Source organism: Lampetra fluviatilis, chromosome 1 (genome assembly GCF_964198595.1).
Source record: "Lampetra fluviatilis chromosome 1, kcLamFluv1.1, whole genome shotgun sequence".
In the NCBI taxonomy this organism is placed as follows: Eukaryota; Metazoa; Chordata; class Hyperoartia; order Petromyzontiformes; family Petromyzontidae; genus Lampetra; species Lampetra fluviatilis.
The window spans coordinates 39,878,905-39,950,993 of record NC_136275.1 but is presented as its reverse complement, the minus strand read 5'-3'; the positions used below and the strand labels follow the sequence as shown (position 1 = coordinate 39,950,993).

General features: G+C 45.5%; 2 protein-coding genes across 2 annotated transcripts; one reads left to right on the top strand and one right to left on the bottom strand.

The window, feature by feature from the left end:
* Positions 1 to 38,248: 38,248 nt before the first annotated feature.
* LOC144942302 (glucagon-like peptide 1 receptor) lies at positions 38,249 to 53,695 on the top strand. The gene is made up of 13 exons (XM_078869120.1): positions 38,249 to 38,305; positions 40,033 to 40,126; positions 40,786 to 40,893; positions 42,137 to 42,261; positions 42,376 to 42,482; positions 43,038 to 43,194; positions 43,647 to 43,806; positions 44,221 to 44,281; positions 46,872 to 46,941; positions 47,505 to 47,593; positions 48,528 to 48,666; positions 49,309 to 49,350; positions 53,414 to 53,695. Exons 1-13 carry the CDS (start codon positions 38,249 to 38,251, stop codon positions 53,693 to 53,695), a joined length of 1,491 nt encoding a protein of 496 aa, XP_078725246.1.
* On the bottom strand, positions 53,321 to 58,863 carry LOC144942375 (S-modulin-like). Its single transcript, XM_078869242.1, has 4 exons — positions 58,339 to 58,863; positions 56,252 to 56,363; positions 54,324 to 54,449; positions 53,321 to 53,656 (listed from the first exon to the last, which is right to left on the bottom strand). The coding sequence occupies exons 1-3, from the start codon at positions 58,717 to 58,719 to the stop codon at positions 54,355 to 54,357; spliced, it is 588 nt and encodes a 195-aa protein (XP_078725368.1). The 5' UTR covers positions 58,720 to 58,863; the 3' UTR covers positions 53,321 to 53,656; positions 54,324 to 54,354.
* Between the last annotated feature and the right edge of the window lie 13,226 nt (positions 58,864 to 72,089).

Genomic DNA, 72,089 nt, shown 5'->3' with positions numbered 1-72,089 from the left:
GTCCTATGCCTATTGATGCATTGTGGGGAGTAGTGGAGCAGTAGTTACTGAACTAAATATCTGGTCACCTGAACCAGTCCTGAACCTACCAGCAACCCCACAATGCTCAAACAATCCCCAGAAGGAAAACGCTTGGGGAACCTTTCAACCAGCAGCGGTTTGACAAAGGGCTCTACCTTATTATAGATTTGTTACCATAAGGGATGGCACATTTTCACAGTGGATACATATCATGTAGCTTCTTCCCTTGGCACTAGTTCCCTCAACCTATTGACGGAACAGGCACACATCACGGACATTCATCCTGAAGCCTATTGAGCTCACAAAGACCGTCAAATACCCCTGCTCAAGGTGAACCTGCCTGGCACACATAATGGCAGCTATAGACGACCCAACCTCGAGCAGAAACAATGGGATGAGGAAGAAGTCAGTGGGGTGGATGGGACAGAGGAGGGTCCTCGTGGAGTTCAACTACAGATTTGGCAAAAGAGCCACCTCCTGCCATCAAAGCTGGCCTAATGGGCTGAAGGGAACGGCCAATGAAAATCATGAATCTTGGATTTGTCAAGAGATTAGGCAGCCGACCCCATGCAATAATAGGACTTTTGGCATACGAGAAGAACACATGAGGAATTACCCAATCTGAACCAAGGATGGGCAATTTTGTTAGCGACATCATCCAATGACTGATTTCACTCAGGAATGGCTCATGTGCTCTGACCAGAAGACTTCACAAATACAGTACGAAAAAACCTGAGAATACAGTACGTGCCTTATTATTTGGAATCCAACCATTTCCCAAAGAAACACAATATGTATTTTGTCTCCATTATAAAATAATATTTTGGTGTTAATAATATTGTAATGTTACCGTATCCCTCCGTGGAACTGAAATCACGTAGAATGTAAATTTCAAATGAAATACGTGACACAATTTCATGAAATAAATCATGGGGGAGGTTTGTTTATGATTAGTGACATCTAGTTGTGAGTGCTTAAATGAGCAATTAATGTAAACTCTGTTTTACAGATTACACAGCACTGTATTACACATATTAATTAATAGACCATGACCGCATGCACGGTGAGCGCATTGGACCTCGCAATCCAGAGGTTGACCTCCCGGCACGGCAGCGAAAATAATCGCGAAGCTTCTAAAACCCCCCCGCCTCTGTCCCACCCAGCCGTGGTTTCCGCACAATGACTGTACCATAGCCGGTGAGACAAGCGTCGGCTTGAGTGCAGGCAGAGTGAAGAGTGCCGGTTACTCGCACCGCTTCCGAAACAACCTCACCATGTCACCCAATCGGTGTGAAAGAGGAGTCGGACCCAAAAATGCACCGGATGGAGTTTGTCACCGCGTGAGCCCCGTCGAGCAGAGGGCCCTCTCCGGCCAGCAGCAGTGGCACGAATGGGCAGTGGCGGAGTTTGCCACATTTTTGGTAAAGTCACGTAGGTGAAAAAATTCAATTAAAATTAATAAAAATAAAATAATAAAAATCACGACGTTTCGGAGGCAACACAAGTCTCCGTCATCAGGTGGGACCGTCACAGCCAGATTTGCTGTATCAAGTGAGGCAGGGATTCCCTGGGATTCGCTGCCTCACTTGATACAGGCTGCGACGGTCCCACCTGATGACGGAGACTTGTGTTGCCTCCGAAACGTCGTGATTTTTCTTATTTTATTTTTATTAACTTTAATTTCATTTTTTTACCAACGTGACTTTACCGAAAAAAAACTAAGAGTATGAATCCTTGCAGTCACGAAAGCTTAAAATCTAGAATTGGCCAACATTTCACCGCGCGAAATGGACAAGAGTCAAATGAGGGCCACGATCGTTGCTTGGCGCACGTTCACAGAATGCAAAAGGGCCGTGCCACGCACGGGTATCCACGCGGACGCCTCGTGTCTTGCGCGAATGAAGTTTCGTGTCGTCTCGGGGTAAAAACACAATAATGGCGCGGTGTTTAATTGCTCATCGCAATCGGTAACAATGATCACTTTCCGCAGCGCCGTAACATGGCAAGCCATTATAATACAAGGACGCTCGCTGCAAGGCAGGGCAACGTGGTCTTCCAATTGCTCACATTTTAAGGCTATACTGTGCTGTATTTAACCCCATCCTGCGTGAAGTTTTACAAGCAAAACAAAACGTTTCTTGGGGGAGGGGGATTTAATGGTATTTTTGCAGTCCTCCGAATGTGTTGAAATGTTTTCATGTAATTTCAGAGCAGTCATATCAATCACAGCACACTGTTAAATGGTGCGTGAAAGGGTTAACGATTGAATTGCGCTGCATTCACGATTCAGCAACTGGCCTTGTAGTATGCCCCCTGCTGGTTTAACCCAAGGCACCCTTTACTATTTACTTTTTTTAAATGTCAATGGTCTCCCATGAAATTGAGCGGAGGGCAATGCTCAAACTCGTCAACAACGCAGCTTTAAAAGAATATATATATAAGCAAATGGTCCTCACCATGCGCTATGAAAATGGGCCATTACCCGAAACGTCGCCGATTATATATTTGTTTCTCTTAAGGCCACAGTGTTGTTGACGAGTGTTGTTGTTGTTGCTGTTTGTTCTCGTGAGCACCACGGCCAACGCAGCAGCAGCGTCACCAAACAGTCGGTTCCATTGTCCGTGATGGAGGCTGCCCGCGTCCCTGGGGGAGTGTTGACGTCAACGTCTCAATCGCCGATTTCCCAGTTGGACCTCAAACGCCGTAAAAGACGTGAAGCGAGACATTTGAGTGGCGTACGACATCACCCTGCCCGGATCAGGCGCTGCGCGTGTATCTCTCTCTCTACGATGACCACCGTTCGCCCATAGATGGCTGCAAGATGAATTTTAATGATTCAGCTTTTTTTGCATGCACTCAAGAAGTGTACTCTGAACCCAATGATGAAAACTCAACACATTTGGCCAAATACACTGCCTAATAAAAGGGAAAAAAAATATGTACTCTGAACCCAATGATGAAAACTCAACACATTTGGCCAAATACACTGCCTAATAAAAGGGAAAAATATCTTTAATAGGCGATGTTTTCAGTAATTGATCTTCACGTACATCTTGCTAAAGTCTTAAAGGCCTAATCTGTTAATCTTCCGTTTTTTGCTTACCATTTTCACGTTTTTCAGTGATAAATTGCGTTTATTCACACATTCTTAGGGGCGTAACCCCGTGTTATTTTAACAGAGAAAGTGTAATTTAGAATAAAGAGGCTTCCTGTGGAGAGAGATGAAAAATTAAGCTTGAGTTTGTGCAGGCTACAGATAATATGCTTTCAAAGCATAAACAATAATACTGCAACTCTCTTAGCGTACTGGATGAGTTTGTGATTCTCGTACAAGTGTGCATGTGTGCACAGTGGGGAGCGGTAGCGTAGCAGTTAGCGCGCTGCGATACGAACCCGCCGGCCCGAGTTCGATTCCCGCTCACGGCCACCACAACACGAGTGACGATTATCTGAAAAGGTGAAGGGCCTCCTCCCCTAGGTCGAGTCAGCTTCAAACGAGTACCTGGTGCTATGTATAAACATCGCCACCAGGGAGACAAAGGCGGTCGGTCGTGATGCTGGCCACCCACCCCCTCGTGTGCCATGCCGGCCTTCATAGATGCTCGCTAACAGCACTTGCCCCAACAGTCTGTTAAGGCTATACTAAGGCTATGGGGGTGGGGGGGATCTCTGTCTTTGTGCAGTAATCAGAAGGGATGCCTACCTAGCTGGTCGCTGGTGGCACACATTCCTGAAACTCCCTCCCAACCCATGGGCTATGAGGGCACCATTCCCTGTCTTGCCAGCGTACGATGGGCAGCACGGCAAGTGGATTGGTTTTTCCATCTGTAAAGGGATCGGGTGTTATCCCCCCCCCCCGCAAACCGCCGCTAATATGTGCGAGCTTTCTCCAGGTACTCTATTTTCCTCTCACACGTATAAACGCCCATAGCCGGAGCTGATCAAGCATCCCAATGTAGAACCACAGAGCTTGTGAACATTGCTGGTGCTGATTTTCTTTTTGGCTACCTTCCCGCTTGGCTGTGATTTTCCACACCCCTGTGCAAATTCCGTGCGCGTTTTCACTTCTGCAGCTCTTTGTGATGCAATTTGCGTGAATGACGCCAAAGGCAATGCTTACATTTTACAGCATGAAATAAGTGCAATTAATGTACAAACTTCGCACGTGAAGGACTCACAAGTGACGTAATCACATCTATCCCTCTATTTAAGGAACGAAACGGGAGGATTTCTCCACAAATCTGGCTGCCGCCTGATGATGCCGGTTGTAATTACTGGCGAAAAGTCGTACTCAGATTGTAAATGTTGTGGATTTGCTCTCCAACACACCGGTGTGCTGTATGAGTGTAGTGTCAACGATTCAGAGTTTCTAGGAGGCACTTTGTTTATTAACAACTCTCACGGTCTCGTCCACACACTCTCCACAGCAGCTCAGCCTGTACACAACACCGGCAGTCTAACACTGACGACGCCGACTGAGATGGCCAACTACTCTCCTTCGTAGCGCGACATCTAGCGGAGACGTTCAGCGACGATGGCGACGACGACGACGACGAGACGAGTTCACTCCCAAAACCGGCAGCCTCGAGCCCCCCCCCCCGCTCCCAGCACGGCCTGGCTCTGCCATGACCACGCCTCCCTTCTCGAACCCGCCGGCAGGTTCCAGGGGCCTCCAGACGGGGTCCTCCGTGACCCTTGCCCCAGTTCCTCCGCCCTGCCCACACGCACCGTGCTCGCCCTCACCGACGTGTGCGCTGTCTGTCCACCGCAACTGCTGCCACTGTCCACCAGCCGGCGCTGTGACACTACACTAGTAACGAATTGGCACGTTCTGTTCACGTGACAAACCTTACTCATTGGCGGCGGGTTTAACGACGCATTTATATGTAAGCGTCGTAACGCAAAAAAATAACCTGTATTATGGATAATGTCCACATATTTCTACTGGGCCGTGACTCGTGGGGAGGGAGTCTGCCACAGATGTTGACGGTTACCAATGGAAGGCAATCCGGTGCTGGCACCTAGCCCAGGTGGCCGGTTATTGGCTTGTTCAACAAGCCTTGAACTTTGGAGTGCATTCCATGCAAACCACTTAGTGATGCTTAACAGGTTTGCGAAGATCAATTGCTCGGATTCCATTACACTGATAAACTTCGACCTGGTAAGCAAGAGCAGCAGGAACAATGCAATAGCTGTCTCTTTCCGTTACACCAATTCCTTGCTGCCTCGCTAGCATCATGTAAACGCATACCTTTACATGTGATAGTCGAAGGCGCCTTACACATACATTTAAATTGTTACCCAAGAGCACTTTTAAAAGTACCGGATTGTGTTGGTGTTGTTGTTGTGTATATATAAACAATGTATGCATATGTTCAACAGCAACAATAACACAACGGCGAACAGGACCGGCGTATACATTTACAAATGACGATTGGCCCTGGTGAGGTTCGAACCCTTGCCAGTGATCCACGGAAATAGGAGCAGAGAGCAGGGAGAAAGGGGGAGGAAGCAGAATAGGGGGGCTTGGGAAGAGGGAATGAAGAGTAGCAAAGAGGACGGCATGGGCTGAGCTCCACGTGCGGGAGAGAGTCAAGGGAAGAAACGAATTCATGAAGTGTGACCAATGTAAACGTATCCCTACAAATATGCTCTCGTAATCTGAATATGATGATGATGATGCTTTTTTTCTCAATGCTGTTTAACTGTATACCTCGGAGCACAGACTTCATAATTAGAAGATATGCCTCCGAGCCGTGTCTTAACTGCACGACGTTTTTCTCTCCTGTGAATTTGTTGCATTGCAAAAAAAAGGACATTAGTGGTACACGCTTGTAAGGGTTGCATTGTGCACCCTTTACAAATCTCCATGGCAGTGAGAGTACATCCTGGAGCACGTGGTCATTCGGAACAGCTCCCAATTCTGAATAGAACGTAGGCAAATTGAGTAACACGATCAAGATGCAGTAAAATGTTACTGCATCTTAATATGGTGCCCACTGAATAAACTCTCCTCGGCGCTTATTCAGATGGAACAGATGGAGTCCAAATTTGCTGTGCGAGCCACGTATGGCACCTTGAAGACTTTCCTAGCATTTGTGTGATCCGCCAAAGCCTCGCCCCGACGCTGGTATCACAGGCGCGTGCACAACCATCGACCGAGCGAGAAGGCGACGTTCATAGGGCGCTGGCATACTTCTTCATGGCAGAGATGATGGAGTGCAAAAAATAAAAGACGCATTTATTTTAAACGTAAGGGTTTCACGGCCAATGTCATGATTCGTAATTAATTGCTTTTGGGTTGGATCGTTAACAGGAGACCTTCACCAGGCAGAGCCAATCAAAGCTAGTTGTCACGTGGGCAAATGTGACAATTGATTTGGTATTATCAGCAAAACTGGAATATTGAAAAGCAAACAACATTCGACAAGTTATACATGTCAACATGTTGTCGGGTGATGGAGGTTCAAAGTTAAAACCTGATATCTAACCCAAAATAAACAGTTTACGAATCGGAGAGCTCCATTGCTACAGTTCACATGAACAAAAATGCATTGCTGAATCTATCGCAAAATGTCTCGTGCAGTTGTTATTTGATTTCGATAGCAAATGCACTCTACATTTTTATTCATTAACAGGAGGCCATGCACCCCTGCGCTTCTGAGATAACGGGGTTGAAATGAATTATTCTGGTGAGTGGATGAATCGCTCAGGGTGCGTGGTAGCGAGTCGTGAACAGGCAGGGTGGGGACGGGGGTGTGAGGGCAGATGGATAGGTCGCCCAGGACTGCCTTTCACAAAGAGTGTGATGCTTCTGCTGAGAGGCAACGGCGCTGTGGCCTTAGTGAGACACACTTGTTACTCATGCTGTGCTGCAATACATATGGGACAAATTGGTTTGTCACATTCACTCTCCCTGCGGAAGCTTCCGCACTGCTCATTGTGCGCCTGATGTGGCCGCTTGGCTAAATAAGGAGATGTACGCGCATGGTCGGTTGCATGCCACCCTCGTGGGCTTTGTGTCGGGCGCCTGCTCAGCAGCGCACGGAGGCACGCGGACTTAGCGCATTTGTCAGTAGCATGCAAAGCAAATCATCAACAGCAGCAGCAGCGGCGTCATTGTCATTTTCATTATCATCATCATCGACGACGTCGTCATTCATAAGCATCTTCATTCATTTATCATCTTCGTTAATCGGCATCATCAGCGTCTTCATCTGTCGTCGTCGTCGTCTTCAACTCGAATATATCACCATCATCGTTTGCATGACCAACATACTCATCGTCATAAGCCGTGCCATCGCAGTGATCATCGTAGACATCACAAAAGCCATCGTCGTTGATCCAAAGCAGCGCTCGGCGCCACCTTTGGCTGAGCATCGCAATTCGGTGCCGTGGCACAGCGAGGAGTCACGCTCGCACGCATCCAGGCGGCGTGCTTCATTGCAAGGCCCGCGGGCCACTGACGGCCCCGGTGGCCTTCAGCGCGGACCCTGACAATACACACAGAGTGACAACACCCCACACCCATCATCATCATCATGCTGCTGTCAAACCCCCATAATGGTGTCAAATGTGTGGTGGCCCCTCACACTGATGATGTCTTATGGGCCCCCCCCCTCCCCCACTGAAAATTAATGAAGGACGCTGCATTAGAGCGTGTTTGTGTGAAGTAGTTGTGGACTGATTGGTCGGCTCGGTCCAACCAACGGGGCTGGCGAAGCTGATGTCAGCACACACAGCCTCGAATAAAATGATTGACTGCAAGATTTTGGAGCAACACCAATCCCACTCGAAGTATCGGGGCAAAATAAAAAAAAACACTGGCCTATAAATTTGGCGCGATAGCTTTCTACGGTATTTCTGGCCAACATTGGAGTTCGGAACAAGTATAACCCGTAACAACAAAGTTTTCAACTATAAATCCTTTATATGCGTGGCGGCTAGAGTCCTCTCGTCCTCTGGCTTGAGATGGCTGCCACCTATGGGTCAGATGATTGCATGGCAGCATTAAGCAATTGGTAATTAAATATAATATTTTTGTCCTAAAAAGTGTAAAATTTTGGGAAAAGTTTTTCACGAACATTAATTGTCACGCACAACGAGTCTGTGTGGAAAATGTCAGCTCGATTGGATCACGGGAAGTGGGCTAAAAAACGACCGAAAAATTTGCACGGTCCTAAGCAAGCAAGCAAGTGAACTTAATATAAAGGGTTTAAAAAGCATGAAAAACACGACACGCGTCGTGCACATGGAGTCCGAATAGAATCGACACCTCTGGGGTACAACAAGCCAGGGCATGTCGTGAAAATAATTTCTCACGATACCGGAAGAGGGGAGAAAATATTATATTTACCTTGCAGTCCACCAACATTGGCGGAAGCCAGCCTCTGCTGATGAGGCACTGCATTTTAAATCAATCCAAAGTTCGCCCGTGTTGACCCAATATTGCTGCAATTCTGCAATTCCGAGAAGGCTAATATGATGCGTTAAAACACTTCAAATGTTGCGTTGCGATAAAGATGTGTGAGTAATACTTCTTTTATTCCATAAAAATGTCAGTTTGACACCGTAGGCTTTCGCGACCAATATTATTTATAGCAAAGCAGTAAGTATTATCACATAAACAAAACGTGCCAATCCACAACCTTTACAATTGTTGCCACAATTCTGGCAAAATTGTCCAATGATGTTGGATTTAATTACCAGCGAAACGTCCCAGTACGTGGCAAACCTTACTAATTGGCTGTGTCGGGTGGCGGCAGTTTGACGACACATACTTACGCGATCTAACCCAAAACAACACCTTCATTATGAACGTAACAATGTATTGTATGAATGGTGTATTGTTACATTACGCAACTGAAAACAACAACGAAAAGCCCAGGAATTTAACGTCTCAAGAAGACGCAAACATCTCTCAGGACACCGATCCTGTGAAAACCCAGGACAGATGGTAACCCTTGAGTCCCGGCTCCGGAGCCAGAATCCTGGGTTGGCATCAAATTGAACAACACAGCTGGGCCAAAGCCAAAGCCTTGAGAGCTAGCAAATGAATTAATAAATGAAACTGAAACTGAACTAGACACGAGTTGTAGGTATCAGTGTGTGGTTCTTTTCCACCCTGAAGGCAATGCTGTACATCTCGCAGTTGCTGCGCTTACATATATATATGTTGTTATTTTATTATTTATGACATGCTTAAATAAAAGAAGTTAAGCCAGGTTTATGCATTAAATGTTGAGTATACGTGCCAGGTATGCACATGCATTGCATGCTGCATGCATGGGCTTTATGAAATTCTAAAAATATAGAAACCCCACGGCTTTGCGAAATATAGCAAACCATGTGCACTTTTTGCCATTAGAACGAGGCGTGAAAGACAACTAAGAATTAATTACACCTTAGCAGGAATCTCACGATCAATGTTGTGAATAGCAACCACCCCTCCTCCCCCCAGCTGAAAGCTGATTCGTGACTAAAGTCTGACGACTCTAAATAAAAGACTTACACAATTAAATCCCAATGCCGTCAACGTGTGCAGCCCAGTGAGTACAAGTTAACGAGCACATCTGCTGCGGTGTGTCAGCTGTGTGGGTATCGTGCGTTCGCTGCGAGTTTGATTCTCTTCTAAATCCGCTGTATTGAATGTGCGGCCGTGGCCATGAGCACTTCAAACACATCCACAGCCCTCGTGGAAGTGCGCACACGATGCATGCGTCATTGTCCTCGGGGCCGTCCATAAATGACGTCACGCGATTTTGAACGATTTTTGACCCCCCCCCCCCCTCGTGTCACACGGCGTCACAAAAAGTCAGACCCCCCCCCCTCAAATATGACGTCACAAAGCTCTGCTCCTCCCCCCCCCCAAAAAAAATAAAAGATGCTTCAAATCGCTTTAAACTATTGTCATTGTAGTGCGTGTTTAATGTGCCGCTGCACTCTGATGTTGTCTTCCCGACAGACCTGTTCTTCACCTGAGGACGGCTGCTTGCGTTGTGGCCGAAACGTCGTGAGAATTATTTTATTATGTTTTATTTTTATTATTTTATTATTTCCCTTCTACGTGATTTTACCGAAAGAACCAAGAAGATGAATCCCCGCAGTCACGAAAGCTTTAAATCTAAAAAAGAGAAAACATTTATTAAAAAGTCTATTTAATTAAGTAGAACGTGTTGTCTATAGTTATTTAAAGTTGCGCATTTTGATGTATCGTCACATTTCTCCCCCCCCCCCTCTCGTCACACATCGTCACAAATGTCTGACCCCCCCCCACCCCCCAGGTGCGTGACGTCATTTATGGACGGCCCCTTCGTGGGTTCCCGTGCACGAGGGATGAGTGGCCTTCTTTAGCCACGACGATTGTAGTCCATTACCTGCAACACTTTTCTCGCGCGTGTAGTACTACACACACAGCCGTGTAGTACTACACAGTCGTGTAGTACGACAACAGCCGTGTAGTACTACACAGCCGTGTATTGATGCACGTTTCAGCTAAACTCAGCATGAACCCCTCCTGATGGAATTGTTCCTGGAAAACGACCTCAAACAACAACAACAGCGACAGCAACAATGTCCGCGTTCTCTTTTAATGAACAGAGATGATTGTGCAAAATATGCAAAAACATCATTGCGAACGACTTTGCGAGCCGGGGGCGACCCTTTTCATTGTCCCAATTTGCATATCAATGGCCCTTGCTACGTCTGCCGCGACAAGAGGGGGCGCACGCGAACCTCTGCCGTTGCAAAGTTGACGCGCGATGTCGCGCGAAGAGAAGACAGAAGAAGAAGGGTCTTGGCCCCGACAGATCTGCCAGTTCGCAAGCAGTCGCGTGGGTCAAACGCCGGGCGCCCGACGGAGAAATGCCCCCCAATGCCGAACAATTGAATGGAAATTTCCTCCACCCCCAACCCCCCTCCGAAAAAATGTGTGGAATATATTCCGTGAATGTAAGCGCGAGCTTGACGGCGTAATCCTCTAAAACGTGATTTTCTCCAGTTGCGCTCTTCCTCGGTGTTCATACACCCTGGCCGTCTCCACCGTTGATATTCCGCTTTGCAATGTAGAACATTTTGAAATGGTCCGTCTGGCGCAATAATAACGCCTGTCGACATTTCAGCAGCCGAATGAGCCACTCTTTGCTGCGATCTGCACAGTCGGTAGCTGAATGTGTTCAACCGCCCAGTAATGTTACTGCGTATAGGGGTTTCTTTTTGTTCTTGCAAGTTGTTGCCGTATATCATCGTTTGCAAGTGTAGGTCATTTTGCATGCTGGTGCCCGAGTGAATATGTAACTTTTGTAATTGTGGCTGTGGGTCACAGAATTCTTACTCGAAGCATCTCGCCACGTCAGAGGACATTAGTCAATTAACGTTACACCTAATGTGCGTTGCTGTTGTACGTTTTTTTCGCACCGTACGTAGCGAACCGTGCTCATCGGATGTGCGGAGGAAGGACAGCGAACTAAAACACATGAAGCAATTTTAGAAAAATAAAGTCAACATACGTACATACACATGTGTGTATATTAGATCCAAACGAACGCATGTGCACATGCCCACATGTGAACTAAGCGACGCGACGAAAGATAAACTCCGTGACAAATAATTAAGCTCATCAATGGGGCAGAAAATCAACAAAATAAACCCTTTCCGACGTAACGTTTGTTTACTAAAAAAAAGCACTCAGCCTTTGTGCATCATGCAAAAAACCATAAACAGTTTGAGAGAGGCTGCTGCCCTCCAGTATCTATCTGTTGAGAGAGGTGGCATCCCACTGGGATTTTTGCACAGCGTTGGTGTACGGTGCTATTTTTTTCTGGAAGACTTTGCAGTTTTTTCCTGGATTTTTCTGTTTGCACACTTTAAGATGTCTTCTTGTTTATGTTTTATTTTTTTGTTTGTTGGCGGTTGCACCCGATTCAAGAGCCGAATGGCTCACAGGGCTATACCTAATAAATGAAACTGAAAAATGAATCTGTTGAGAGAGGGTTCTGCCCTCTGGTACTTTGCAAAGAGAGGAATGTCCTTCGTCGTTCACATTGAGTTTGTCTGACAGCAGCGAATTGAGTTGCAAGGCCGTTGAATTTAATGTAAATGTAATGCGAATGTAATGTAAATAAATGTGAATATAATTTCAATGTAATGTGAATGTATTGTGAATGTAATATGAATGCAATTTGCATGTAATGTAAATCTAATGTAAATGTAATGTGAATGTAATGTGAATATCATGTAAATTGAGTATAATGTGAATGCAATGTAAATGTAAAGGGAATGCAATGTAAATCTAATGTAAATGTAATGTGAATGTAATGTGAATATCATGTAAATTTAATAGAATGTGAATGTAATGTAAATGTAATCTTATGCTATTGTATGGTGAATGTAATGTTACTGTTGTGTTAATTTATGTTAATATATTGTGAATGTAATGCCACGGTGCTAGATGCCGGGTTTGGTGCGGTAGTGATCAGCAGCAGCGGCTGGGTTCACCAGGAGCTGGCGTCCACTGTGTTGGAGAAGTCGCAAAAAATCACGGCAGGGTGACAACCACGCGCCTTCTCTAGACACGTCCATCGTGCAGTGGCTTTCATGTGCCCACGTGTACATTTAATTACATGCGCGCAATCATTTCAAATATTCCAGGGTTTTTTAATGAACTTATATAAATATGGATTATATTAACCAGATATGTAATGAATTGTACTGTGTATACAACTATTTTTATAATGTAATGCGAGAAGGTGTATTGGATGGTATCTTTGCACGAAAATTAACTAAGCCCAACATAGCTTCCAAAAGGGCAGAATGTTTACCCAGAGCAAAGATGTGCATTGGGATGGGAATCAACTGAGTGGGTGAACTTGATGATGGTCTTTCACGATTTCAATATAACGACTGAACGACGGTTTTCGCCATTGTGTTGAAGCAGCTTCTTCAGGGACTGAAGCTTCCGGCATGTGGAGCAAAACATCGGACACTCCACGCCCAACCCGGACGCACATGGCTGAGCAATCGTTTGAATGTGTGTCCTCGCATGCACCTCTGACACGTGGATAGAAAGCATGGACACTGGAAAGGAGAATTGCAACAAATCGGCGAGGGTGCAAACATAAGAAGCGACGTGAAATGCGTCCTTGGAATCAAACTGAGAGACGCGAAGAGGAACGTGTGGATCGTACGACAAATATAAAGCACGTGCATTATATATCATTCATTAAGTTTATATTTATTTACATTTAGTGGCTTGCTTACGATTTTCTCAATTCTGCACTCCTATCGTGTTTTTGTATTGTTTGCTGCTATAACTTTATGAGCCGCCCCGTACACTGGGCACCTTTGATTAAAGAAAGAGCTTCTTAGTTCATGGGATTGCTCCTGCAGCCGAAATAGAAAAAAACAAAACCTTGATTCTCACTGAGTTGTGCGCCTTTTGGCGTTATCTGATCCAACACCATGTGAGACTAGGCTCTAAGGAAAGCTGTCTCGGGTGTGCACCAATCAACTTCAAGGACAGTGCATATCATTATCAGAGTTATATTTTTTGTTTGGATTATGACTGCAGGTATTGTGGTCTATGCAAACATGACTCCTTGTAAAAAGGTGTCAGTTATGTTGCCAGATATAAGGGTAAAAAACCAATTATCATATTTTTATTGGCAAATGAGGTTCCCATGGTGTTGATTCTCACTGTTCAGGAAGGTGAGGAGGTTTGGAAGGACGCATCTCTGAGAGTGGTGAGGGATGAGACTGGCGATAGACTTCAGGCAAAGCAGAAAACGTGGCCGAGAGGGCCACCTCCCACGTGCAGATGGAGTGAGGGATGGCGACTTTGTCGTGAGGCCTTCATCCAGCGGTGGATAGGCAAAAACTTGTGACGATATACCTCGAATATTCACTCTGAAAGCTCCACTGAATAACCGATGCGCATTCCGATGTTTGGTGGTGCTAGGAAGTCGTGTGTGATTACTGTATACATAGCCTCGAAGTATTTGCTACAGCATGATGATTCATCCTGGATTTATTCTACATATCCCATCACTGCTTTCCACCCTGCCTGCCAGTGATTCATCAGATAGCAAACAATGTGATTGATTGTTTTTGCTTGTTGTTGTTGTTGTTGCTGTTGCTGTTGTTTTTGGGCCAAACTTTATCCATGTTCCTATCTAAATGTAAAAATATAATAAACTGAGCAGATGCCAGTTGTATAAATTTAGTAACTAATTATAACATCAGCAAGTGCCGTTACGAAACGGCTGTGCTGTTCTTCCACGCCTCTCGTTTTTGAGCCACTGTCCTAAGGACACCCATAGTCAATGACTTTGCGTTACAAAATAACGATGACATTCTTAACAATGTTAGAACAGACTCCGATATGTTAACATCACCGAGAATTGGGCACTCGGCACCTTCAAAGCCTCAACTGGGACCTTAAACACCGCCGCTTGTGCAGTTAAATCTGGGTTAAATCACGAGTGAGTTTGCCCAGCGATGGCATAGGGGCCCTAAGCGCACAGGAACGAAACGCACCTGGCTACGGGTGACGTCTCCACAAGTGAAGGTCGTGACTTTGTGCCACCAGTTTATGGAGCGAGGTATAAAGAATGCCCCCTTGGAAACAGTACAGCTACATCCGCGCACTCGATGCCCTCCCCTTCACCTCCGCACCCTCCATTCCCTTCTCCCATGGTTCTATTCTTTACGTTTCCCACCAACCCCCCAGTTCTTTGCTTCGACCCCCACATTGTGGTCGTTTTCCACGTTTGCCTGCCCTCCCTCGTACCTCCTCCACGCCTCCTTAATACCCCCCTCCCCCACCACGAGCTTGGTTACTTTCCTCATCCTCCTCTCTCCCAACTGACCATGATACATGAATAGGAAACATCGAACACGGTGGTTATTAAATAACCAACAGAGCGGCAGAATGAGTCGACGTTATGTAAGACGTGCTGCTTAAAGCGAACGCGCTCGTAGCACTGGGTCCGCGTTAGACTCTGATTTTGGTGAATTTAGCGATGACAGTTATGGCTTCTGCTAAGTGGAAGTTTGACACCAATACGCTACCTCCTTGAATCATCAATCACCGGATCAGGCAGTGTGTGTGTATGTGATGAATGGGGCTGAGATGTGATGTGTAGGAGCGTTGTGACCCATTGAGGAAAGTGTTAACCGTTCCTTAACAAAAAAGTATAAATCATATGGTTCCTTATAATGTCGGAACAAAATAAATAATGTACTTAAGTCTACGTCACCTTTTTATACGTAATGTTCAGTGATCTGGATTGCATCTGAGGCAGATTGATGTATCCAGCTAATAAGTGGGATACGTGCATGACTGCTTGGGTTAATATTATCGTTTTGTTGCACTGTAATGTTTTTTTTATTAACTTACAAGGTATTAAAACTAATGAGGTCCATGGAAAATGTTCCTCAAAAAAGAAAAAGCAGTGCATTTATTTATTTATTCAAATATGTTTGATGTAAGATTGATTCCAAGTTTATTTGGAAATAAATAATTTTATCTCAAGATCAGATAGTTCATTGCAACCCTTGGGATGTGGTCGATACAGTGTTAACTTGTGAATTTAAATCAGTAAAGACCACTTTTTGAAAGCTGTAGTAACGATAATTTAGACCAAACTTGAATGATTTTGAACATAAAGTTCAAGTCATTTGCGATCAGGAACCGCTTTCTCCTTTCTTTGTATATTAACATGATCACCAGCAATCCCAATAATTTTTGCGCTCTTTAAATAATGTATTATACTCCAAAACATGCAATAGATGCTGCAAATATGAACTGACATGAACGTATAAGTGCGATCGAATATCAGTTAAATCATACAATAATGTAAACCACTTTGTTTTACATTACTTTAACATTGGAATTGCGTGCATCGGTTTTGATTATACGATTACAATAACTGATTGTGCAATAGGTCAGAGCTGACTGAGCATTTCCAGTGCTACATGGACTCTGGTTGACAGTTCGTTAGAACAGAAACTTTGCGTGCAGTGGCTACGACTTTGAAGCCAATTTGACGAAAGCAAGAACTACTTCTCTGCATACGGCTGAATACCATATATGGTGGTTCTTAGGGTTACAGATGTTTATTAAAAAACATTTGCGAACTCGTTACATAAAATATATACATTCGTGTCATCAAACGAATTTCCCCAGCTCGTCATTGTTGTTGTTGTTGGTACACTGAATTGTGGATGCACGATGAAAATGCCCGGCAAACACACGCCGAGTTCATCTTCTTGGTTCCTTCGGTAAAGTCACGTAGAAGGGAAATAATAAAATAATAAAAATAAAACATAATAAAATAATTCTCACGACGTTTCGGCCACAACGCAAGCAGCCGTCCTCAGGTGGAGAACAGGTCTGTCGAGAAGACAATTTACACGCTGAGTTGACAATGCCCATCGTTGCCAGCCGTGATCTATCCACTGCTGGACGAAGGCCTCCCCAATCCGTCACAGTCCCGCGTTGAAGCAATCCATCTTCACGAGCCGATTCCACTGCTCCACGTGTCCATGTAGGACGTTGTCTCAAGCTTGTCCCAAGCCTCTGGTTTCCACTCCGTCATCAGCCTTGACCACAGCCATGTCTCTTCCCGGGACGTGTGTTGCCCAGGTGCCTTTACTTTTCTCGACTGTCCATCTACCCACGTCTCGAACTTCGCACCACCGATTAGCGCAGTTGGCTACGTACGGTGCGAACGAAGTTCAACATACAGTACATGCAACTAGCATGTATTCTCATAATTGGAACCTCATTTGCCAGTAAAAAATATGATAATTGGTTTTTACCCTTTCATCTGGCAACAAAACTGACACAATTTTTTTACAAGGAGTCATGTTTGCATAGACCACAATACCTGCAGTCATAATGTAAACAAAAAACATAACTCTGATAATGTATGCACTGTCCTTGAAGTTGATTGGTCCACACCCGAGACAGCTTTGCTTAGAGCCTAGTCTCACATGGGTTGGACCAGATGACGCCAAAAGGCATCTCGGGTGTGGACCAATCAACTACAAGGACAGTGCATACATTATCAGAGTTATGTTTTTGGTTTGCATTATGACTGCAGGTATTGTGGTCTATGCAAACATAACTCCTTGTAAAAAAGGTGTCAGTTTTGTTGCCAGATTAAAGGGTAAAAAACCAATTATCATGTATTCTCATGTCCAGGTCTCCCCCCCCCCCACCTCTCCAAGTGTAATTTCACGAACCGTTGTCGTAATGCGAAATCCCAAACGAGTAATCTTTTGTTCCAACTTGCCATATGAACCTTTTGGCGAGACCCGGCGGTCCCATAAGCCCCCGGCTCTCGCACAAACTGCGTTGCGACGTCATTTTATGTCTGTCGAAGGCGAACGACACGGAGATCTATTCATCTCGACGAGCTCTACGCGATGCGCTAATCAAAGTTTCAAAGTGTTGTTTGTTCTGCGCATTCGTCCTCGCTGCTGCGCTTGGATACGACACGACAACAGAACGATCCGCGCCAGGCGGGTCGCGGCGTTTGTGTGCGCGGTGGGACGGAGTCGCCAAAAATAAATTAATTTTGACTTCCGTTTATTCGGAACCCCGGGGTCCCGTCATAACGTTCACATGTGGACCACGGTAACGGCCCACACAGACCCTAACTCGTTTCGAGTGAAGTCGACATACGGTCAGCCTCCCTTTCTGCCAACATCGACGGGAACCCACCCCTCCACATTCAGAATCAATTTGCGTTCAGAGTATTTGGCGGCTATAAATGTCCACGTGATAATCCACTTTGTTGAGCTTCTGAAAAAGAGCTCAGTGGGCCTTACCTGGTTAAACAAAAAATAGTTTATAATTTAGTTTCGTATGCAAGGCGTAATCTACACGAATGGATATGGATAATAGGCACCACAGCCAGGACCCCATGACATAAAATCGGGTCGGAGGCGTTTTACTGTATACATTGTCAACTGGATAGAGATGCCATTGCCTCTTCTTCTACAGAAACCAACCACTTCGAAGGGGGTGACGACATGTTGACAAAATGGGATTTAAATATGCCAGGATTTGGAAACATTTCCACTCAGAACCAGCCAAAAGCATGGTACAAAATAAACAAATGTATATCCTCCGTGTAAACTGTGTGGCAACTCTGGGTTATTGTTCAGTCACGCCATGTTATGGAATTAGACTGAGAGGTGGAAAGGGGAACGCGTGGATCAGAGAAAATATGCAGGTGAGATGGCATCATTCTTACCTGCTAATAACTGTAAGTGGGCTCGAAGCAGAGGTGGGACAAAGTCATTGTTATGCAAGTCCAAGTCGAGTCGCAAGTCATCAAATTCATGACTCGAGTCTGACTCGAGTCCAAGTCACATGACTCGAGTCCACACCTCTGGCTCGAAGGGACCGATGTCCCATGGTCATGAATACGAGCAGTGTGGCATCCAAGCGATGGAATCGGCTAATCATCAGATGCTCTGTAGGTTATTTTATCACAGGATCGTTAGAGGTGAAACGTTTAACTGAATTTATATATCGATACACACATATTAATACGTAGTCTCAGAAATTAAATTGCAACGTGCTGATGCATTCTTATCATTTCACCGAAATTAACCTCGCTGACTGTCAACATACCGTCCCGTTTGAACGAAAGCAAGTCAACAAATTTTCCGCGCGCACACACATTTTCCGATTGCGAGCGACCAATTAACGCCTTCAAGTTTACTGAAGTCTCCTTAATTGCCCCAAGCTGTAAAAAGAATTTGAAATGTATTTGTTTAAAAAAAAAAGAAATATGCGCGTGTGTCTATTTGTTTCGCACAAGTTTGCGACGACGACAGGAGATGTTGACACTGAGCGGGCAGTAGAGTGGGGGGGGGGAAATAAAGCGGCAGTGTCCTCAAGTGACACGGCCAAACCGAGCCTAAGCTGCAGCTTGCCCTGCCATAGGGCTGCGCGAGCTGTATCCACAACCCCCCCCCCCCAACATTTCCAGAGCCCCCACATTAAATTGCAGGCAACAAAGGAGCGTCACTTAAAAGCCTGGGGAGGGAGCTTTTTTTGTTTTGTTTAAGAAGGATTGATAATTTAAAAAAAAACATCGTATAAATGTTCTTGTAACTTTTAGAATGCACACCGAGATCATGAGAGACAACGCGGGGTCATGCCGTCTTCAAGACTCAAATAGCATGGTTTAAGGGCTTCAAATAATTCACAAGGCAACGTTTCAACAATGTACGTACGTATGTTGAACTTCTTTCACGCCGTGCGTAGCCAACCGAGCTAATCGGAGGTACGGGGGAAGGACATAACCAAACACAAAAAGACGTCACGTGCAATGCACACACTTGAACAATGTTAATCATGGCTATAAAAAATCTTGATTTGAGAAGAACATTTAAATTAAACATGTCAGCTTATAGTTATTGCGAAGCAATTTACATATTAATAATTTAATGGTAATTAATATCAATATTTCAAACATAAGTGTTTCTAAAATACAGCACATACCATTTTTGCACTTTCAGTTCAATATGATAGATTCATAATTAGCAAATTTTCACGTGTTAATTATATCTAGAGGGCTTTTAAAACATCATTTTCTATCCAATTAAGGACCTTAAAAGGCCTTTAGCCCCGAATATTACATTTGGATTGGTCTCACTTAAGACAAAGGAACTAATGCGGCTTCAGCAGGCACATCACACTATAGCTGTTAACTGCAGCACAGCAAAGACTTCTGTAACATAATAGCTAAGGTGTCTTTGTGGATTGTATTCGTCTCCATTCCATGTTGAATTTGCCCGAAGTGTGCTCAGTATGCTCAGTATGCTAAAATAAAATCTAATAAAAAATATATAAACTCAGTCTTAGAAAGCGTCTTTCAAATGTATAATCTCAAAAAGCTTGTACATCAGAAGTTGAAAAAAAAGATATTTAAAAAAACGCACCAAATAAAGACCCAATGAGATTACAATAAAACCCGAAGATAGAACCCAAAGGTAGAAACAAATCTCTGTTGGCCAAAAAATGTTGGGGGTGATGACAAGAAAGGAAATGCTGGAAGAAATGTGCGGGTTATCACTTGCGACGCCATGAACTTTGGTGACTTAACACCCCATGAATAAACGAGGGAAGCTGTGCAGGAAACATGATTGAACTGCAGTCAACGGGATGCAAGTCCTTTGACCACTCTGCATACATCAAGCTGAGATTTACCAGACATAATCTATACGTTGCGTCTGCAACAATAATGCCTATGATGTATTATCGACGCATATTAAGCAGATATAGTGTTGCATGTGTGTTGAGTTTTGTTTAACTGTTGAATGCTTGACTATTCAGGGTTACGTGTTAAGCGAATCTAAAGCACACTGGGTAGACACAAACACGAGATTGTCATAGATGTATATGATGTATATGGTAGCCATCCAAGGCAAAATGTTTCCAAATTACCGAAATAACTGTTTAAGATGGAAAATCTACAGTGAAACAGCGCGCACAGAACTAATGCAATTGACATCAGAAGAAGAGTCGGGAATGTTCTCGCCGGCTTTTTACAGTGAAATTAGAATATATTATTTCCGAAAATGTATGGGGGGGAGGGGTATAAAGGCATAAACATATCCATCGTCATAATCATATCAACTTTATCAACGACAGTGACAATGACGAAATGTGAAAATGAACTTCGCTGCGTGAAATTATTGACAAATGAAGCAAAGAGGGCTGAAAGTTGGGCCAAAGATAAATGAGCGAAACAAAAGTCGAGTCCAACAAGTTCGTGGTACAAAATAAAACAAAAATTGTGGTGCAGAAACGACTGGAATAAGCTACAGTACACGCATGTATATAGAACACAAAACAAGAATTCGCATCTTAGTGGAGAATATAAGTAACAAATCAGATACGCAGACGATGCTTCTCCTTTGTTTGTCCGTCTCTCCCCGTAAAATATGAAAATATGTTTAAATCACAGGAAACAGGCTTCGTTAAAAACAGGGACTCGGCGGACAACATCAGAACACAAGTACACGAGATAGATGTTGCCGCCAGGGACAAGGTCACTGCCTCCGCCCTGACATTTGACGGAGAGATGGCATTCGACAGGGTTTTAGTGGGCCCTTATATTTCGCGCCATGGAAAAATATGGCATCCCTTCCACGTTCATGGACAAATGCAAGCTCCTTCATGCCAATGTCTCCACCACAGCGATAACCAACGGACTGATCTCCCCAAGCTTGCCACTGGACAGAAGCACTGGGCAAGGTGGCTCACATTGGCAATAGAACCGCGTGCAGAAAGCATTAGGAGTCACCGGACTGTGGCTGGAGTCAGCAACGGGGCGAGCGAGACCGAGATCGATTTGCACGCAGACAATTTTAGCGGAGCCTATGACCACTATCCTCACTCTCTTATCCTTCATCGCGGAGTAGGGAAAAGCCTCGGGGTGCCGCGGTGGTGAGACGTTCACTCCCTCGCCTGGTATGCAGGAGGTCGTGGGTTCGACCGTGAACCCGATGCCTCCTGTATGTTTGGAGTTTGCATGTTCTGCCCGTGGCCGCGTCTAGAATCAACTTGCGTTAAGTGTATTTGGCTGCTGCTAAAATTTTCGACATGATAGTCCACTTCGTTGAGCGTTCATTTGTGGCCAGGTCGCTTCTGAAAAAAAGCTATACAGCTCAGTGGGCCTTACCTGGTCAAATAAAATTATAAATAGTTTTTAGCTAAACTCAGAAAGGTCAAAGATGATGATTCAGGTGGTGTTAGACTCAGATCACATACCTCGGGGTTACAATTCGCTCTTCTTTCGGGGAAATGTCTCAAACCTTGCTCCAGCAAATCGGGACGTCCCTCTCCGCCCGGAAGGACGTCTCTCTCTCCCTGTCCAACCGGGCTCACCTCGTAGGAATGGGGATCCATCATCCACGGACTGCCGCTACCCTCATTCCCAAAGCCTTCTTGAAAACTCCCCATTCTGAGTAATGCATCATTTATTTGGAGCCGAGAATCGATTACCTCTCGCTTACACTAGCCTGAAAGGAGGGGGGCAGCAGAGGGGGGGGGTCTTAGCCCTTGCCGATTTCCTTTAATATCACCGATCAATTTCCATTCTAAACATTAAACACTGGATGAATCCTCAGAGGAGGGGGATATGGAAGGAATGGGAAGGAAGCTCCTTCAGCCGCTCGACTCTCGCGGGGATTACTTCAGTGTCTACCAAAGGGAGACCATGGGGCTTTAAACCATTATGGACTGTTTCTGCCACCTTGAGAATTTGCGGAGATAAGGAGGTCTTGATCCGCTCCTCCATCCACAGATTGTCCCCTCTATGGGGCAACCCATCCCTTAAAATAGAGGGAAAAGGGATTCAATGGCCAATATGGAAAATAGCACACGTTTACAAGGTTGGGGATTTACTAGCTCATGATGGAAACGTGGAATCCCGACACGACATCGCACAGTCGCACTTCTACAGATTCCTACTAATCAGGGGCGCCATCACGAAAACCTCAAACAAAGATTTCTCCACTCGCCTCTACGCCATAGTTAACTGGTCGTGGGTAGAAAAGGAGAAATAGGAAATAGTAGAGGTTATACCACCCCTCCATCCTGGGGGGAAGAACGGACCCGGAATGATAATTTTAAAAACTATGGGAGGCGCGGCTGAGAGAATTACCGCCACAAAAAATAGCCACAGATCTGCCAATCTCTCCACCACGGTGATCGCTTCCTTGAAAAGTACCGTAATCCAAATTTAATTCGAGCTCTGAACTTATCTCACTCACGACAGGACGGCAGCATTTTTGAATTCTTCCCCAGACTGGCCCGGGCATCCACGGGGGACAACTCAGACGTACCTGCACACCTCTCGGCTGTGCCTGGACATTGCCGAATTCTACGAGGATATTGCAAAATACTGTCATGCGCCCTGTGCCACAAACGTTAGAGGCCCTTGGTGAATTTCCGCCTGTGGGGCCTGAAACTAGTGAGAGTATCCAAGCCTCTGGATACGCGACTCCAAGCCTTTAACATTCCGGCGGCGAAGAAAACTATTTTAGGGTCGTTGGAGACATCGGAGCCAATCATCACACAACCTGGCCACAATGGGACACCTCGGCTACGAGCTGAAGAGGACGGAACGGGAATTTGAGACGACATGGAAGCCCCCCTTTTTCGATAGCCGCATCTACCAGGGACCACCTGAGAGCACCAGGCGATAGACGCTTCAGAGAAGGAAATTGACAGGGAACGGTGAGGAGGTGAAGGACAGGTTTTGTACGCAGCATGGACGGGTTGTGCTTTTTCTCTAGGATTTTATTGTTTACGTATGCGATGTTTAAATTTGTGTACAATGAATTTTAGGTGTATCTTGTAATGTTATTGTTTGTCGCTGTTGAACCCAAATCAAGAGCCGAATGGCTCACAGGGTAAATCCTAATAAATGAAACTGAAAACTGAAACCCAGCGCTCATCTCACACCGCAGTGCGCCCTGGTCGTCAGTTTAATTACTCCCCATGTGACTAGAATCAGCCTCCAATCGACCACTCGTAAGCCCTATGCTGATTACAAGTGATTACAAGTAGTGCCTTGGGCTTTGATCAAACACTGGCACGAGAGTCTATTCCCATGCATGCAACAAACAAAAATATTTAAACTACAGAACCTGCTTGTTTATTTTGCATTGTTTGTCGTGATAATTCAACAATTAGGGTAAGCCTTATGTTGACTTAATGATTAATTGCATTGCACTGTGATCTCTGGTTCAATTTCAGATCGCGCATGCAGAACAGACTTCTTAGTCTATTTTTATGTCATTACACCAATTGTGCACTTTACATCAGTTAGAAATATAATTACCTCATTACAGGTTCATTTAAGATAGTAATAGGCGGTTGATGTTCAAAAATTGCACCAAATGTATCCGAGCACGAGAGAGTTTTATTTTTTGCTGCTAAACTTATATATTTTTTACGTAGCTGAGCGACGTCTTCATTGAGATGGATGTTACCCTTGTTTTATTTCTGTTGACAGTAGCCAGCTTCATAAGCTTTCACATTGTGCAGGCGCAAAGTCAAAGTTTGTGACCTTGACTCAAACCAGACTTGTGTATTTTAAATGCAGTATATCAAGCTACTCTTTACAGCAAGGTCTGAATGTTTATCAGGGAAAAAAAAGAATAAAATATACATGGGAACTCGGTTTTATTACTTTGTTTGAAATGGAGAAAATAACACAACTGGCTGGTTTCCTTAGCGAGTGGGAGCAAAGCGAGTTATTGTAATTGCATATTCCCTTTTCCAGAAATAGTCAACACAGGCAAAGTAAAATTTACTGCAGAGTAGAAAAAAAAATCTCTGGGAAAAACAGGGGACCCAGAGAGGCTGTCGCCCAACGGCAAAACAAAGAACACCCGTGACCCAGGTGTGGGCCTTCACCAGGCCCAACCTGACCCTTACCACATCGAGTGCCCTCCAAGTCAATTCTCATTCGCACGAGGTTACTGAGAATGCAAAACGTCGAGCGACACTTTATTGTAATAACTCGTTTTAGGCATTTACAGCGGTGATGTGAGCAAGCGACTTCTATGGAGTTCAACTTATCGTCTCCCGCACCTCCGATGAGCACTGTTGCCTGTGTACGGTGCGAAAGAAGTTCAACATGCATCCGTCACTATGATGTCAAGTACGGCTGTATACTGCCAAAATAATGTCCCTTATAGGCGTGGAGTGGTGGTGCGGTTGTTTGTGCATAGCGCCGATACCACTCTGCGTCCCACCCATCACCAACCCGTACTGACGAGCATGGTGAAGTATGGTCCAACCCCCCCACAATGACTAACACAGCATGAGGATGCCTTTATCCATTCAGGAGGATTTATAGAGTTCTTAAAACATCTTATTAATTTAATTAGTACCGGTGATAGATATTTAAGAGTTTGCTGAATGCACAGCTAATGTGTATGTATGTGCGTGTGTATGTGTTTAGGTTTGGTGGGGAGCGGAAGTGTAGCGGTTAGCGCACTGCGCTATGAACCCGGCGATCCGAGTTCGATTCCCGCTCACGGTCCTGGGCCTCCCCTAGGTCGACTCAGCCTCAAATGAGTACCTAGTGCGATGTGTAAAAAAAACATTGGCACTATGGAGAGAAAGGCGGTCGGGCATGGTGCTGGCCACCTACCCCCCTCGTGTACCGTTCCGACCTTCAAAGATTCCCGCTAACAGCACTTGCCCCAACAGTTTGTTGAGGCTATTAGGGGGATCTTTTTCTTTGTTTTTTGTTTAAGTTTGTCTGGAGAATTGTTTGCTCATCTGACGGCTCCTCCAATTCCAAAGAAAGTGGTATGATTTCAAAGATTACAATGTGTACTTTATGAATTGCCGCCCAAGATCCATGACGATTGATGTAAATATGGTCAAACAACCCCGATGGTTGGAACAGCATAGGGAGGCCTTCATCCAAAAGTGGATTAACTAAGGGCTAAAAATTATTACCGTTTAATATTTACATTCATAATGTATGCATTGATGTTGGTGGACCTTGCTGTAAAAAAACGATGTATGAACCTGTGAATTTGTTTATTTATTGTCCCTAAAACGTTTCACTGCCTCTTGCATGAACCTATCCACAGCTATATTTAACTACACTTGATATATATAGTCAGACAGCAACACTGATACCATTACATTTTCATTACTAAATTACAATTCCTCACTGGTCCGTGACGTAATTCATATCCGGAGCTTATTTTCTTCCTCCCTGGAAAATAATGCATTTCCTCATGAGCAATAACTTGTGTTGTTCCTACCAACGCTGTCACGTGTCGTCTTCTCATCTCGCAGGGGATGCTTCGGCAATAGGTACTGCACCACATTGTCCATACTCGTGGGTGAAACATTTTATAAGGCTGTATTTGAGGAGCTGTGTACGGTTTTTTTTTCCTTTGAGCTCAAATTGCTCGCGTCTAATTGCAGTGTAAATGTCACCTTTAAAACCTTAACGCTGTAAAATGTTCACCGCAAGAGCCGGCGAACATATTGCAGCCTTATTTTTAGTGTGTCTGTGTGTGTGTGCTGATGGAGATAGGACGTTGGAAAACGAGGCTTGAAGTGTTGTCGAAAGGATGCAATGACAATTAAAAAACACACGTGCCCAAAAGCGATTCACACCTTTGTATCCAACCAAAAATAAATACGTCCTCGTTAGTTTAGAGAAAAGGGTGACTTTTCGTGCAACATTGCTCAACTCCGTGATTTGCTCAGGCAACCGAATACGTTTGCTAGCTCGCTGGAACGCTGCTGCTGTTGTTACAGTGATGAACGGAACTGCGGAGATGATGGTCAGGGTTGGGAGTGTCACCAGCGAAGTAGCTCGCTCACGCCGCTGCATTTAGAAAAGTGCCTCGGCTCGAGGGAGCTCAATAAGGGAGCGCTTCTACAGAGTCACTTTGTCTACTTTCCTACGCTGGCCACACTTTACCCCACCACGAACGTATTTCTTGTACCCTTTCATGCCGTTGGCCGGGTTGACAGGGGGTTCGGGTGGTTGGGAATTTAAATAAACGTGTCGATTTGTTTCAACTGCCGTTCGCGGCATTCGAACTTGGACCAAAGTAAACAACCCCTCATTGTAATGACCTGGAATTTGGCACAACCAGAAGATATTTAGCAAGAACATTTGCCAAGAACGCAAAACATGAAGGTGTTATACGTGTGCATATATAAATATGCAATCACTTTAAAAAGTAGTGAACAAACTACATACACAACTGATTTCTAAAATTTTAATTTTTAAAACTGCACCATCATAACTGGTTTCCCACGTCTCCCCTTCTAAACGAGATGAGCCGTCTACTACAATTATTCCGTGGTTAATACGCGTGGCTGATGACACATGCTCAGCACCTTATCCTCGACATGGTTTAATTTCCTCTCATATGCAATACGTCCGTGGAACACGCACGTGTCTATTAATTTACAATCCTTCATCCAGTCACCGCTGGATAAAGGCCTCCCGGCAGCAGTGGTTAGGGCACTTGTGCTTGTGAGCCCAATATCATGAGCTTGAATCCCAGCCGGGGGTACCATTGAAGGTGAGTGCCCTTCCACACCGACCACCATGGTGAATTCAGCTGGAATGAAAAAATTAACCCGTAAAAACAAAGTTTTTCACTATAAATCCTTTATATGCGTGGCATCGGTTTTATTTTATTATTCATTTCTGTTTTTTCTTGAGTAAGAGTTTCATTTTTATCACAATGGTATTTTAAAATAAATGTGAAAAAAACAATTTCCTAAAAAGTGGAAAATTTTGGAAAACATTTTTCACGAACATTAATTGTCACGCACAACGAGTCTGTGTGGAAAATGTCAGCTCGATTAGATCACGGGAAGTGGGTTAAAAAACGACCGAAAGATTTGCACGGTCCTAAGCAAGCAAGCGAACTTAATATAAAGGATTAAAAAAAAACCCTTGGCAGACCGGGTGTGGGGAGGCCTTCATCCAGCAGTGGATTGACAGGGAGCTTACTATTATTATGTTTTAACTCCCACATTTCATCTGGAAAAGCCGTGGAGGTGAAACCTGTTTGCAAGTGCCCAAGGTCAGTTGACACATACATAGCAAACACGCAATGACACGTGTACACATTAGAAATCTGCACCGGAGTGCAAGTTTTCGAACCATGAGCAGCTACGTTTAAGGAATGATTTTGAATCCGGTTATTCAGGTTTAATCCGACAAAAGACATAAAAAAATGCTTTTCCAAATGCAACTTTACCAGCCCTGCAGATATTCCCCTTTAGATATTCCTTTTTTAATAATTTTTTTGCAGTGTTAAGGTTCCGCGGCGTTCAAGTATGGAATGTAGCTGAACGGTATTTTTAGAATTAAAGCCCTTAATGGCTGCACTTTAATGAAGTTATATGAACGTTAGGGAGAGCTGAAATAAACCATCTGCCAGCGCATTGTAGCAGAGCTTTTAAATAAGAAAGGTCACTGCTGGGCAAAAACTTGAACAGCTTTAAACAAACCAGAGGGCTTGTGCGGATGTGCTGGTGCGATGTTATAACGTAATCTCTATGAAAAAAGACATTTGTGTACATCGGTATTCATCAGCATCATTAGTCATGATCTCTCCACAACTGGATGAAGACCTCCCCATGCCCTCGTCGCTTCTCGTTGTCCTGTGATGCTTCGGTTCCATCTCACTCAGCCCAGGTATCCCTTGTGGTTATTCACAACCATGGTTAGGAATTAAACTCGGGTGACTGAGTACATAGTGCGGTGAGCTCACCACTGTGCCACTCCTCCGCTCATTGTGTGTGTAGTGGTGGTACGGACGCGCGCCCGCAGTGAGAGATCACGGGGCGGCGCGGGGTGCGTGGTTGGGCACGCGATGTAGGCGTGGTGTTGACGCGCGCGCCGGGAGTGAGAGATTACGGGGCGGCGCGGGGTGCGTGGTTGTGCGCGCTGACACAAGGTGGGAAAGAGGATCGTGGGCAGCGCGCAGTGATTGGTCAACTGGGGTGGGTGCTCTCAGCGACGTCCGCATGAAGGACTATAAAGGGGGACGCGTGGGAGCACTCGGGAAGTTGTTTACCAGTCGAAGACCGAAGACTAAGTTCAGAGGTAGGCCCTGAGACCCCTAGTCCCGCTGTCCTTGTGAGGGCCGGGGCCCTGTGTGGCTCGGAGGCGAGACTGTGGGACCCGTGGTCTGACGTCCCTGTGGACCGAGACTGTGGGACCCAGAGTCGAGACGGACACCCCGGCTGGGTGTGTTCCGAGAGGCTACGGGGCGTAAGAGCCCGTGTGGGTGTAGCCGGGGGAACCCCGTGGGTTAAGGCTGGAGTTAGCCACCCGTGTAATATACGTTGGTGTTAATAAAAGAGTGTGCTTCCCGTAAGGTCGTCTCCCGCCAAGTTCCTACATTACATGTGCATATCTCGGCTAGCGTATCATTTAATGTGATAAAGAATATTGGTATATTAGGAACAACATAACTTAATAAGGAATAATGAAACAGTTTTAATTAAATTTTCGCATATAGAAAGTTAGGAGACTCTAAGGAAACATTATCAGAGTACTTTTGCATGATTAATTTAGTTTAATCACACTAACCCATCTTTACTGAGTGTATCAGGTATATTACATAAACCACGTGTGCAAAATATAACATTTTACATCAGGAACCACAATGTGCTCAACATGTATGTGCTGCCTTGTAGACTATATGGCAGAGTGGTGGCGCAGCGATTAGCTCACTGTGCTATGAGCCCGGCCTAATGAGCTCGATTCCCGACCACGACTTCACATCAGTGGTGAGTGATACCCGACCCCGCACTGAGCAGCGTGGTGGAGTGTGGACAAATACAAACTATAAAATATGTATTTTTTCATTTTACTAGGTAAGGCCCACTAAGCTATGTAGCTCTTTTTCAGAAGTGACCTGACTATCACAAATGAGGGTTCAACGAGGTGGCTTATCGCGTGTACATTCATAGCAATCAAATGACTCTAAGTAGATGTTTATAAATGTGGACCGGAAAACCCGTAAGAAAAATCCACGCGGCCACAGGGAGAGAGAAACATGCACACTCCAAATATACAGCAGGCGTCAGGGTCTGGATCGAACCCACGACCTCCTGTATACCAGGCGAGATGGGTGGGCATGGCGAGGCCTTCATCCAGCAGTGGATTGGAAACGGGCTGCATATTTTTGTTATGTAATAATATGACACTGTATGTTGTGTCGACCTGCATGCATGTCACTGCACCGTGTCTATATATACAGCTATATTTATAACTTTAATAAATAATTGTCATATCTTTATAGGGACATTGTATGAGTCACTGTAGCGCGTGGCGCTGGGAGATTGGTAGACAATGGAATTAGGGGTGTCAGCCCGCTCTACCAGTTGGACCCGTGGGCCAAGACCGGACCCTTCTGGCTCTGCCCTTGGCCACGCTGGGGAGAATAAAAGGTGAGCTCCGAATCCCATTCGGGGCCTGATGCCGTCGGTAATGTAACTCGTAACGGTGCTGTCGTCGTGGTGCTCACCTCTTCAAGCTGTTTGTCTGGAAGCATGTTGGCTGTCCCGACCCGGTATGGAGTTATCACCTATGGCTGTGAGAACCGGAAAAAAGAAGAGGGATAACGCCTCCTACTAGTGTCTCTGAATTAGTACACTACATTTGGTGTCAGAAGTGTTAACGAATTTCTTTTTTTTATTGTAGGGTTGTTAGGAATTTTTTTTTTCCCTTTCCTTCGAAGCCCGTTGGGGGGAGATAGGCTATGTCGACAACCGCGAGGAGGTTTGCTCTCATTGGCACGTCCTTGAGCGAAGAGGGCGATGGCGAGGAGGGTTCCCGGGCAGCCGGGACCCCAGAGGGGGTCCCGGAAAGGCGGTCCGGGATCGCCACGTACCCTGAAAAGACTGTGTGCATGCATGAGTGGCCGACCCCCACGTTGGTGGATGAGGTCTGCAGTTTTTGTGGGGTTCGTGTTGTATTACCGCTGCTTCGTGCCCGAGTTTGCAACGATTGCAAAGCCGCTCCACGCTCTCACAACAAAAGGCCAGAGGTTTCGGTGAGGGAAGGAGGAGGAGGCCACATCTGTTACGCTGCACGATGGCCTCGTGAACGCACCCCCCTCCGGTCCCCTGATTTCACCTTGCCGTTTGTGTTGGATACGGACGCCAGCGATACCGGGATCGGCGCCGTATTGTCGCAGGTGGAGAACGGGGTGGAGAGCATGGTCGCTTACGGTAGCCGAGTGCTGGCCCCCACAGAGCAGCGTTATTGTGTGTATGCGCTACGCGTTGCCCAGCCATCCGCGCAACTCTCGCGGTGGTTGGAAATTTTGCAAGATTATTAATTCAAAGTCACCTTATAGGAAAGGGTTGCACCACTGCAATGCGGACGCTCTGTCACCGTTATCACCGAAGAGCCAGTGTGCGTAATTTTATGGGCACCTGCCGTTGTAAACAGGTGGAGGCGGAGGAGCCGGGCACCGTTGTAGCATCGTTGGATGCTCCGCCGCCCGTAGCGGAGGTGGTACGCGATAACACCATTGGTCTTGTACACGAAGAATGGAGGTGCCTCCAGGCGGAGGACGCCTCCTTACTGAAAATATGGCGCCGCGTTGGACCGCCAAGCAATAGGAAGGGTCCAGGGGGTATGTGCCCATGGTGCTCCGAGATGGGCTACTAATGCGCTGGGATACAGAGGTACAGCGGTACTGTATCGTTGTGCCAACTGCTCTGTGGGGTAGGGTAATGAGAGCTGCCCATGTGCGGCTGATGCATCTAGGGGTACAGAAAACATTATCGACGTTGAAGCGTGACTTCTTTTGGCCCGGGATGTCGAAAGACGTCCCGTGTAATGAGCTCGTTGCCCTCGACATCCGCGGGCCATTTCCCACCACTGCGAGGGGAAATAAATTCTTGCTGCTAGAGGTCGAGTACCTGTCACGATGGCCGGTGGTATGGCCCCTACCAGATCAGTCGGAGGCGTCCATTACGGACGCGTTCCTGCATAGTCATGTATTGGATAAAGAGGCCCCAGAATGTCTCCTTACGGACCAAATAATTTTTTCTTTGAAATTGTTGCAAGAGGTGTGTGGTTTGTTGGGTACAAAGAAAATTCGAACTTCACCCTACCATCCCCAGACTGACGGAATGGTAGAGCATTTACACAGAACTCTTACGTCCATGTTGTGCCAACAAGTCAATGAGGCACAGTCCAATTGAGACCTACACGTTCCGGGGTTTCTTGCAGCCTATAGAATGGCCCCTCATGCCTCTACCGGGTTCTCCCCGGTTTTTTAATGTACAGGAGAGAATGTGACCCCCCCCCCCCCCCCCATGGAAGCCCAGTTAAATATTGAGCCGATCAAGAAGAGAGCCACTGTGCCAGGACATATGAGCCTCACCCTTAAGCGGTTAACGGAAGCATGGGTGGCATCCTGTGGCAATTCGGCCAAGCGGCAGGCTGCAAATTAAAAACTCGCTGGGCTTAAGGAGTCCGGAAACCCGTGGAAGCCTGGGGAGAGGGCATGGCTGCATTGCCCTCAGGTGCCTCTAGGCACGTCTCCTAAATCACATAGGCCATGGCAGGGCCCGGTGGAGGTAACTGAGGTGAAGAAGCCGCAATGTGTGCGCGGATTCAGGTTGGTCGCAGGCGTTGGTATGTGCACCCGTCACGACTGAAGCCTTATTTTCCACCTTATGAGGGCTTGTCATCTCCACCATCTGATGTTTGATGTGTCTGACGGAGCCGGACGTATGGTTACGGATGATGTCCCTCATCGAGGCTCTGTTCCTCTATCTGCAGGATCCCAGGGCCTAACGCTCGTGGAACCACCGGCGGTGCCACCCGCAGGCGGATCGGGGTGGACGGGACGACCGCCACCCGCTTCTTCTCTTCATCCATTTTCGTCCCAGGAGGGACTGCGCCCATTGGGCCATCATCTCCAGTGACGAACTGCCTCACACGGGCACACAAGCTGCATTCTTCGACTCCATCTCCTTCTGTGAGGCTCCTCTTAGAAGCGTTCCATCCCCTTGGCTGCCACTCTGTTGTTAGTCTTTGATTATCAGCCACCTGCCCTCATAGCCACGTGTCCTGCCCGAGTCCACTTAGGTTTCATAACAGTTTGAGTGATGTATTTAATCCGATTATGTTTTCTAATCCCATGCGTTATTCCAAGCGTGCATCTCTCTATGCTTCTTTGCGCACTTTTTTTTGTTAAAGGATGTGTTTCTGAACCGATATGTCGGAGCTGGTAGTAGGCACTGAATACATCTTCGTTTTTCAGGCATACTGGCATGCCATAGCGGAGATTTTGTTTGGAGTTACGCAACAGGAAAATTGTATAATATATGTACCTGCGACAGCTGTTAAAGGTGGACTGGAATATAAATTATAAAGTAGAGGCAGATTCGAGATTGGAGTGCTTTTGGAAAACTGAATTTGATCATGAAAAGCAACGTACTACATTTGGTATATAAACATGTCAACTCTTATCCCTTACAACTTTGACAGTGCTGTTTGCTACTAACCACTTTGCATTTTGGGCCTTTGGGTCTGTGTCCAATAGCTGTGTAAAATAAAAAAATATATATATGTATATGAGAGACACGTGTTAGCTTCAGTGTGTTTCTCGGTTGTCCCAGCAGCTGTGTGTAGGTTTCTTTATTTAAAGTCGTCGTTCCCACGCATTCTGTTTACAATGCCATTAACCACGTACACGAGGGAGCGCCGTGCTTTGCAATTATCGGAACGTGGCATGTTCAATTACCACAATTGAAAACAATTACGTTCAATATCGTTATCGCTCGGAGAACATTGCGGCCACGTTGGTGAGGGGGGAGCGCGGACAGGAGCACAGTGGCATGCGCAACCTCCTGTGTTTTAATGCCATATTCCGAGAGTTACGTACAATTTTCCAATGTTATTACTCCCAGACCTATTCCGTGCGCATCCAAGTCTCCTTCAATGCTAGCAGATTACGATTTCCTCTATTTAATCCAGGTTAATGTTTAGCCCCAGTATAATTCCGTACGACCACTTTTAAAAAAATCGTTTGTCCCTTGGTACCCACACCCCACTCCACCGCCGACTGGCTCAGCACCACAACCACCACCACCCACAACCACCCACCACCAACCACCACCACCACCCACCACCACCCACCACTACCACCCACCACCACCCACCACCACCCACCACCACCACCACCGACAACCACCCACTACCACCCACCACCACCACTACCACCCACCACCACCACTACCACCACCACCCACAACCACAACTACCCACCACCCACCACCACTACCCACCACCAACCACCACCACCACCAACCAAGTAGCGCGATCAACTCGCGCCCGTGAACCTGGCCGTGCGTCACTGGATCCCAGGCAAAACTAAAATGTTCTTGCAGATTTTCCTAACACGCACGCACCCTTTTAATTAGATTCTCGCCGCCGTTCGAAAGCCCGTCTCCATTCGTCTGCGACCCGACAAGCTTCGGTGCCAGAGTTTCCACTGCTGCTGCTGTTGTTGTTGTTGTTGTCCTCTATCCCGTGCCATTCTCACAATGGAAGGTTGATTTTGATCCTTGTTCAATGAGTGGCGATGCGTTCACGGGCGAAATGCAATTGTTGAGGTGTGCTAGCCGAGAGAGGGCTTGAGAAATGAGAGAGAGTTCTGGTAGCTTTGCTATTCCACCTCTGTTATATATATGGTCAATGTCCATGACATGTGTTTTTTAATCTTTCACTATCTTCGCCGTCTCTCGTGGAGTGTCCCATCCAGCTGCTCACAAACTGTCGCACCGAACTGCTCCGTTTATTTGTTTTCCAATTCCATTTTCCCTTGCGGAAGCGCCTTCGTCACATCTCCACTGTGACCCCCCCCGCCCCGCCCCGCGCCCCCTTCGGATATGATCCATTATCCCACGCACGCCACCCTCTTCTCATCAGGCCATTGCCCTGATCGGGTCGCATTTGGTAGAGACGCACGGAGCGGTGGTGAACCGACAAGGTTCACGTGGCCACCGCTGGAGCCATTTGCCGTGCGTGTCCCACGGAAGGGCGCTGCTATGCGGAGTCCTCAATCTCGTTAATCGGTAGATCAGTTCGTGGATTTGTCTTAATTTATTAGGTTTTTTTACGGTTACTGTTTTACGACGCGATTTTTTTAAATCTAGATGCGGATTTCTCCACCGCGTGCGTAAATGCATGCCCCTGCACGCCGCTGTGTGGGTGGGTGGGATGGGTGAGTGAGGTCGTGTGTGTTTGTGTGTGTGTGTGTTGGGATGGATGGTTGGGTGGTGATGGTGGCTGGTGAATTGAAACGCTGGCTACCCTTATAGCCGTATCACGACTCAGCCAGCACTTTACACGAGGAGTCGAGAGGAGTGAACAAACATTCCATCCTTCCAACCATCACCACCACCACCATCATCGTCGCCGGCTGCTGCACTCGTGCTGATAAGTACCTCCGATTATAATTTGCGCAAAGGCACCGCAGGAAGAGAGCGATTTGAGAGTGCAGAGTGGTGCAGAGTTGAGAGTGCAGAGTGGTGCAGAGTTGAGAGTGCAGAGTGGTGCAGAGTTGAGAGTGCAAAGTGGTGCAGAGTTGAGAGTGCAGAGTGGTGCAGAGTTGAGAGTGCAGAGTGGTGCAGAGTTGAGAGTGCAGAGTGGTGCAGAGTTGAGAGTGCAGAGTGGTGCAAAGTTGAGAGTGCAGAGTGGTGCAGAGTTGAGAGTGCAGAGTGGTGCAGAGTTGAGAGTGCAGAGTGGTGCAGAGTTGAGAGTGCAGAGTGGTGCAGAGTTGAGAGTGCAGGGTGGTGCAGTGCAGGAAGCTGCTGCTGCTGCTGCCACAACACGCGCACAAGAGCGCAGAATGTCACGAGGGAGTGAGGAGCGGGGGAGCAGTTAAGTCGTGCAATTTGTATTTATTTGAAGACGTCAACGTTTCAACGTTGTCTAACGAGTTTCGGACGCTGTTTATTTCGTCTACATCGCAAGACACCGGGTAAGGACATTTGTAACTCCACGCTGTCACCACTTGGGGATTTTTTGTTGTCGCTGCTGCTGCTGCTTCGTTCGCCGGTCGTGCGAGGGCGTTGGGTGTCCAGGAGCTACCGTAGTGAACCACCACCACCCCCCCACCACCACCACCACCCCCCCCACTACCACCACCCACCCGTGGTGAAGTATGGTCGAGCGAACCATCGATCGATAAGGGGTGGGCCCTCGTCCAGCAGTGGACTGACACAAAAAAAGGTTCTAAATTGCGATTCAATTACGTCATGTGACGTCCAATTATTTACGCTAAGCATTGTATGTATTTTGAACTTGTTTCGCATCGTACGTAGCCAACCGTGCTAATTCATATTGAGTATGAAGATGCCTCCATCGGGGTGAAGGTTACCAAAAGGGTGCCCGTCATCCAGGTTCGCAAGCCTCCACGTGTCGGTCGGGTGGGTACCGTTTGAGTTGAAGACACGCGGTGTCGCAATAGCGGTGACATTGCAATAGGGGAACCCGTCACCGAACCGAATTCACATTCACGTTGTCCCGCGAATCACCTGTCTCTCACATCTGTCCACTCGCATCCGTCCGGTCGTAAAACCTTCCACACGAACCCCTCTCGCTGCCGCAAGTCTCCACCAGCCCCTCTCGCCCCCCTCGTGCACTTCTCGTCTCCTCCAAACAAACAAACAAAAACCCGCGGTCACCTTCGCTCGCAAGCGCTCAGTCGGTCGTCAAGCTCCTCGCCAGAGGAGCTGCTGCTGGTAAACGGAGCGGCGACACCTGGCGTCTGCCTCCCTGTCCGTCTGTCTCTCTGTCCGTCTGTCTACCTGTCCGTCTGTCTCCCTCTCCGCCTGTCTCCCTGTCCGTCTGCCCGTCTGCCTCTCTGCCCGTCTGCCTCTCTGTCCGTCTGTCTCTCTGTCCGTCTGTCTCCCTCTCCGTCTGTCTCTCTGTCCGCCTATCTCTCTGTCCGTCTGTCTCCCTCTCCGTCTGCCTCTCTGTCCGTCTGTCTCTCTGTCCGTCTGTCTCTCTGTCCGTCTGCCTCTCTGTCCGTCTGCCTCTCTGTCCGTCTGTCTCTCTGTCCGTCTGCCTCTCTGTCCGTTTGCCTCTCTGTCCTTCTGCCTCTCTGTCCGTCTGTCTCTCTGTCCGTCTGCCTCTCTGTCCGTCTGTCTCTCTGTCCGTCTGTCTCTCTGTCTGTCTGTTTCTCTGTCCGTCTGCCTCCCTGTCCGGCTGTCTCTCTGTCCGTCTGCCTCTCTGTCCGTCTGTCTCTCTGTCCGTCTGCCTCTCTGTCCGTCTGTCTCTCTTTCCGTCTGTCTCTCTGTCCGTCTGCCTCTCTGTCCGTCTGTCTCTCTGTCCGTCTGTCTCTCTGTCCGTCTGCCTCCCTGTCCGTCTGTCTCTCTGTCCGTCTGCCTCTCTGTCCGTCTGTTTCTCTGTCCGTCTGCCTCTCTGTCCGTCTGTCTCTCTGTCCGTCTGCCTCTCTGTCTGTCTGTCTCTCTGTCCGTCTGCCTCTCTGTCCGTCTGCCTCTCTGTCCGTCTGTCTCTCTGTCCGTCTGCCTCTCTGTCTGTCTGTTTCTCTGTCCGTCTGCCTCCCTGTCCGGCTGTCTCTCTGTCCGTCTGCCTCTCTGTCCGTCTGTCTCTCTGTCCGTCTGCCTCTCTGTCCGTCTGTCTCTCTGTCCGTCTGTCTCTCTGTCCGTCTGCCTCCCTGTCCGTCTGTCTCTCTGTCCGTCTGCCTCTCTGTCCGTCTGTCTCTCTGTCCGTCTGCCTCTCTGTCCATCTGTCTCTCTGTCCGTCTGCCTCTCTGTCCGTCTGTCTCTCTGTCCGTCTGCCTCTCTGTCCGTCTGTCTCTCTGTCCGTCTGTCTCTCTGTCTGTCTGTTTCTCTGTCCGTCTGCCTCCCTGTCCGGCTGTCTCTCTGTCCGCCTGTCTCTCTGTCCGTCTGTCTCTCTGTCTCTCTCTCCGTCTGTCTCCCTCTCCGTCTGTCTCTCTCTCCGTCTGTCTCTCTGTCCATCTGTCTCTCTCGGTGTGTGTCCGAGTCGTCGCGTGCTTTCAGGCGGCGCCCCGAATGCGGCAGCCGTCTGGAACGCTCTTCCTTCTGATATTATGTGAACCGCTGGGAGCTAATGACTTTTAAATCTCGACTGAAAACTCGTTTCTTTAGAACTGGTTTTTTTGTTATCCTTCCCCCGCACCTCCGATTTAGCACTGTTGGCTACATACGGTGCGAAAGAATTCAACATGCATCCAACATGCATACATTGTCGCTGTATTATCAGTCAGGGATAGAGAGGGAACGTCAATGGCTGGTGAACTACTGTAGAGCGATCACACTTTCTGTTTGGACTTCCAAGTTCACCCACTCGACTTGTCCCAACGTTACATACTCCAGATTGTGTTGACACATTCCTCAATAACACTGCCCTGGGAGGAGGGAATATCCAATATGCAACGTTTCTTTACAATGAAGAAGGTGTAATTGCTCAAAACGTCACTTATTTTGTATTGCTTACATGTTATTAATATAACATATACAACTAAGTTTTTATTGCTCTGCTAGGGATTGTTCATCGATTGTTATTTATGCACCACTACACGAAGACGTTTGGTTCAACAAACTGCTGCTTCTTTACTTGCCCATTGAGAAAATACATTCACGTTTGCAATTCGTGTTCACAGGAAGATAATGGTCGTGGCCGCGTTGGTGACCGTCGCTTGCGTGATTTGCTGCTATTCCTTGAAGGTGAGAGGCTGTGCTTCCGTCACGGTGCGCTGATGTGCGTCACGATGGGTCCAGGAGCTCAATGGAAATGCCGAGGTCTGCAAGCCACGACGATTGGGCTTCATGAGAGCGAGAATAAATGAGATCGAAAGTCGGAGGAGTACTCCACAACCCTGGCTGTCGCATGATGTGGCTAGTTGCAATTGCCCGTGAAACGGGTTTACTCTCCAACACATCGGTGTGCTGTACTTGTAGCGAATTGGCACGTTTCGTTTACGTGGCGAACCTTACTGATTTGGCTGTGGTCGGGTGGTGGCGGGTTTAACGACACATTTATATATGTATACGCGATCTAACCCAAAAAAACCCTCCATTATGTAGAGTTCGTGCAGTGTTTTCTATTCCTCTTCTGTTGAAGGAGCTCAAACTGCAGTTGCACACCACGTGGAATCCTGTACGTTTTGCATTTTAATTGCAAATAACATCTGATAGGGATGTAATGGAGAAAAATGACCATTATTACGGCGGCGTGGATGCTCGCACATTTTTGCGAGGACACGTTTTATTTAACCTGCGTTCCGTGCCAATTTTCTTGAAGCAGAACACACGCTGGTATTTGGAGAAATAACATCGGGGCTGTTTAACCCGGGTGTTGTTTTCACTGATGCTGTGTTGTACGGCTGCCCAAAGCGCCAATGGGCGAGGACTTTTTCTTCGTCCTCTTTGTACGCCCCAAAGTGTAGTCCACCGCTTGTTGCTTGTTGCGGAGGCGCGCGGCTCAAGGCGGGTGGCCGCTCCGGTTTAATACTGCGAGCGTGTTGAACAACAGAGTCGTGGTGAACCCTCCAATCCCGTGGCATTAATCGAAAGCGAGTAAGCCGTGTGTTCCAGCACCACCGTCCACATTTGCCTCTCGTATTACCTAATTGGATTCAAGTCATTGTGGCAACGCAGCCCTCCTACCACGACACTCAGCACACAATAACGCCTTTCAGCATGTGAAGGGTGCAAATACCAAATATGCCAATGGTGTGATTTGACGAAAGAACGGGATGTGTAGATGAATCCATCAAAGTTCGGCATTAGTCACGCACACTCCCTCCTAACTGGAAACACATTGATTTTCAACACTGTACTTTATTCCAAAATACAAGTGCAATGCATCTTTAAGTTGAATTTATCTACTGTGTAAAATGTATTAATATACCCTCTACTAATACAAAAAATGTACATCATTCCTACTGAACATATATTCAAACAATGAACATATACAATGGTTGCAAAGAGTTGGTTAAAGCTCTTTCCAAAATGAGACATTAAATAAACCTATTGGCTCATACCTCTGTGGTGTTCTTCCAAGACAGCCCTTAACATTTGGTGCAGATGTTGCATAGCAAGGAGATTCAATCGTTGGATTCTCGATAATAATCATAGAGTATCAGGTGTGGGAAAACGCGCTCTCATTTTACAGGATGTGTTTAATCCACCAGTAGCGACACCACTGCGCAGGTTCTCGTGGCTGTGATCAGTGTGTTTGCCCGGCACGCTGTCCAATGAATGAATCTGTTCTTCAGCGGATGACTTCACTAAATTCTTCATTTGCTGAACAAAGATCCCAGCACATTGTGCCTAACAGCAACGGCAAACAACAACACGCGGCACACGCCGAAATCGCATCATCGGGGAGCTCAATCGGCGGTGGGTTTATGGCAAGAGTTGAATTAACTCCGAGTGTTTCCTATTGGCAGGCGTCTGCCTCTCTGCTGCAAGACACCTTGCAAAGATGGTCAAGCTATGCCAAGGAATGTCAGCAGTCGCATGACAGCGAACCGTTCCTCTCAGGTGAGTGAGTAAACGACATCCACATGCAACGATCCCTCAAGAGTAATGAGAAGTTGGCTGTAATATGCGTGACATTAGCACGGTTGGTTACGTACGGTGCGAAAGAAATTCAATATATATACAAAACATGTGTGGCGTTGCAATTATAAATATATAATAGGCAACGTCTCGGGCAAACTTTTGTCCATTCCCAGAAAACTTGGCTGTTTGCGTATTTTTCCTATTTATAGGCCACAGTGCTTTTGACAAAAGTGTTGAGTTGTTGTTGCTATTTGTGCACCATTGCCAACACAGCAGCAGCAGCACTGCCAAATTATTTGTTAAAGCCAGACACAGATGCTTGGCGCCATTGCACCAACTGCCACAGCAGTGATGTGGAAGTTGAAGAGAGATAAAAACTCATCAAATCTTCATATAGCTGAGTGTGTGTTTGCGTAGTTTTATCTACCAAGCTCAAAGTACTGTTTCGTTCGAAATTATTGAACAAGATGATACCTTCACGGGCAACTTCTCGGTTGAGGATTTAAAGAGGATCGGGAGAAACCTAATGACGAGCACAACCACCGCATACGCATCGATGTCAGTTAATGAATAATTTGAAATTCAATGATTATTGCTTGAGCACGTTTCTTACGATAACTGTGATTCATATTTTCCAGGCGTTTATTGCAACAGGACATTTGACCATTATGCTTGCTGGCCAGACAGCTTGCCAGATACAAAAGTGGCGATACCATGCCCATCCTACCTGCCTTGGATAGACAAAGGTGAACGCATGGCGCCGTGTGGGTATTCGCGCCGCGCAGTGTAGCTCTCCGCTGTGTTGTCGGCTTGTACCACGTGTTGTTCGGCTTGGTGTCCGACGTTTCGCTCCGTGTGCCGGGTTCCTGAAAAATTGTCCATCACTTGTAGCAAAAATCGCGCATCCTGCCAAACAACGCACACAGTACAACCAAAAATTGGCATCGGTGGGCTGCAGAGGTAAATGCGCTTAATCTTAAAAATAAATATGTCCTTGAGCTACAGTGCGTGTTTTTAATTTGTTTGTATGGTTTTAAAATAAATATAACATACGTTTCGCATTCACCAGAAACACATGTCTCACCCAAAACGAAGTTTTATAATTGCCAACGTATTTGGGCAATAGGCTGCATAAATGTTCACTCGTTAAACATTAGATGTCTGTGCTTTTTCATTAATGAAATAGAGAAACGTTCTCGCCTGTACATAATAATGCAATGTTTTTGTTTGTCCCATTGGGCTACAAACTTTCCAAACAAATTTTATCGCGCAAAATATGTTTCACAACAATGCATACCATACGAGTAATGCATCAATATTGCTTTTTTTCGTTGAGTCGGCCCCGTCTCGTGAACAGTGCTCTTGCAAGTAGCATCTGGCAGCTCAGCAGAATTTGTCCTAAGAAGCCCGAATGCTGAAGAGACCCCACTGAAGGTCAAAACTGATCCACAGTTTAGTTTGCATGTTTAAAAAAAAAATGCCGCAAATAAGATTGTTCTAGAAAGCCAATAAGCTAATGAACATTAATAAATATTTCATGTTTGTGTGGAGAGGCGAAATAAGGTCTATTTTACGAAAAACATAGGTTTCAACAACCATTATTGTGATTCATAATAAATATTTGGGTTATGCCACGTAACTATTTGCCTGTACAAACAAAAGCGTAGGTTGGGTGGTGGAGGGTCTCAGGACAGAAATTTGGCCAGATCATTACATGGCCTAACTGACGATCAATCATGAAGCCAGGTATATTTAATGAATACATAACCCATACTTCCCCATCAAAACAAATAATTAGTTTGTTTTTGTGAAACGCTACTGTTAGTTTTTATGTTAGTCCCCCCTCTGTTCTAACGTGGGTTTCCTCCAGATTCTCTGGAGTCCTGCCACAAAAAACTTGGCAGGACCCTTCTGTAACAAATTCTTTAAGACTCAATGAGAACGTACTAATCGTATGAAAAAAATAATTGTAATTGTGTTCTGTTTTAGTGGAAGGAGGATACGTTTACAGATATTGCACTCGTGATGGCACCTGGTTAACTCAAGACAACGTTACCGCGGCATGGAGAGACCACAGCGAATGTTTGGATGATGAGAACAATATCTCCACTGAGGTCATGCATACACACATGTACAGAATTGGATTTCCTTCACAATACCCTCCGTTGCGTCTCAAAGGCATTGCCTATTTGAAATGTCAATGATTCACGTCTGCTGTTTCCTTCTAGGGAAAGGAGACGTATCTTCTCCATAGCTTACGTCTGGTTTATACCACCGGATACTCGGTCTCCCTCGCCTCCCTCGTGGTGGCTATGGGAATTTTGATCATGTTCAGGTAATAATAATAATAACAACAACATATATGTGTACGTATGAATGTGTGTGCCCTGCTATGACACTACATTTCCCAAGAAAAACGCTTTCCAGTAATAGGGGAAAAGAATACATTGTTACGTTACATACCCCGTGTTGAATAACCTGCAGCTCTGACCCGTTAAATTACCGTGTTATGTTAAGTAAATAAGTAAGTAAAGTTACACACATGCATGCAGTTGTAATGCCAACGCGGTACTGAAGTACTGAGTATCGGGATGCTGCCGTCTTACACCACAGCTGCAATCTGGATGTCGCCAGGCTCAATTCCATCTACGTACGGTGCGAAAGAAGTTCAACATACACACGTACACCTTGATACTCTGCAGCAAGAGTCTGAAATCCCCCCCCCCCCCTCCCCACCTCTGTCCACCCAGCAATTTCCCATTGGCTTATTGGACGTATACGGTAATCAACAATGTTCAGGATTAAACACGCAATTGTGCATTCACGCTCGTGGCAAGTGCAATACTGTTTGTCCCAGATGATTCACCTGTTTTCAAACGCTGTTTTCCAGGCGGCTACACTGCACAAGAAACTACATCCACATGAACTTGTTCGCTTCATTCATCCTCAGAGCCATTTCCGTTCTGCTCAAGGACGCTGCTCTTACACACAATTACACCAAACGACCCCAGAACGCCTCCGATTGGCTGGGCTATTTTGGATACGAAGTGAGTGGTGCCGGACACAAAGTAGATGCACGTGTTCATGACGTACACGATAAGGCTTTCTTTTTTGTGTGTGTGTGGAGGGGCACATTTATCATGTGGGGTGTTTGTGTCTCGCGTGACATTTGCACAGCTGGTAAAAAAAACATTAAAGTAGGGGTAAATGTCAACAAATGCTGATGTTAATTCATAGCTAAATGGGGAGTATGAATTCTGGATTTGATCCACAAATACCACTTATATTTCGACACACAATCATTGGTGGATTACTAACAAAGAATTGCTATGCCTATTGAGAAGAAACCCATGAATGTGGAGCACATGTCCATGACTAGTGAGCCGTGCCTTGTTTTCACTTGTAACTTTTCACTGGCAATTGATAGCATGCGTGTGAGCAAAGTCTTCTGTCGCCAATGGTTTGTTGCATGTTTGATGGGTTTTTTTTTTTGCCACAGGGGTACACAGGATGCAGAGCTACTCACGTTTTCATGCAATATTGCATTGCCGCCAACTACTTTTGGCTTTTGGTTGAAGGCAGCTACTTACACACCCTGCTCACCATGTGTGTGCTCACCGAAAAGAAACTGATTGCATTTTACGTTCTGCTGGGATGGGGTGAGTGAATGCCTATAACAGAGGTAAACAATAATCGCACTGGTGCCAAGCCGACTTCGACGGTTTTAAAATGCGTCCGCACACACACATCGGTCCATTTGTAAATTCCACGAGCTGGATCAGGGCCTCCCCGCGCGAAGGGCTCACGGGGGGAGTCATCTGACAACACCGCAGGTTTGATGAAGCTGGGGAACACAGACATGGTAGCTTGTTGCTGGGCCCACCACGTGACCCATCAGCCTGAGCCAAGGTGGTTGCCCTTTCAAGTTATATTCAGGCTCGATCCTGCTCAGCTGTTTTTAAAATCTGGCACTTGCTGTAGGAATTACATCTGAGACTAGTTCCCGTTACACTGCACTTTTTTGTATACATGCACTGATCGACGGTTGAACGTCGTTTTATTTTCATTTTCAGGTACACCGATTATGTTCATCATACCTTGGATGGTTTCAAAATTGATTTATGAAAACCAAGGGTAAGATTTGTGCATGCTGTCTTTTTATACACGAACACAAACCTTTTCAAACGTCTGTCGGTGCGAGCATGCACATAACTACGGGAGGTACGATTCAGCATTGATGTAAGTGGCAGAATGTTGAAAAGCAAACAAGAGAATACATTATCTGAAACTACAAAAGGCAATTTTGAGGTAGTGGAGAGTATAAAGGAGACCGAGATGATGAACATAATTTTGCATATATGGATCTCTGTAAAACGATTAGAGCGAAAAATGGTAAGCGAATAATACAAATATGTTTCAAGATGACAGAGAGCAATAAAAGCTGTAAAACTAATGTTGATGATTGGCCATTCACAAATGGTCGCCCTTAGGGAGAATGAATGCACCGTCACACATTATAGAGAATGAGAATATTAGAATTAGTGGAAGAATGTTCTGCAGATCTCTGTAGATGAATATTAAAACATTCATCGCAGTGACACGTCCACTCCTCAGATGAAGTGGAAGCTCCAAATGTCACACGTGAAACAAGGGAAAACTCCTGAACCAGATGGTGGAGGCATCACCATCATCACCATCAAAGAACCAGTTGTTGAAACCAATTAGGGGAACCATTTACTACATAATTATGCATATATGAAAGACATCATTGAATAAAGCCTCAATAATTTTTCGATTTAAAAAAGGGTGATACAAATTGGCTTGAAGAGCTCCTAAATATAGATGGCAAAAAAATGTTAACCTCAGATTTGCTGATGACAATCATTGTACATTTCAATAGGGGGGGGGGGGGAAGAGGGGATGAACCACAACAAACGCGAGAAGAACTTTACAAAGAAGGCTGCAGAGTGCCGCTCAAGATACATATGTGTAGCAAGTCACGGCAAATTTCCGAAACGTTTGTTGGTGGGACACGGACCGTGATAATTCGCATGAATTGACAAGGCGGACGAGTGAACTTAATAATGAAAGGCAACGCAGCAACGATGCCTGAATTCGAACAGTTTTCGTTTCCTCTCCAAAAGTATTTTAATTTGAACGAAACGATATCAGGTACACAACACAGAGGATATGAAAAGGTGTTGACACCAGCACAAACACATTACGGATTTACAGTGCAGTGGAAACCTGTCTTAAACCGCACGTTTCAATAAACTGTTTCAATAATCTCTACAAACCCCTGGTGTCTGCCTAAGCTCTGATAGTCCTGTAGGAGAAAGGAAACAAGGGAAGTGAAAATGCCAAAATGCCCTCGTGAATGCTCTTAAGAATCAATGCCCGCTGGAGGAGAGGGGTGAAGGGGTTCCGTGTTGGTGGTAAGCTTCCTTCCTGCTCCTTAGTTTGGCACTTAGATGCTCCGGAGGGGCAATTTTTGACAATTTATTGGCCCATTCCTCGAGTATTTGCGGGGGAGCTCTTTCCAGTTGGCTATAATGGTTGTGTTTTGCCATAATAGTGAAAATTTGTAATAATTGTGTGTTGGCCTCCCTGGAAAGGCATTGATGTTCCAACCCCAGTAAATGTTTAACTGGTGCATGGTACATGTTGTGACGCATGGCTCCAACACGTGCACACAGACAAAGAAAATGGAACAAATGCAGACAAGTGTGCGAATAAGCGTGGCGAGATATGTGCTTGGAATTATATTTAGAGACAGAAAAAACAAATACGTGGATTAAACGGCATATGCAAGCGACACACATATCCTCCTCCTCCTTCCACGCGTTTGTCCCACTCACGTTGGGGTGTTCTCCTGTCCTTGCCAAACTTCTCCACGCTGCCCTGTCCTGCGCCATCTCGCACCGCATCGCCCCCCCCACCTCCTCTTCTGACTTCCACTGCATCTCTTTCCTTCCACTTGCATCACTCGCCACCTTCTGACGCACATCATTTTCCTGCTGTCTCTCCGCATGACCGAACCACACCCAGAGCCCTCTCTCTCTCTCTCTCTCACCTGCTCTGTGATTTCTACCACCGTTAGACTTCCACTCGCGTCTTCATTTCTCACGCTGTCCCCCCATACACACATCCCATTGACTGTAAACAAAACAAAGAAGTTGGATTGGGTAGGAGATTTGAATGCCTCGTGGTCGAGACCAAAAATGGAGTGGCGGCCAAAGGAGTGGATGTCCATCAGGATTAACACGGTTGGCCCACGTATGGTGCGAAAGAAGTTCAACATACGTACATACATACAAAGTCATCACCTTATATCCAGGATGAGAACTGCATTTTTACTTCAAGCAATTGTCATGTTATGGAAACACATATATGATGACTGATTATGATTTAAGGTGATGTGCTTGGAATTATCAGTAGCTTTCTCTCTCTCACCTGAAGACGGTCGCTTTTGTTGCGATCGAAACGTCGTGATCTATTAATTTTCTATCTACGTGCCTTTACCGAAAGAACCAAAGAGAATGTAAATGATGTCTTGTTTTATTTGTGCCAATTAATATCCGTGAAATGAATAACGGTCGCCATGCATCAAACATGCGGTGCATGGTAATTGTGTTTATACAGACAATTGCCGTATAAAAGGGCGGTTGTTGCTTTTGAATCGGCATTCGCACATTACAACGCTTTTCTCATTTTCATCTCAAAGGTGTTGGGGAATTAACACGTGGATGGGCATTTGGTGGATAATACGAGGACCGATCCTGTTCTCCATTGTGGTAACTACCACGTGCTGTTTGCATTCATTCACCAAATTATACAACGTGCACCATTGGAACCTCCTTTTCCAGTAGCAAAATATGATAAAAAAAATGTTTTACCATTTCATCAACGTGCGTTCTACACTGAATTGTAACGTGTGCAGTCGGTCGCATGTTCCCGACTGCCACATTCCCACTCTCACCAACCACTGCCATTTGCTGGACACATTCACGGATCCGACTTTTTCATACTCAGTGATGTTCTCTTAATCTCGCGTGCATTCGCTCACTGCTAAAGTCCTCTCGAGCGAAGCATGTTCCAATTGTTCACGCAGTTTGCGCTTTATTTGTTGACACGTGTCAACGTTCACATACCCAACTATTTTCACATATCCGCCTGGACCTCAGTCCCCAGCGAGGCCGATATGCGACATTGTACCGCAGTTACTTTTGTTGTTGTTGTGGTAATATTTGAAATGACAAACGTTTAAACGGGGGGGGGGGGGGGGGTGGAGAGATGTGCCACTGTGTATACAATTGTAACAAAAAAAAACATCAAACATACATTAGTGTCTTTGCAGGTGAATTTTATCCTCTTTGTAAAGATCATCAAAATCTTACTCTCCAAGTTGAAGGCACAGCAGTCAAAGTTTTCAAATTACAAGAGCAGGTAAATCTACGACTGCTGTGTATGTGTGTATGTACTACTTCTGTAGATGTGTGAATCTACTTCTGTAGATATGTAAATGGTACACCTGCTGTAGATGTGTGAATCTACGACTGCTGTGTATGTGTGAATATACGATGTGTGCTCTATAGCATAGCACAAATGTGCACATTTTGTTTACCCAACTACTTGATTATAATTTCAATGTTATGATTAGCTAAATGTGTAATTGGAGCTTTTTTAAATGTTCTCTCTGTTCACGGTTTCACTTGATTACAATGCAGCATGGTGCCTCATTTCCAGGATTCATTACGTCCACGTAAAATAGTATTAATGTGTGCACTGACTGGGTGCCGTGGATAATGGGAATCGTGAATGCGAGGAGTTTCACCCCGATTACAAGGCAGGCATCGTCGCGGCTTACAACATGTTAGGAGATGCCCGTCTTGGCTATCCAGCCTTCCTGTGGGGTCATGATCCAAAACAGACCCTCTCTGCCGGGAACAAATTGGGTTTGAAGAAGAACATGATGTCTTGCTGCAACCGTCGGCTCACTGGACTTGCGATCCAGGGGGGCCGCGCCGGTTCAAGCTCCCGGCGTGGCAGCTGCTGAAATAATGTGGGGGGGGGGGGGAGGGCAAGTTTCTCAAATCCTCTGCTGCCCCCTCGCCCCCAACTTCTGTCCACCCAGGGGTATAAAAGGATTCACCGCAGCTCGTCGGTCGTCAGGTCACGTACGGGGGGGGGTCAAGTGTGAGCACTCCCACCTCTTCCAGGATGTATCAGCAGCGTGGAAGAGTAGGCCAAAACACCCTCTAGTGGGGCGGTTTGGGGGGTTTTGTAGAGCTCCTTTTAGTGGAGACCCTTCCAGCAGCAGTGGCGGAGAGAAAGCAACTTACAGTGCTGCGCCTTTATTTCAAACCGTCGCGTGTTGCAGACTTGCCCGGTCGACGCTCACCCTGATTCCGCTTCTGGGCATCCACGAAGTTGTGTTCATCTTCCTCGCGGATGAGCATGCCACGGGGAGAACGCGCTACGTCCGTCTGTTCATTCAGCTCTCCTTCAGCTCCATTCAGGTGGGTGTTGTCAAGGTGCTGACGCTGATCTAGACATAGACACCAAATTATTTCTGGAGAAAAAAAAAATAACATTCGCGAAAAACCGCGCAAACGTCATGTGCCTCTCAGGGTCAGAGTGGCGGCACAGTGGTTAGCGCGCTGCGCCATTCCACCCTCCCGATCACGGCTACCATCAGTGGCCAGTGAAACCAGAATAGGTTCTGCCCTTCCACTCGTAGTGACCCACCGGCGTTGACCAGCGCGGTGAAGTGCGCAACAACAAAAGACCGTGACGATAATGGCGTGCAAGAGGCCTTCATCCATTGGTGGATTGAGAATGGCTGGAATGTATTTTATGTTATTTTGTAATCCTATCATCGGGTTATAATTTTACCCAAAATATTGATTTTGTCGTGCGGAAGTGGCTTGGCATGCTGGACCTGAAACTGCTCTGTTTAATTACAGATGGGGCAGAAGATTATAGCTTGATGAGGTGTGCAAGACATATATTTGGGGACTGTGACATTTCTATCCCTAAAATCAAATGCAGGAAAAATAAATTGTCTCCAACGTAAAAAGCTTGCCAACTACTTCACATTGTGAACAAGAGGTTAAAAAACACACAGTTAATAATATTGTGAACGTGTTTGTCTTTTTTAGGGCTTTTTTGTAGCGCTCCTGTATTGCTTCTCTAATGGTGAGGTAAGTGATAAAATACAGTGTTGTTAAATGTACAAAAAGCAATATAAAATACTTGCAATAGTCGAGAGTTCTGTGTACACCTATTTTTAAACAAATGTGGTTACAAAAGCCACTTGTGGTTCAGTGTTATATTGACTCACCAGGGGGAAGTACCCGGCGTTGCCCGAGTGAAAAAGATACACACACATCGAACCACACACACACAAACACATCGACTTACACATTGCCTCATACAAAAAACCCAACACTCTAAAATACAGGGTTGTTAACTACAGACCTTGACAAGTCAAACATTATTACCCAAAAACGTCGTTACACTAATTTACAAGTGATCATCATCAGCAGCACTCAGGGTCAATCCGCTGCTAGATGAAGGCTTTCCCAAGCCGCTACCGCCTCTCACGATCCTGGGATGTAATAATACACCAAACCCAGCGCCTGCACTCGAGATGACTTCATTGCTTCGTATCCTCGGTAAACTCCCTCTTTTGTTATTGTTGTTGACAATCGGCCATCATTCCATCAAGAGGCATATTCTTTTCCTGCCCACGTGCTTTTCCCGAGTTTAAATGGTGTCATTACCATGTGTATATTCTCCAACTTTAAAAAGTGATAGGAAACTAACGTAATCTAATGCTTGCTCTCAGAGTAATGATGCCAGTTATTTACCCAAAGGGCTTGGTGAGCCTCGAGACATTTTCAGTGCGGTCCTCCAATTGGAATGGTTTGGCCAATTCCTTCAATGAGAGTTTGGCTTCATGTGATGGGGAAACTGGCAACCCCAGAGAAACATCCATCAAACATACAATCTGACCCAAAAAAACTCTATTCTGGATGATATTGGTCGAGAAAGTCTCCTACGTGTTAGACTCGACAAGGGGATGACACCATTGGCATCTCGTTTCCACCTCGTAGCCGATGCTTAACAACCAGGCCCGGATTAAGGTTTCTTGTAGGCCCAATGCACTTGAGTTTCGTTGAGCCTTCAGCGATTACTCTCGACAGTTGATACTGCTGCTGCCCCACGTCGCTACTGTAGTGACTGACTTGGAGACGTAACTTCTTAGAGGCAATTCTTTAATTAAACACCGAGCACACTGTTACACACTCTCTGCTGTTACACAACGCTCCGTCTCTCGCTTAAACGCAACTCTACACTGATTGCTAGCCGACAACACAACTCTAGCCGTCCGACACTGACGGCGCTGAACTAAGACAGCCAACTACTGCTAGCAGCGCAATTATCCAGTGGACGATGACAGCGACGAAGGCGACAGCAGCAACGACGACGAGGGGATCCCACTCCAAACGACAGCCCCGATCCCCCGCTCGGGGTCCCCTTTTATCCTGTTAGCGTGGCCTCACTCCGCCTCGGCCACGCCCCCCTTCTGGAACCTCCGAGCGGGATCTCGACTTGTCCCCTCTATAACCTTTACCCTAGACCCCTCTCGGGTCTGTCACGTGGCCTGCTGTCAGTCAAGGCTGCTTCACTCTGCAGATCCCCTTCCCTGCCAGCAGCCAACGCTATGCTATGTAGTGACCAATTCTATGTCACGTCACTACGACTACCGCCACTGTCACTTGCTAAAGCTTGATAACAAACAAAAGACTGTCTCCGATCAAACATCGGACAACAACGCCGCCCTGTTCTTCCCTTGCACTGCTCTCTATTGAGCATAAGATGGTGCGAAAAAGACCATTTGAAGATATTCTTGCAAATTTTTGAATGAAAGAAAATCTGGAAAAGTTCATCTCCGGCGTGAATTTCTCTCACCTGATGATTGACGTTGACATGACTCTTTGTATATACACTGCCGATCCTTGCTATATAAATACATTTATTCAAGAAGATATCTTGGTTACATTTTTATCATACATACATGTGTAGTGACGCAGCTCGGAGGCAGTAATGCTTGGAGGCACTGATTTTATTGAACAAGCACCATCGGGATAACACACACACACCCTACGTGGGTGCACACTATCATTATGAAGACCGTCTACTGTGGGCGGCACTACTTAGAAAAGTTGGTAGGCTGTCTGACTAGCAGCGCCCCGGGATGGTGAAGATGGAGACGGCGACGAGGAGATGGTGACGAGGACGAGAAGGTGACGACGACGATCTTGAGCAGCACGACAGCCCCGAGCTCCCGCTCAGGGCCCCCTCTTATACTCCCAGCGTGGCCTCGCTCCGCCCCGGCCACTGGAACCTGCTAGCGGGTTCCCCGGCTTCACGATGGGCCCCTTCTGTGACCTTTCCCCTAGAAGTCCCCCTCTCGTGTCTGCTAACGCGAGTACTGCCGTACACCGCAGTTACCTTTTTCCGCCAGCAGTCAGCGCTATACCACTACACATACATACATACAAAAACACGGGTCAATTTTTTTTCGGAAGTCCTTTAGTTTTCGTAGGCCCTATGCACAGCGCCTCCTGTGCCTATTGGATAATACGGCCCTGCTTACAACACTGGTAAGTCGTGGTCATCTTCAGCCCAGGCTCTAATCCTGCTTACCTTCCGAGATCTGATGAGATTGAGCACGTGTGGAGTGATTTGGTCTTCGGCACTTTGTCGTAATTATGTTTCCGTGAATGAACGTCAATAATTTTGTCTTAAAATTTCCCCAACAATATCCCGATTATGTTATCAGCATCATGTCCAGATATGACGTATATATTTTATATTTGCTGCAGAGCAGTGAAAACCTTTGTATTAAAGTGGCCCACGGAAGCAAATATCACAAAGCTACCTCTGAAATCCCTTCAAATGACTTCTGGTCCATACAACAGAGGGCAGCGCCTTCCCATTCACTCTGCCTGTGATCGGTTCATTGCAAGGCAGTCGAACCGATATTTATATTGGCAGATCTGGAATTCAGCCAAATTAAGTGCAGAACCAAATTTGATTTGATCATTTTGAGTATTCCTTGTATGCAATTCGCATACAGATGTAACTTTTTTATATTTAAAATAACATCAAATTAAATTAATTTCTGCAATGTCATTTACCGTGATTATCACCTTCATTGTACAACAAATCTTTAATTCTGCATAATTTCAACACAGCACGCAACTGTAGGAGGCAGTGTGTGCAGAATCTTGGTATTACTGCAAAGAGAATCACGAACGATCAGACAATGCCAATGCTTTATTGTACCGCACAGCCAACGCACTTTGCCGTACGCTTACAATTGCACAAACGTACTATTAAGTTAAAAAATAATATACTATTTCACAGCAATTACACTAGATAAAAGTTCTACAAATGCACAATGCCATTGTTTAAGATATATCATAAAACTACAATTTTCATTATGGCTAGACAACCGATTAACTGTAACAGAGACGGTATTTTGTTGTTGTTAAACATTTAAGTCTGTGTAGGCCGTAAATTAAGGGACAAACGTGAGTTTTATCAGCCTCAACCGTTGCTGTGATGTAACAAAATATTCTGCAGAAATTGGATTCTGCAGTTTTTCCACTGAAATGTCAGCGCCCCCCCCCCAACCACCTCTGTAATGTTTGCATTAACCTGAGGTGATTTTCTCCTTGAGATCAGATAATCTGATAAACATAGCCAAAAATACCAGCTTAATTGTGTTAACCTACATTTTAATTGTGTTAATGCCAGCTTGATGTTGCCATGTATCAGTAATATTTCAAAATGTATGGATTGTAAGCACTTACACAATATGGATTCTTTTTGCTGAGTAATCGATGCATTTGGTTAGCCCGTGGATGTGTTAATAATATGATTGACAAAATGATAAAGAGATTATGCAGATAGAGCCATCCCAATTCAGGGCTAATACATTCCCCGTGAGCTACTTATGGTGTATTTTGCTGAACTCGGATAAGTCGCCTCTCCTAATGATGCCTTAACTCACCGATATGATTACATCCACATTTAAGCTTATCGCATTTGATGTCATGCGTATGTAGGCCATCACCATTTAGGTCACATCCAAATGAAGTGTGCTCTGGTGAAACACTAGGATGCATGGGGAATATATCAAAGCAAACAGTTAATGACACCCAAAAGCCAAAACAACCTCTATCTTGGCAGGTCCAAAGCGAGTTCAAGAAAAAGTTGCATCTCTGGCACGTGAAGTCAAGGAAGGTAAATGAGCTGAAGTGCTCCCAAAGTTCCTTCACCTCCATGAAGAACTTCTCAATGGAAGGTGGCCAATTGTTGTTTGATCGGAGTGGGCTGTACGTTGGTAAGAAGCGCCCGTCCAGGGCAGAGCTCTTGCACAGCAAGGAAGCAAAGCGTCGTGAAGGCATGGGTAGCACCACCACCAACAGTAACCTGAGTGACAGTCAAGCAGTCATCGAAGACACAGTGTGAGATGTAGATCATACCACTTCAGCCCATATGAAAAGGGTTCCGTTAAGCTACATCGTGCTGGATGATATGGGGGGGGGGGTGGGGGTTCCAATTTGTTGGAATATACAAAAACATATCCCGGAAATGTGGCATTGGATGTTTAAGAGTGTGTAAATATTCATATGAAAATTTAAGGGTTTTTTTTAGTTTTGCTCAGATGACCAATTATTAAATTTCGTGTGATGTATTGCTTATTTAAAGTCTTAATTCTACTTTTGCACTTAAGCGGTAAATGTTTGAACTCAAATGTAAATTGCTTTTAATTACTTAATCACATTAATGATGCTGTTCAATTACAGTTAAAATAAGCTGTGTGTATCTAAATATGTGTGATCGTCACACTCGCTACTGAGCTGGGTTTATTTGCATTGACGTTGGGTTCCCTGTCATCAAATACCAAAGTGTGCCATTTGCCGTGAAATATAAGCGACAGTCCTCGCCGACGCGACTCAGGATTGGGCCAATGGTGCGTCACCGTCGGAGTCAAACCGCATGAGACAGACGTCCAAATTCCCATTGCGTCCGTTGCTCGTGTTCGTCGCGTCCGTGAGGTGTGTGGAGGTGAAACAAAGACCGGTGGTAACGTTACCCTCAGCCTCGCCGCTCCTCCACCGCGCACTCTACTTGTGGCTGTGCAGTTTTTCATATTGGATGAGCCGCAGTATCTCGATGTTGTTTTTAACCCCTTCCACAAATTCTCCCTCGGTGATTTTATCTGCAAACGAGATTTGTGTGTGTGTGTGTAAAAGGCGTTTCGAGACGATCTCCTTGAGCCCCCACCACCACGTGATGTTAACTGTGGTGCAGGGTCAACTCAGGACCAACACACACGACGCACTCCTGCTGAAATATACACGAGCAGTAACAACAGCCAGCGCCACTGCATTATTATTTTAAAGCTTTATTACAAGTTGAATTGCCAGGGTTGGGGATTTCACATTTTCTTTTTAGCGAGATTTGGCTTTTTGGTGGCTCTGGTGATTTTTTTTTTTTTGCCATATGTTAGCCCTTAAGGGTTTTCTTGAAAATATGTGTGTGAAACCTTCTCTCAAACAGCCTGAGCATGGCAAGGATATTGGCATACTTTGCCTGACAGGATGACAACACATTTGTTCGACATATTCTGCACACAGCTTTGTGACAGCTCCCAGTCTCAAAAAGGTGTGAGATTGTGGTATCAGTGTTTCTTGTTGTTGTTATACATCGGCAGCAGAAATGACGAGGCAATTGGACACGGGTTTCATCCTTGTTTGAATTCACCAGTGCAGTACATCCACCATTATTTCCTACCTCCACCGTTTGTGTGTGGGGTACGTTTTATCCAAATCCTGCTTCCACACAGTGGGGACAAAACCTAGCACTGTTGAGTTGCCTTATGATTCTAAATATATATAATAATAATAAAAGGCAAAGCTTCAGCCCTTTTGAGCTGGTGGCTATTTTAAGGCTGTGTGCAGATTGCGTGCATGAATGGTCATGTCAACATCATAGCATGCAAAACGTGTGTGTGTCCTGTCTTGTTGTCTTGACACGCGTTTTGTGTAATAATGATTGTATCCGGTCTTCTCATTCGATGCTTAGACTCTCTGGCTGGCGAGCATACCTCAAAATGTATAGTTTCCATTAAAAAAAAAACATAATGCCACTTTACTTAAAAAAAACTACTTTATGGATACAATTTCACGATGACCAGCCTCTTGATACTTACTTGCTTCTCATGACAATACAGGGCCCAAAACGCCTGAAATTTGACTTGTTAGTAACTGGGAGCAGGCTTTGCACACTTTCTAGTATCTTTATTGTCACAGTCTTCCTACAGTTCCTGGAAATGAGAATGGCATTGGAAGAGCTGGTGTACTTGTATTCACCCCAGAGTCTCAAAAACCAAATTGCAGGAAGAAATCACTGCCCTCCAAATTCGAGGGCCTCAATCTCAATTGTAGTTTGTAAAATCGAATACAATATTGTACGTATTTAGATTCAGCCCAATTAAAATCTCCAGCTACCAAACTTTTGTAGGTGTAGGTTTTAAGAGCAAAATCGTGATAACAAAAAGTTATGTCCTCTCCCAAACAAAATATTGGTTTTAACGATAAGCACAGATGTGACTATTTCGTCGAGTTTCAGCGTCCCATCCCTTCTAGAACACAATTTACATCAGTCAGCACTCACTTATGTCCAGCTATATGTATTAGATGACAAGGTGTATGGATTTAGAAATATCAGAATCTACAGCGATGTGAATCTATAGAATCTACAGCGATGTGAATCTGATGTGCATATATAAAATGTATAGTAATGCGACTAAGTAATCTAGAAAAGTGTGACTCTATAACATCTATAGTGGTTGTGCAGTCATCTACGGCGGTGTGATTGTATGGAATCTAATTGGGGAAAAAACGTCCGTTACCCTGAAGTAATTTTCGGTGAAACATCACTCTTACGGGAATAGTAATGGCGATTTAAAGAACATTTTATATTTTAGTTGAGCGCTGAGCATCGTTAAGTGTTGCTCACCGTTTTCCTTTTTGCCAAAAAAGTTCCACAGCTTCTCTGTTCGTTTTTCAGGAGAGTTTTCGTCTTCCGGCAAGGTCTTTTGCTCTTGCAGTGGAATCATCTTAAATATCGCCTGAAAAATACACACACACATTTTAAAGTAGAAATACTTTACTCTACCACAGTAGGTGGCTGGACCAAAGCAGCCACAGTAAGATTGATGAAAAATATGTGCGAATTTTGGTGCACATTGTATCATTGTGTATTTTAGTATTCATGTATGTTGAACTTCTTCTTGGTTCTTTCGGTAAAGTCACGTAGAAGGGAAATAATAAAATAATAAAACATAATAAAATAATTTATTTTATATTTTACCGAAAGAACCAAGAAGATGAATCCCTGTAGTCACGAAAGCTTTAAATCGAAAAATATGTTGAACTTCTTTGTGTTTATGAATGTTGAACTGCTTTTGCACCGTATGTATCCAACCGTGCTATTATTGTGGGCAGTATGAAAAAAAATACTCCACAAATACTCCACAAATGTGTCTGTCTGCCTGATGAAGCTAGTTGTAATTACTGGCTAAACGTTGTACTCGGATTGTAAATGTTGTGGATTTTCCCTCCAACACACCAGTGTGCTGTACTAGTGACGAATTGGCATGTTCTGTTTACGCGACAAACCTTACTAATTGGCTGTGTCGGGTGGTGGCGGGTTTAACGACACACTTATATATTGCGATCTCACCCAAAAATAACCCTGTATTATAGATTTTTTAAAAGTATTTTGCTGTATTCTAGTTTTGTCTTAAAATCACTGGTATAATTTTTAAAATACACATATATATGACGGCTACACTCTGTTACGTATCTGTATGTTCCATATCATAATAAATAGTAAAAATGTGCTGCCATTTGTCAATTGACTATGCCTACATGTGCCTCTATATGTTACACATACGTTAAACATACCCACGATTGTATCACCCAACATGTACCAAATCGTGTCAAATATTGGAAGCTAAGGAGGTTGGAGACCCGGTGGCCAAATTAATCGTTACAATATTCACTGGGAACAGAATTTCGGATTTTTTTGTTCAAATATCCTTTGCGATATTATATTCTTGGTTCTTTCGGTAAAGTCACGTCGAAAGGGAAATAATAAAATAATAAAAATAAAACGATAAAATTCTCACGACGTTTCGATTGCAACACAAGCAATCATCATCAGGTGTGAAAACCATGGCAAGAAAATTTGAAAAAAGCGGTTTCTTTTTTCTTGATGTGGTTTTCGCACCTGATGACGATTGCTTGTGTTGCAATCGAAACGTCGTGAGAATGTTATTGTTTCATTTTTATTATTTCCCTTCTACGTGACTTTACCGAAAGAACCAAGAATATGAATCCCTGCAGTCACGAAAGCTTTAAATCGAAATCCTTTGCGATGTTGTGTCGTTATTATTTACAGGAAACTATTGGTGCATTGCGCTCCTCAGTCGCACTTTCAGATGGGCGAATGCTGAAGTGTCGGCGGCTCTGAGAAGTCGTTTAAAAATCAGGATGGGCAAGGGCCATTAGGTTGTTGTGCTCCTTGTCTCAGGAACTCAGAACTCCATCCCGAGTCACGTCAAGAATACAGGCAGCCTCACTTGTAAAACAACAAAAACATATTTGGTTGCATAAGCTTATCCTTGAATTTTATTGAGCATAAAAAAAATCTTCGTTTTCTTGGTTCTTTCGGTAAAGTCACGTAGAATGGAAATAATAAAATAATAAAAATAGAACATAATAAAATAATTCTCACGACGTTTCGGCCACAACGCAAGCAGCCATCCTCAGGTGGAGAACAGGTCTGTCGAGAAGACAGACCTGTCGAGAAGACAGACCTGTTCTCCACCTGAGGACGGCTGCTTGCGTTGTGGCCGAAACGTCGTGAGAATAATTTTATTATGTTATATTTTTATTATTTTATTATTTCCATTCTACGTGACTTTACCGAAAGAACCAAGAAGATGAATCCCTGCAGTCACGAAAGCTTTAAATCGAAATTTTAAATGTTCGTTATTTAAAAAAAAATTATAAGTGCCCTAGGCGAAATAAGGAACTTACCGTGACTATCTCCAGCACCTCGGCTTTGTTGATGGTTCCGTTTCCGTCGATGTCGTACAGAGAGAATGCCCACTCGAGCTTGAGGTCGATCTCGCCCGAGGCGGTGAGATGCAGGGCCACCACGTACTCGCGGAAGTCGAGCGTCCCGTCACCGTTGGCGTCGAAGGAGCGGAAGACGTGCTGGGCGTACTTGGTCGCGTCTGCGTTTGGGAAGAACTTGGAGTAGATCTGCTCGAAGCGCTCCCTGGAGATCCGGCTGTCCGGAGACTCTTTGAGGAAGGTGCTGTACCAGTCGGCGAGCTCCTGCTCCGAGTAGGCAGTGTTGAGCTTCAGGTCGTCGAGCAGCTCCTTCGAAATTGCCGAGCTCCTGTTATTTCCCATTTTAAGAGGGGATTTTTATTGTTGTTGTTGTTCAAATCTATATAATTTTTCACCCCTTGAAAGTGTTGCAGTGTTATGATTGTCGGGTGACTGCTACCCCCTTGAGTGTGTGCGGCCACTCGAGGTCAGCTGCTGCCAGACACACGCTCTGTCTCCAGTGCTGCGCCTGGATTTGGTGGATTTTATACCGCAGGTCGATCCGATTAGGATTGCCGGAGATGAATCAGCGGTTTGTCGCTCTATTCCGTTCAGGTAATTAACCGTGTGGAGTATAATAGCATTGCGATTTTCATTTGGGTAAGTGACCACGCGGCTGGGCCACCACGGGCAAGCGGCAAAGAGGGCCCAGCTTGCCAGCCAACGAGACCGTGCTGCGTAAGCATCATCAGCGACACATTGTGTACGATACGTATAATGGGAGCACGCACAGGGCGGTTGTTAATCCACCGCTAGAGGATGCGGGTTAAGGGTCACCCGAGCAGAGGTCACTGGTCAGTGCAGCTTGGTGACGGTGGGGGGGGGTGTACAAGATACCGTTGTGGAGTTAGTTTTTTTATTCGCGCTGCCCATCTACTGTCTACAATGGTCACTTCGCCTCTTCAATACCGCGGTGATTGCCCGTCGAGGCGCTGTCCAGGCTCAACCCCGATGAGCTTCCGAGGCGCGGCGGCATCTGGCGCACCCTGGGTGATTTGATCGAACGCAAAGTGCGACAGAAGCAATTGCCGTCGCGACTGTTAAGTGCGCATGGCCCGTCTGATGTTTCGTGCATACACGTACGGCCACTTTGTCAATCCACCGCTGGTTGAGGGGGCATCTCCCCATGCCGTGCAGGTTGCGGTGGTTATTGAAGCAGAGTTCTCTGTGCTGGTTGGTGTGGCTGAAGGAGGAGGGGAGGAGAGATGCGGGAGGGTAGGAACGCAGCACTCTGCTGTAGTGACCTCCGCTGTCCACAAAGCCCTGTACGGTGTACAACAGGTAATCTAATGAATGTCAACCTTTTGTCAATCCACTGCTGGATGAAGGCATCTCCATGCAATGTCCGCCGTGGAGGTTATGTAACCATACTTCGCCATGCTGGTAAGTGCGGGTTCGTGGTTGCGATAGCACTCACCGCTGATGTTAACCATGATCCACAATTGAACGTGGTTCAGCGTGCAATGTGCTGGCCACTGCACCATCACTCACTTATGTAAAAAAAAGATGGTACAATGCATGAACACTTTCTATCGGTTTATAAAATTGCTGGGAACATTTGTTTTTATAATTTATCAATTTTCCGAAAATGCATTGACGCATTGACTCATTGACGCATTGACTCATTAACGCATTGTTTTTCAGTGACAATGTTTAACTTTTAAAAATACATTTTCAATTCCACCGCAGGCATCTTAAAACTCTACGATTCACCAAACCCCCCCCCCCGCCCCACACCTTCACAGCCACCACTCTTCCCCATCGCAATCGTGGATGGCGCCCCAAGTATAATCTCAACAAACCCACAGGCAACCAACCGCCTGCAGTCAACCACGGATATCGCCAGCGTTGGTCAACGTGACGGCTCTTTTGCTATCGGGAATGCACGGAGAAGAGTCAATCCGGGGGAGTGTGAGCCGATGATTAATGAGCAAGTAGGTCAAGAAGTTCGAGGCAGGGTATCGAGGCAGTGGTTTTAGTTCCAAGCTTTGCATTGCGTCTCTACTTGTCCACGATTTGCGATGGGGAATGCTCGCTCACTCTGCGACGGTTAAAGAGAGTCAGCTGCCCGGTATCTTTCCAGGCTGTGTTGGTCGGCGTGAACGCATCGGAGAGAGCCGCATGCGGAATAGCGACAAAACCCTACGTGTGAGTGTCAATAGAGAATTGCTTTGTGGTGGCACATTGGGTAGTTCAGGCCAAAAACACTGCCCAACATTTAAACACGAGCAAGGCTCGTACGTCTCGCGTGGTTGGGTCACCGTCGCGCAAACTGAGATCGCACGGCGAGGTCTGAGCCTGGTTGTGATGAACCCAGGCAAACAAGCGCCATGGTAACACAGCTCGAAGAACGTGTGTGTGATCTGGTCTTTTTTTAAACTGCAGTCCCCTCCTAATGGTGACTTTCTGCGTGCCAGTCATCTGTTAAGGCAATTGCAGGGCTGTACTTTTACCTATGCATGTGCCAAGTGTGCTGTGTAGTCAGATGCTTCTCCAGCTTTAGCCACATCCGTATATGTTTTGTTACCATGAACAAATGACGTGACTTACATGCGCAAATGTAGACTGCATGCGCGTACATGTAGACATCAAGCAGCACAGACACAGTACTTTGATAAGAGTTGTGAATAGCGGGATGATATTTTGATTAAAGCAAGATTAAAAGCAAATTAAATGATGCTGGTCAACCAAAATATAATTTGAACGACACCTTATTGCAATGCATATCAAACGCATTAAAGCAATCCCCATGTTTAAACATTCTGATTTATAACAAGGCTGTTTAGTCAGTCAAGTGGATTAATGAACTATACATTTTATTTGGTGTTTTTTTTGTGCTTAATTCCCCGGGCCCTTTCAAAAACGGTGGCTGACATAAACATAAACGATTTGGAAAAAAAATTGCCAATGCAACATAGCGGGAGAGAAAACATTTCCAAAATTAATTTGGTACTGGTGCAAGTAAGCTCAGCGTTTTGATTTAATAGGCACATACACAACACATTAGCCCGCTGTTTCTCTACATCGCGAGATGTGGTGGCATTTAGACGTGGTAGAAAAGCACTTATTTGTATAACCCCGGCTCCACTTTCAACCACCCACGACTCCACACACGATAATGTGTGTGGAGTGGTGGGTGGTGCAGTGAATAGCGCACCCTGCTGTACAGCCATCAACATAAGTTCGCATTGCAACCGTGGCTCATGTCAGTGACGAGTAACAGCTGAGCCAGTCTTGCCCCCCTTCTCCCCTTCACTAACCCGCACTGGTCAGTAGTGGTGAAGTATGGTCAAACCCAATGGCTCTACGTGGTGTGGGGAATCCTTCACTTAACAGTGGAATCACAAAGGACTACTATGATTATATCATTTCTGAACCATTTCCACGTTTGTTTCATTCAACTTGTCGAGGCAAAATAATGGTGTGGCACTCAGAATCAACATGCAAACCTTTCTGTAAAGTGTAATTTTAAAAGAAAGTGTCCGAGCACTGATTTGCCACGCTATTACTAAGTAGTGGGGTTTTGTTTTTGCATCATCTGTGCAGGGGTCTGGCTAATTGACGTGCAGCGTTGTGGGATGCTATATGAAATTACATTATTATTAGTAGTAGTAGCATTGCCATTCCCTCACCATCGTGCTGACTATTAACGGGCCAAAGATGTTGACTTAAAAATAATAATAACTCCGCGGAAGCAGTGCTGCGTTGCGTGCGTGTGTGGAATGCACAGAAAGCACGGACGCTTCAATTATGGTCAATATTTAAAGGGTTTTTTTTATGTGCTAAATGTGGCTAAAAGGAAGAATTATGGCGCACCCCTATCTCGCCGAGGATAATAGGAATTGCTGCAAAGGAACAGTACGCCCGGAGGCCAATGCATTATCACGACCAAGTTGCCACCGTGTTATATTTACTGCAGCAGGGTCCCATGTTTGGGTTTTCGATGCACACCAAGCGGCATTTCCAGAGGCGCTTCTGGAAATGCCATGGTGAGTGGGATGCGGTTTTTTTTTAAATCGAGTCTCCTCCGTATATTTTCTTTACCGAGGCGACGTGCCGTTGCTTGCACGTGCTTGGCAGCATGCAGGCAGCTATAGTGCGACACCAAGCCGTGTCAATGGAGCTCATTTAGGCAAAGAACTGGAGCAGTGTATAGGCAATTATGTTTTAACATATACACTGGATTCATGCTCTGACGGTACACGCATCAAATTGTGTGCACGTTCAGATCAATGATTTACTATTCATACACGTACTCTTTGGTTCTTTTGGTAAAGTCACGTAGGTGAAAAAAAATAATAACTAAATTAAATCACGACGTTTCGGAGGCAACACACGCTTCCGTCATCAGGTGGGACAACCACAGCAAAAAAAACCCAATAAAAACACACACAAAAACAAATCTAGAATTATTCATATACGCTTGCGTGTAATTAGGTCACGTGACCCCTGCAGCGACTAGAGGCGCGCCACAATGTAAAACCAACACGACGTTTCTCACATCGAATTGTGACCCCCACCCCCCCCCTGAATCACTGCGATTCGGCAACTCGTCATACAGGAAGCATCGTTCCGTTGTCATTCAATCCACTGCTGGATTGCTGGTCAATGCAGACCGGTGAATGTGGGGCCCAAGATCCGTTCAGACATCACTTCTTCACTGGCATCAGCCGCGCTCGCTGTGCAGTTCTTATATGTTCAGCGTTGCACATGCAACGTGATGCAGATAGCTGCATATATCGCGGGCTGTGCATTCGCTGCTGTGTCGACCAAGAGAAGCATTACAGCTTACACCAGACTCAAGCTAAGCCACCTACTATGCCGTGTCACATATCACTGCCTGACCATCCTATAGCTCCACTCCGGATCTCCCCCAGGGTTAGACACTTATACTTTTCCTTATTCCACATTGTTATTCCTCAACTCCGTACCACCCTCCCCGCTCCTGCTTTATTTAATGAACACGTGCAGTGTGTCGTACGTATTTGTGTCTGGCACATTGCTTTTTTTTACGTACTTTAATGTTTTCCGCAATTTTATTTCGATTTTAAACTTTCGTGACTGCAGGAATTCATATTCTTTGGTTCTTTCGGTAAAGTCACGTAGATAGAAAAATAAGAATAAAAAATAAAGTGAATAAAAATAAAAACAAAACCACGATGTTTCGATCGCAACATAAGCGGTCGTCATCAGGAAAAGGGAGGTTAACCTCTAAAGGAAAACTGTTTATAAAATCAAGATTACTACTCTTAGGTTTTTTCGGTAAAGTCACGTAGATAAAAAAAAAATAGAAATAAAAATAGAAATAAAATAATAAATCACGACGTTTCGGAGGCAACACAAGCTTCCTTCATCAGGTGTAAAAAGGCACAGCAAAATAACTGTAGTGGGAGTTATTTGTGATGGGGCATTAATATATAGGGTAAGAGGAGGGGGGAGGAGCCAAGGGGGGCGGGTGCAGGATGGGGGGGGGTTAGATATTCTTAGGTTTTATCGGTAAAGTCACCATGTAGGTAAAAAATTAAAATTAATAAAAGTAAAATAAAATAAAATAAAAATCACGACGTTTCGGAGGCAACACAAGCTTCCGTCTTCAGGTGGAACCGTCACAGCACGATAGCTGTATCAAGTAAGGGGGGGTTAGAGATGGGCGTAGCCCAAGTGTGTCAGCAGCATGGGCGGGCAGCTAATGTTAATGTGGAGAAAACAACTAAGCCGGCAGTGGGTCTCCACCAAATCATTGCACCTCACTCCACACACACCCACACTGCTGACGGTGGAGGTTGATAAGAAAACACAAATCAAGTCATGACCCAAAGTGGTTGATGACATCTTTCCAATGATTGCTGAGTTTATAACCATCCTCTCGGTTGAAATTGTGTCTCTGTCTGTATATGTGGATGGCTTCATGAACGAATCTTTGTTGATAGCCAGTGGGCTTGCAAAATACCATCGTCTGAGATAAATCAATTTCGTGTGAGCCAGCCGCATTAAAATAATGATCAGCCACGGCAGAAGTATTGGTCCTACCGTGTTTCAAATCTGCCTTATGCTCACGAACTCGGTCCGAGACACGTCACTTAGTTTCCCCAATGTAACTGCTGCTGCAGATACAGCATTAGTTTGTAGATGCCGGGATATTGCATGTCAGGAATCTTGTCCTTCATAGATGGGATCAGATCATAAATGTTATGTACTGTGTTACATCGGACCTGGATCTTGTGTTTGTTCATAATTTAGGAAATATTTTTGGTTACCCCTGCTATGTATGGCAAGGTGATGGTTTTGATTGGATCCTCAGATGGCTCCTTCTTCACAGTTGGGGTGATGGCTTTGGGGATTGTGTAGTCAGAATATCCAATCGCCTTGAGAGCTTGGTGTACGTGTTTGAGTTCACTGGTTAGGTGTTCATGGTCGGAGATACATTGAGCTCTATGGTGTAGCGTTTTCATGAGGGAATTCTTCTGGGATGGATGGTGGTGGGATGGATGGTGGTGGGAATCACCACCACTATCCATGTGTTGCTATCGAAACGTCGTGGTTTTTGTTTTTTATTTTATTTGTATTATTTTTTTCACTTTATTTTGTATCATTATTTTCTTATCTACGTGACTTTATCGAAAGAACCAAATAAAAACATTTTATTTTGGTTGTGCTATCCGCAGCGAATCACGAGGCGGTGTCCTTTCAGAACTCTCGCAGAGCAGTACCCCACATTAGAGAACACCGCACGGAAAGGTGACATTATAGAACTACTCATGAGATTCGATTGGTCATGTGACCCATTTGATCAACAATGCAAGGCGCTCCAATGTTTCGCTGCAACCGAGAAAGGTGCGTTGCATTGAAAACCATTATTATTTAATTCCCAGCGCTCAAATGTATCCAAAATGTAATTAAACACCAAATGTCATATGATGGGGGTTTTTTTTGGGCAGCCCATGGTGACTATGCGGTGCGGTTTTTTGTTGATAGTATTGCACGATTTTCAATTAACGTCTTTCAACGAATCAATGTTTTCTTTGTCAACCTCGAACTTTACTCAAACGCTAACTTTTGATTTAATGTTAAACCAATAGCTTAAATTACTTTGTCCGCAGCATTTCAACTATGGTAACCAAAAGTCAACATTGCTGACATAGGAATGCAGAGGTGTCGTCTGGATGGATATTGACTAAAAGTACAAATCATGATGAAGTAATGCCTTTGTTTATTCAGGAAAGCCTTACTAAGTGTCTGAACACTTTAAAAGAAAAAAAATCCCACCCAAGATCAAAACATATATGAATGTCCTCTATATTTAAACGCAAATGCTTGTAGGACGCAGTGAATTAGGAGAAACATCTTAAGAATGATTCTACATAAACCGCCCCAGACAAAAAGTAGGGTACGGGGGCTCAGGAGGGGTGGCGGTGGTGGTTCGCGTGCTGTGCTACGAATCCCACAATCTGCGTTTGATTCCCAACCGATTGCAAGTGACATTTGAACCATTCACAGGCCCATCCCTTCACCAACCAGCGTGGTGAAGTATGGTCACTCAGCAGTCAATTAACAAAAAGGGCTGTAAAGTATGATTATTACATCATTATTATCCATGGTCAGTCCACTGCTCGATGAAGAAGGGCATCCCAAGCCGCCGCATTATGACCACACTGTATAATACATAGACACCTCAGTTGTGTTGGAGTCTAGTTTGCGATCTCGCTTCGTCTCTTGTGGGTTCTGTAATCTACGCCGGTGCTGCAAGATAAACACAAAGATCCCCCGTGTAGCCTGTAACAGACTGTTGGGACAAGTGCTGTTCGCGAGCACCTATGAAGGCCGGCACAGCACACGAGGGGGTGAGTGGCCAACACCACGCCGGGCCGCTTTTGTCTCCCTCGTGGCGATGTTTACACACCGCACCTGGTACTTTTTGAGGCTGAGTCGACCTATGGGAGGCCCAGGGCAGGTTCAGATAATCGTCACTGGTGTTGGCCGTGAGCGGTAATCGAATTCGGGTCGCCAGGTTCGTAGCGCAGCGTGGCGCTGACCGCTACACCACCGCTGGGGCTGTGCCCAGAATGGCCACGACAAAGCACGTGGAGAGAGGTCCCGGTGGATTCACGTGAACATTGGGAAGAGTTGTCCCCATTTGAAGCTTTCGTGACTGCAGGAATCTATACTCTCTCTGGTTCTTTCGGTAAAGTCACGTAGGTATAAAAAAATAATAAAAGAGAACACGACGTTTCGGTCGCAACACAAGCGTCCGTCTTCAGGTGAGAAATTGATCTGCTGTTATGGCTTTACATAGGAACGGGAGGGGGGGTGGAAAGGGGGGGGGGGGAAGGGGTTTTGTCGAGTCGTGGCTGTAGGAGTTTCTCACCTGAAGACGGACGCTTGTGTTGCGACCGAAACGTCGTGTTCTCTTCTATTATTATTTTCTATCTACGTGACTTTACCGAAAGAAGCAGAGAGTAAGAGTTGTCCCGTTGGGGCTGGTGTTTTCTGCTGTAAGTAAAGTTAAATTAAAGCCTGACTAAGACTCCGTGTGAACAGCTGTGAGCGGAGTGAAGATGCAAGAGACGACAGCACTGCCCATGTGGCCAGGCCAAAGCTACAGAACGGCACCCGGTACAGGATATTTATTTATACTGGAGGAATCCGATGAGCTATAAAGCTCTTTCGTCACATGTGTGTCCAGTAGGGAAGGCGCTCTACGGCTGGGAACAGAAGGACGCCAACTGCCAGGATGTTCTTGCGCTGCTCAAGTTTATTTTGCACATAGTCACATAGTCACTTTAAGATGTTTTTTTGTTCATGTTTTTTTGTTTGTTGCGGTTGCACCCGATTCAAAAGCCGAATGACTCACAGGGCTATACCTAATAAATTAACTTGAAATGTTGCTTAATCAGATAGGCGGCACTCAAGAGGCGAGGGTATTCATCGTATTTGCGAGGCTGACCCAGGTCACAGGCATGAGCGAGACCTACATTACCGAGTAAATCAACAAAAAATGTGTGGCAATTAAACAAATATATTATCGTCGGCGAAGGTCAACCCACTGTTGGATCAAGGCCGACCTCAGCCGTTGCCTTCCCTGTGCCGATGTTCATTGTGCCTGGGTGTGTGTGCATGCCTGCCCGAAGCAGCATGCCTTGGGGGAGCGGTGGTGTAGTGGTTAGCGCGCTGCGCTATGAACCCGGCTCACGGACAACATCAGTGACGAATATCTGAACCGGTCCTTGGGCCTCTCCTAGGTCAACTCAGCCTCAAATGAGAACCTGGTGCGGTATGTAAATATCGCCACTAGGGAGACAAAGGCGGTCGGGTGTGGTGCTGGCTACCCACCCCCTCGTGTACCGTTTTGGCCTTCATAGGTGCTACTCGCTAACAGCACTTGCCCCTACAGTCTGTTCAAGGCTATCCGGGGGATCTTTGTTTGTTTGTTGCCCTAAGCAGAACAGCTACCAGAGGTGTGCAAATTATCGTTGCGAAGCGGGCTCTGTGTCGAGAGAGGGCGAAGAGAGAGGCCGAAGAGACAAACACAGGGAGAGATGGAGAAACACAGAGTGGCATCGACAAGACACGACGGCTAGCAGCCCCGAAGTACGCAATCGGGGTCTCGTATATGTGTACCCTGACTTCATAGTTTGTGATCACACCCAGACTCATTGATGCAACAAAGACATTACGATGTTGTTTTTATTTAATTATTGCATCAACGTTGGCGCGTAGCCACTGCACGTAAACGAGCCATTATAATCTCGAGGTACACAATCCCCCTTGACGGTGACCCAATTTACACACACCACAACCCCGCACGTTCCGTCTCCTCCTCTAATTACATTAATCTCGCGCCACACCTCACCCCATCATCCTTCCTGATTAATCCCACGCCTCCCCTCAAGTCTCACTGCGTCACCCATCAATACGCCGGTCCCTTTCGCTGATGTGCACGTCTTCTTCGAACGCTGAGGAGCCGGAAAAGCCCTCTGCACCAGCGTGGACGGCACCCTCGTGTTCACCTTCTGAAGCGCTCGCTCGCCACCGTGGCGTGGGCGATGACCACCACCACGTGGCTTTTCTTTCGTGTTGTGCGCGGTGCTTTTAGCGCCACAGCGCGTGGATTTGTAGCGTTTATTTTCATTTGTTTCCTGGTGACTTTGTGTATTTCATATCGAAATCGCCTCCAGTGCTGTTGCTGCTGGCGGCAATAAAAGTTGTTTAAAAGTCAAAAGTCTCGCTGCTCCACTAGTGCGCTCCACACGCAAACCCTTCCATTCCCCCCCTACCTCTCTCTTTGCTCCACGTGAGCTCAAACTACTTTTGAATGCATAAGGGTGGGTTTAATCTTTTTCAAAGAGCGCATTTAAAAACAAAAACTTAAGATATTTAACGTAAATTATTGAATTCTGTAATTGTATTATGCAATGCACATAGTACAATATTGTTCTCTAAGGGACCGTGTTAGCCAGCATCAAATTATGAAAAATAAGAATGGGTTTTACCCTTTCTGGCAAAACAACAGTTGCGTTAAGACGTTAAAACACCAAATAGACATATTTTGCAAGAAATAAAGTCTGCATCAATATTGTTCTCATTGAAATATACATTTTCTAGTGCTTAAAATTAAACCTCTGCTGAATGGTAAACAAAGGCAGCCAAAGATGTGAAAGTACAGTCCTGCAATTACTTGTTCACACCATTTCTGGCTGAAGGGCCTTCCACTATTGGAAAAGGTGGCAGTAACCACGCTGTACAACCACCACCAGCAGCCACACGGGGCCTGCCAATCAGCCAGCCGTGCTGAACCAACTTCGACTGCTGGCTGGACAGAGGACGGAGTGAATTAAGAAGCATTCCCATTGTGTGAACTGCTGCTGCTGCTGCTGCACTGTGCTAACGAACCTGCGACCTCTGGCTAGGGCTGAACGATTTGGGGAAAATATCTGATTACGATTTTTCTGACAGATATTGCGATTTGATTTGCGATAAAAAAAATTAAGTCAAGCTGCAGTTCAATATTCACTGTGTAATAGATTTTAAACATGTGATGGAACATTACCACATGATACCATCAAAATATGAACTGCTCTATATATTCTAATGCAAGAATGAGAACTTAAAATATATGAATTGCTTCCAACATGTATTTATTTAAAAAAAAAATTGAAATAGAACAATCAAACATAGAACAATTGTTAAGTTAAATAAACGAATAAAGGTGTAATAATCATAAAAAAACAATTCCAATGAGAAAGTAATCGGACTTCAAATCGCAAAAAATCGCAGCCTTTGCGATTTGCTTATCGCATTGTTTCAAATTGCGATTTCGATTTGAAATCGATTAATCGTTCAGCCCCTCCTCTGGCTTGCAAGTCCATCGTTGCTGACCTTTACACCCGTAGCAGCACCGACATCACAAATGCAGTGTTCGACTTTAATCGAAGTAGAATTAATGGATTAAGTAATTAATTAATTTCAGTTGTAACTCTGCATGAAGATAAATGCTGATTTAGACTTAACTATGATTAGCGGGTATAATCTTGTAACTCCGTATACTGCTGCGCACCACCTCTCAGGAATGAATACTTAGAAAAGATAAGTAACGTTTTTTTTACATTTAAGTGTTCATCCTTTGTTACATGTTCAACTACTTGCAGCCACTGCTGTCAGATGATGGGAAATTGCACGAAACGCGTAACAACCCAAATGGCCCCTGGCCACAAGAGGCATAATTGCTTTCTTAAAGTTTTGCAAGAGTTATTTTACAGCAGATCGCTTTGGTGTTATTTGCTCACATACCTACTATAATCACCCAGGAAAGTGTTTAACGCTCGTGACGTCACTCCACGGCGACCAGATGGACACCCCCCACCCCCCCTCATTAATAATCATGAGCAGGTGACGTCCTCCAAATGGACACCCCCCTCCATGAATAATAATTAGCGGGTGACGTCATTCCACATGGGGGGGGCGAGGCGCCTCCTCCCCCCTCCTCGACGTCAACTCACAACCCTCACTACAAAGGCAGAACCCTCACGTCACGCGATCTCCGTAACGCTCTTGAGACATCAAAGTAAAAAGGACGTCACGATGAACAAGGGATTATAACCTTAAAATGTAATAGGTCTGTGTCACCGTGCCCTTATAAACTGCACACGCATTCATACAATCAATATATCACGTCGCTGTCTGCTTTTCGTTTGCAAGTTTCAGATTTACTGCAATACACCCGTCCTTGGACGGGCAAAAGGCTCGTATTGCAGAAAATGGCACTGCATCACAGTCCAGCATCAATTCTCTTAGAGCTGCTTTTTGTGTTTCGTGTCGGTCCTTCCTCCGCACCTCCGATTCGCACGGTTGGCTTCGTATGGATATGTTTTTTTGCCAGACTTTCGTGACAATTTGGCATTCACATCCATGATCGTCCTTGAGAAAGGCCCATCAGTCAAAATGTCAACGCTTTTTGCCAATACAATTTAGTATAATTTTTATTTAATTATTAGTGAATGTTTAAGTACGAGCTACATATGCTAAACAAAAATACAACAGTGTATTTGAGGAATGTGTTGAGTTTCGCTGTTAAAAGTTTACATGATTGGTGGAGATCTGAGTCTGGACATCATGTATTCTGCAGCTTTGCCATGGACTAAGCCAACCATCGTTATTTATTGCCATGTAACATCCACAGGCATTATTGCATAACTCATAATGATAACAGTCTCACCAATCCCAACAAGCCTGCCCCAAGAGGCAATAAAGCATATGGTCTGTCTGTTAGCTTATCACACAAAGCCTCGAAACCTAATCGGGTCTTATGTCTGCCAAAAAGCACACATTGTCTGCTCTAAGTCTCCCCTGTAGCACTATGGTATCTTGCAATGCAACACTGAGGATTATAATACTAATTGCAATGCCCTTCTACCCAGGAAAGCCTCACTAAGCCTTACGACTCTTAGAAAAGAGCCCTTACATTATGATAGTTGACCAATACCATTGTTGTAGGCATGTCCTGCTTATGGAAGGTGAACACTCGACACAGATCGGTTGATGTGTCGCCATCTGTTCGTGATTCAAGTCTTCAAGACCTGGTCTATTCCCAGGCACGCTCCCATCCAAATACTGCAAGGATCTACCATGTTTGGCTTCTGAGCCCTGACAATCAACACGTTGAGCATCACTTAGTTTCAGGAATGAAAATCACGTTGTCAAATAAAATTAAAATTCTTGTAAAATGTAATCATCAATCTAAACTGCCAGCAGCGAAGACCGATTGGGAAATCCCAGCGTCAGACGGCCCCCGCCTTCTGGCCTGCAGCAGTGGGTGTGAGTTTTCAAACGACACAGATGTGTTGTAAAAACATGTTTTAAAAAACTTTTAAGAAAACACGCTTTTATGAAATGTACCCTACTAGTAATGGAAGAACTCCACGACTCCAGGAAGTGGCCCCGAAGCTTGCCAAAACGTAAGGGACCGTGGGCAATTACAGCCAACGTGAGTTTACTGTGGACAATTATACCCAAGCCGAAACATAACATATAAAAAGATAGTAAAAAATATATGTATGATATAATATAGTATTGTCATCAGTATGACATAAGTATACCAAGTTTGCAGTCGATACCACATTGTGAAGTGGGTTAAAATTGAGTTACAATATTTGAGGATACAACAACAACAGAGTGAG

Excerpts from the sequence above, each read along its gene's own strand:
- LOC144942302 (XM_078869120.1), top strand. The coding sequence starts at position 38,249 with ATGGTCGTGGCCGCGTTGGTGACCGTCGCTTGCGTGATTTGCTGCTAT. Across the intron at positions 44,282-46,871 it reads TTGATTTATGAAAACCAAGG|GTGTTGGGGAATTAACACGT; the intron begins GTAAGATTTGTG and ends TTCATCTCAAAG. Across the intron at positions 48,667-49,308 it reads TCTCCTTCAGCTCCATTCAG|GGCTTTTTTGTAGCGCTCCT; the intron begins GTGGGTGTTGTC and ends TGTCTTTTTTAG.
- LOC144942375 (XM_078869242.1), bottom strand. The coding sequence starts at position 58,719 with ATGGGAAATAACAGGAGCTCGGCAATTTCGAAGGAGCTGCTCGACGAC. Across the intron at positions 56,364-58,338 it reads AGGTGCTGGAGATAGTCACG|GCGATATTTAAGATGATTCC; the intron begins GTAAGTTCCTTA and ends TGTATTTTTCAG. Across the intron at positions 54,450-56,251 it reads TTTTGGCAAAAAGGAAAACG|ATAAAATCACCGAGGGAGAA; the intron begins GTGAGCAACACT and ends TCTCGTTTGCAG.